At 40.6% G+C, this 72,089-nt stretch overlaps 2 protein-coding genes across 3 annotated transcripts; one reads left to right on the top strand and one right to left on the bottom strand.

The window, feature by feature from the left end:
• Positions 1–14,658: 14,658 nt before the first annotated feature.
• Positions 14,659–43,662, bottom strand: LOC133577163 (uncharacterized). The gene is made up of 3 exons (XM_061930781.2): positions 43,419–43,662; positions 27,083–27,334; positions 14,659–16,076 (listed from the first exon to the last, which is right to left on the bottom strand). The coding sequence occupies exons 1-3, from the start codon at positions 43,573–43,575 to the stop codon at positions 15,070–15,072; spliced, it is 1,416 nt and encodes a 471-aa protein (XP_061786765.2). The 5' UTR covers positions 43,576–43,662; the 3' UTR covers positions 14,659–15,069.
• A 4,609-nt stretch (positions 43,663–48,271) lies between these two features.
• Positions 48,272–71,162, top strand: LOC133576774 (uncharacterized). 2 transcript variants are annotated; one of them, XM_061930118.2, is made up of 3 exons: positions 48,272–48,533; positions 56,088–56,225; positions 69,287–71,159. In XM_061930118.2, exons 1-3 carry the CDS (start codon positions 48,356–48,358, stop codon positions 70,057–70,059), a joined length of 1,089 nt encoding a protein of 362 aa, XP_061786102.2. In that variant the 5' UTR covers positions 48,272–48,355; the 3' UTR covers positions 70,060–71,159. The 2 variants fall into 2 exon arrangements, with proteins under 2 accessions (XP_061786102.2, XP_061786109.2); XM_061930125.2 differs by lacking the exon at positions 56,088–56,225 and having other exon boundaries at positions 69,287–71,162.
• Positions 71,163–72,089: the final 927 nt, after the last annotated feature.

Below are 72,089 nucleotides of genomic sequence, written 5' to 3'. Positions count from 1 at the left end.
TTTTGAATGCAATTACTGAAATAAATCAAGTTTTTCAAAATATTCTAATTTACTGGCTTTTACCTGTATATATATATATATATATATATATATATATATATATATATATATATATATATATATATATATATATATATATATATATATATATATATATGTATGTATGAAATACTTGACTTGGTGAATTCTAGCTGTCAATATACTCCTCCCCTCTTAACCAGGCCCCCAACCACGCTCTGCCCACCCCCGACCACGCTCCCACCCCCCACCTCCCGAAATCGGAGGTCTCAAGGTTGGCAAGTATGAAATAAAGAGATGCTACTTCAGTAACTAGTCTACGTAAACAAAGGTTTTATCATCAAAATGAGTCATACCTTTTGCGAAATAACCACTTTACTAATTAATGACAAATATCCGTTTTTCCTTGCAAGTCTCCAGCTTTTTTCCTCATCAACATTTGGTCAAAATAATGTTTTTTCTAGCAAAAGTATGCCTTCACTTTCATAAAATGCATACTGAGCCCAATATGGAATACATATATAATTATATGTCATCTTTTTTTAAGCATTTTAGCTTCATACCAGTAATATTATGACTTTTTCCTACAATGTGTTAGAAAGTGTTTTATTTTAATTTCATTCTGACGCGGTTTTAAGACGTTAGGTTTCCTGTGCTCTTATTTTGGCGATCTAGTCTGGGACGTCATTTCCTGTTTGTAGTGTTTTCTGTATAATATGGGCTCTTGGGTGATGGTGTAAACAGCATCGTGTGCGTTCCTGACTAAAATGTAAGTATTCGTCGAATATAGCACGGTTATTGATGCTAAAATGCCTATAATGTGTTGGACGCAGCCTTAACCGAGTGTTAGTTTGCAACAATGTTTCTGCATGACGGTATAATTCGCCAGCTCAACTTTCGCCCTGTTAATGGTGACATACATCTTGTTACACTGTAGTTACCCCATCCTGCCACTAGAGGGCGACATCGACCATGTTTAAAGCACTGTCTAAATCAGGGGTGTCCAAACTTTTTCCACTTTTTCATTTTCAAACCCTAACAAAATATATGTTTTATTTTGTTTGTTTTTACATTTAGGGCTCCCGTGGACCATAAAGGGTTTAAGTCATTAAAATATTAAAAACAAGTCAAATTATTATTTTTATTTTTTATTCAACACTTACAGTAAATCTCTACAGTATATCAACTTCAGGTTGATATAAAGTTAAAAAAAAAAAAAAAAAGGTTTTATGCCTTTTCTGTCAAAGACAACTTTGTTTTTTATAATAAAACTGAAACATACAGTATTTCCCCCACTGCCCAAAACATTCAGAAAGCAATGTTTGATGTTAAGTACTTAGAGCATACTTGCCAACCTTGAGACCTCCGATTTCGGGAGGTGGGGGGTGGGGGCGTGGTCGGGTCGGGGCGGGGCGTGGTTGGGGGCGTGGTTAAGAGGGGAGGAGTATATTGACAGCTAGAATTCACCAAGTCAAGTATTTCATACATACAGGTAAAAGCCAGTAAATTAGAATATTTTGAAAAACTTGATTTATTTCAGTAATTGCATTCAAAAGGTGTAACTTGTACATTATATTTATTCATTGCACACAGACTGATGCATTCAAATGTTTATTTCATTTAATTTTGATGATTTGAAGTGGCAACAAATGAAAATCCAAAATTCCGTGTGTCACAAAATTAGAATATTACTTAAGGCTAATACAAAAAAGGGATTTTTAGAAATGTTGGCCAACTGAAAAGTATGAAAATGAAAAATATGAGCATGTACAATACTCAATACTTGGTTGGAGCTCCTTTTGCCTCAATTACTGCGTTAATGCGGCGTGGCATGGAGTCGATGAGTTTCTGGCACTGCTCAGGTGTTATGAGAGCCCAGGTTGCTCTGATAGTGGCCTTCAACTCTTCTGCGTTTTTGGGTCTGGCATTCTGCATCTTCCTTTTCACAATACCCCACAGATTTTCTATGGGGCTAAGGTCAGGGGAGTTGGCGGGCCAATTTAGAACAGAAATACCATGGTCCGTAAACCAGGCACGGGTAGATTTTGCGCTGTGTGCAGGCGCCAAGTCCTGTTGGAACTTGAAATCTCCATCTCCATAGAGCAGGTCAGCAGCAGGAAGCATGAAGTGCTCTAAAACTTGCTGGTAGACGGCTGCGTTGACCCTGGATCTCAGGAAACAGATTTGACCAAAACCATCACTGATGGTTTGGGTTGGTTTGGTTTGCATTTCCTTTGGAAATCGAGGTCCCAGAGTCTGGAGGAAGACAGGAGAGGCACCGGATCCACGTTGCCTGAAGTCTAGTGTAAAGTTTCCACCATCAGTGATGGTTTGGGGTGCCATGTCATCTGCTGGTGTCTGTCCACTCTGTTTCCTGAGATCCAGGGTCAACGCAGCCGTCTACCAGCAAGTTTTAGAGCACTTCATGCTTCCTGCTGCTGACCTGCTCTATGGAGATGGAGATTTCAAGTTCCAACAGGACTTGGCGCCTGCACACAGCGCAAAATCTACCCGTGCCTGGTTTACGGACCATGGTATTTCTGTTCTAAATTGGCCCGCCAACTCCCCTGACCTTAGCCCCATAGAAAATCTGTGGGGTATTGTGAAAAGGAAGATGCAGAATGCCAGACCCAAAAACGCAGAAGAGTTGAAGGCCACTATCAGAGCAACCTGGGCTCTCATAACACCTGAGCAGTGCCAGAAACTCATCGACTCCATGCCACGCCGCATTAACGCAGTAATTGAGGCAAAAGGAGCTCCAACCAAGTATTGAGTATTGTACATGCTCATATTTTTCATTTTCATACTTTTCAGTTGGCCAACATTTCTAAAAATCCCTTTTTTTGTATTCGCCTTAAGTAATATTCTAATTTTGTGACACACGGAATTTTGGATTTTCATTTGTTGCCACTTCAAATCATCAAAATTAAATGAAATAAACATTTGAATGCATCAGTCTGTGTGCAATGAATAAATATAATGTACAAGTTACACCTTTTGAATGCAATTACTGAAATAAATCAAGTTTTTCAAAATATTCTAATTTACTGGCTTTTACCTGTGTATATATATATATATATATATATATATATATATATATATATATATATATATATATATATATATATATATCAACATCCAGAAAATATGCAAACAAAACTGTGTTTAGATAATTGATACTTCAAATTTGCTTAAATAAATATTAAGGAATATAACATAACTTGGCTTCTGAGAGTTTCAAAATGTAATGAATAAAATGCTAAAGTTGTTGATAAACAAGCAATTATTTTAATAATTAAATATGGTCATTTTAAATGAATTATTATGATAATTTAAAATCAATTATTTCAAATATGTTTATTTTAATGTATAATTCTATGGCTGGATGTAATAAGGAGTCACAAAAAAATACAATTAATTTTGATGTTATTAGCAAAATATAGTAAAAATGTATTTAGTTTTTTTTTTTTTTTAATTAATAAATATATTTATTTTTAAACATAATAATACAATTTATCTCTAGTCTGGATGATTTAGTACTTGTCACCCTGCTGCCTCCCGTCGTGAAAAAAGGCTGTCCTCACTCAGGTCCGCATGGAGCTGGAGGGGGCGTGGCTTCCAGCTCCGGCTGAAAATCGGGAGATTTTCGGGAGAATATTTGTCCCGGGAGGTTTTCGGGAGAGGCGCTAAATTTCGGGAGTCTCCCGGAAAATTCGGGCGGGTTGGCAAGTATGAATTAGAGCCTTAAAAAGATCAATAATGCAGGACACCATTGATTTTAATTCATTATTATTTTTGAGTAATCACAGTGAAAAGATAAATAAAATCCCGTTAAATATATTTGGGATCCAAAAGGTGTCCCACTCATAAAGTGATACATTTTTATTTATTTTTTTATTTTTTTTACTTTCAACACTTAAGTTACAAGATCAACTTCAAATATATCTGTCGATTTTACGTTTGAACTATTATTTTGTTTGTTCTGTGCTCTTTTGTCAAAGAAAACGTTGATGTTTTTGTATGGCAACTGTTGGAATAATTGTTTGTAAGTTATCACAAAAGAAACGTTGTATTATGAATGCTGTCTTTCGAGGCCTAACAAGAGGAAGAAGGCTCGTGAAACGCCACTGTGATTTCAACACGGACAGATGGCAGGATCTGCTCAACTTCCAGAGGAACTCTCTTTGAAGTGTTAAACGAACTCTCTCTGAAGTATTTCACAAACTCTCTTCCAACTATTTGGTAACCGAGGTCAACGCTATTTACGACCCGCTGCCCTCTTGAAGTTGCCGTGGTCAGGAGACGGGAGGGGTTATCCATTGTCCTCCCACACCTGCCCCAGCTGGATCCAGGAAGAGCCCAAGCCCGAGAAATCCTCTTCTTGATCTTCAAAGCGACCGAAAACAATGACTGTTTTACATACTTCCCATTCCTGCTGTGACATGTGTTGGTGCGTGAACATTGAACATCTGAATAAATGAGGAGACGAAAACCTTCTTCGTCAGAGCGTGGTGCAGGACTGTACAGAGAGTGCAGTGGCCATGTCTCTCCTCAATATTGAGTCCAAATTGAATTCTGTCTCTGTTTGATTCCTTGCCTTTTGTCTTGTTTAATAGATGTCCTCAGTGTTTGAACGTGACAGCAACCACACAATATATGCAATATTTTCCACATAAAACATTTTAAAGTGAAATATTTTAAATAATTGGAGCCTTGAATAGGTCAATAATTAATGATATCATTGATATTTTTATTTTTTGAGCAATGGCAAAAAAATAAAGATGCACAAAAGAAAAATACCTTTGGCGGGCCGGTAAACAATAGGCTGCGGGCCGCAAATGGCCCCCGGGCCGCACTTTGGACACCCCTGGTCTAAATCAACAGTGCTTATTAGACTTAGACTAAGACTTCCTTTTTATTGTCATTCAAATTTGAACTTTACAGTACAAATAAGAACGGAATTTCGTTACATTAGCTCATGGTAGTGCAGGATTAAAAAAAAACAGTAAGGTGCAGATATAAATAAATAATTACTGTACAGATAAATATATTGCACTTTTTTATATACATCCAGGTTTATGGATATATGTTATATTGTCTTTTTATTCCAGCGAGTTAATCAGATTGGGGGGAATTGAGGTGATAATTATGATGCGTTCAAGAGTCTTATTCTCCATTCATTTCTAATGGACTATTTTAATAGTCCATGTACATTTGTTTTATAACACTTTGTAGAGTATATTATATTTTATATAACATTATACATATCCTGTTATATTATTGCATATTATATTGCCTGAATGTATTCTAAACAATCTTTGTATCTGTTCCCTTTAGACCACACACACACATTAAAGAGTGTTTACTCTATCCCAGTAAGTGATAGAGTAGAGTATTCTTGCTTTAATTACATGTTTTGCTTTGGTGGAAAAAAAGTGCTTTATTCATGTGAAAGTACAACTTTTTTCTCATGAATTTACAACTTGTAATTTTCTTGTAAAATTGGTAACTTTTGGTTTGTAAAATTATGACTTATTTTTTTTGGTTTGCAAAAAAAAACCCTACCGAATAGTTAAAGGGGAACATTATCACAATTTCAGAATTGTTAAAACCATTAAAAATCAGTTCCCAGTGGCTTATTATGTTTTTCGAAGTTTTTTTCAAGATTTTACCCATCACGCAATATCCCTAAAAAAAAGCTTCAAAGTGCCTGATTTTAACCACCCGTCCATTTTCCTGTGACGTCACATAGTGATGCCAACACAAACAAACATGGCGGAAAGAACAGCAAGCTATAGCGACATTAGCTCGGATTCAGACTCGGATTTCAGCGGCTTAAGCGATTCAACAGATTACGGATGGTTGTAGTGTGGAGGCAGGTAGCGAAAAACGAAATTGAAGAAGAAACTGAAGCTATTGAGCCATATCGGTTTGAACCGTATGCAAGCGAAACCGACGAAAACGACACGACAGCCAGCGACACGGGAGAAAGCGAGGACGAATTCGGCGATCGCCTTCTAACCAACGATTGGTATGTGTTTGTTTGGCATTAAAGGAAACTAACAACTATGAACTAGGTTTACAGCATATGAAATACATTTGGCAACAACATGCACTTTGAGAGTGCAGACAGCCCAATTTTCATCAATTAATATATTCTGTAGACGTACCCTCATCTGCTCTCTTTTCCTGAAAGCTGATCTGTCCAGTTTTGGAGTTGATGTCAGCAGGCCAGGGAAGCTAGGGTCGATAGGGGGTTTAGCTCGCTCGTCTGCGGGAACAAACTGCCGCCATTGCTTGCCGTGCTAGCGAGGTCCTTTGTCCCTGAATTGCTCACACACTCCGGCAGATTCAATGGGGGTCTGGCGGCAGATTTCTTTGACTTTATCGTTGGAAATGCATCTGCTTTGAGTGTCGCAGGATATCCACACATTCTCGCCATCTCTGTCGTAGCATAGCTTTCGTCGGTAAAGTGTGCGGAACAAACGTCCAATTTCTTGCCACTTTGGCATCTTTGGGGGCGTGGTTGGGGGCGTGGTTAAGAGGGGAGGAGTATATTGACAGCTAGAATTCACCAAGTCAAGTATTTCATACATACAGGTAAAAGCCAGTAAATTAGAATATTTTGAAAAACTTGATTTATTTCAGTAATTGCATTCAAAAGGTGTAACTTGTACATTATATTTATTCATTGCACACAGACTGATGCATTCAAATGTTTATTTCATTTAATTTTGATGATTTGAAGTGGCAACAAATGAAAATCCAAAATTCCGTGTGTCACAAAATTAGAATATTACTTAAGGCTAATACAAAAAAGGGATTTTTAGAAATGTTGGCCAACTGAAAAGTATGAAAATGAAAAATATGAGCATGTACAATACTCAATACTTGGTTGGAGCTCCTTTTGCCTCAATTACTGCATTAATGCGGCGTGGCATGGAGTCGATGAGTTTCTGGCACTGCTCAGGTGTTATGAGAGCCCAGGTTGCTCTGATAGTGGCCTTCAACTCTTCTGCGTTTTTGGGTCTGGCATTCTGCATCTTCCTTTTCACAATACCCCACAGATTTTCTATGGGACTAAGGTCAGGGGAGTTGGCGGGCCAATTTAGAACAGAAATACCATGGTCCGTAAACCAGGCACGGGTAAATTTTGCGCTGTGTGCAGGCGCCAAGTCCTGTTGGAACTTGAAATCTCCATCTCCATAGAGCAGGTCAGCAGCAGGAAGCATGAAGTGCTCTAAAACTTGCTGGTAGACGGCTGCGTTGACCACTTTGGCATCTTTGGGCCACTGGTGCAACTTGAATCCGTCCCTGTTGGTGTTGTTACACCCTCCGACAACACACCGACGAGGCATGATGTCTCCAAGATACGGAAAACAGTGGAAAAAAACGGAAAATAACAGAGCTGATTTGACTCGGTGTTTGAGAAAATGGCAGATTGCTTCCCGTCACGTTGTGACGTCATCGCTCCAAGAGCGAATAAAAGAAAGGCGTTTAATTCGCCAAAATTCACCCATTTAGAGTTCGGAAATCGGTTAAAAAAATATATGGTCTTTTTTCTGCAACATCAAGGTATATATTGACGCTTACATAGGTCTGGTGATAATGTTCCCCTTTAAGCAGAATCAAAAGTGAAATCGGAATCGGAAACATCTGATAAATTCCCATACCTATGTCTACAGTACAAAAAAAAATCATAGAAAGCACTTTGTCATTCATGGATTGAAATTTGACATGTGCTTCATCACTGAAAAACATTCAAGATTGAACAAAAACATTGCCGCACAAATACATTCCATGTGGAAGTTCCCGAAAGAAAACTGCTCAAATGGAAGTACAGTATGTGGAAAATAATAGAAAAAAAAAATATTAAAAAACAGGCTGATACATCTTATTTTAAGGTTGTACTGTTTAAAATGTATCCCTGAGGTCCATCACTCTTAACAATAACACAATATCAAAACAAAAACTCAACAAAAGACACTAAAAAGCAAGGGATGTGTAAATCCAATACTCTTACAGACAAAACCCAAAACCAGTGAAGTTGGCAGGCTGTGTAATTCATCAATAAAAACAGAACACAATGATTTGAAAATTCTTTTCAACACTCAGTAAACGTTTGGGAACTGAGGAGACACATTTTTGAAGCTTCTCAGGTGGAATTCTTTCCCATTCTTGCTTGATGTACAGCTTAAGTTGTTCAGCAGTCCGGGGGGTCTCCGTTGTGCTATTTTAGGCTTCATATTGCGACATACATTTTCAACGGGAGACATGTCTGGACTTCAGGCAGGCCAGTCTAGTACCCGCACTCTTTTACTATGAAGCCACGCTGTTGTAACACGTGGCTTGGCATTGTCTTGCTGAAATAAGCAGGGGCGTCCATGATAACGATGCTTGGATGGCAACATATGTTGCTCCAGAACCTGTATGTACCTTTCAGCATTAATGGTGCCTTCACAGATGTGTAAGTTACCCATGTCTTGGGCACTAATACACCCCCATACCATCACACATGCTGGCTTTTCAACGTTGCGCCTATAACAATCCGGATGGTTCTTTTACTCTTTGTTCCGGAGGACACGACGTCCACAGTTTCCAAAAACAATTTGAAATGTGGACTCGTCAGACTACAGAACACGTTTCCACTTTGCATCAGTCCATCTTAGATGAGCTCGGGCCCAGCGAAGCTGCCGGCATTTCTGGGTGTTGTTGATTAATGACTTTCGCTTTGCGTAGTAGAGTTTTAACTTGCACTTACAGATGTAGCAACAAACTGTAGTTACAGACAGTGGTTTTCTGAAGTGTTCCTGAGCCCATGTGGTGATATCCTTTACATACTGATGTCGCTTTTTGATGCAGTACCGCCTGAGGGATCCAAGGTCACGGGTATTTAATATTACGTGCAGTGATTTCTCCAGATTCTCTGAACCTTTTGATGATATTACCATACTTGCCAACCCTCCCGGATTTTCCGGGAGACTCCCGAAATTCTGTGCCTCTCCCGAAAACCTCCCGGAACAAATTTTCTCCCGAAAATCTCCCGAAATTCAGGCGGAGCTGGAGGCCACGCCCCCTCCAGCTCCATGCGGACCTGAGTGACGTGTTGACAGCCTGTTCACACGTCCGCTTTCTCACAATATAAACAGCTAATGATCGAGGGCGAGTTCTTGGTTTCTTATGTGGGTTTATTGTTAGGCAGTTTCATTAACGTCCTCCCAGCGTGGCAACAACACACAACACAACCGTCAAGTTTTCATCTACCGTAAAGCAGTTCGTCTGCCGTAAACAGCAATGTTGTGACACTTTTAAACAGGACAATACTGCCATCTACTGTACATGCATATGTGACCCACCCATAATGTGTCACATTTTTGTGTTGATTTATTTATTTTATTTTGTGGTTTGAATTCGTTTTTGGAGCTGTCATTACACATTTATCAGTATTCACATTGGTCAGTAGGGGGCAGTAGGGCGTTTCTTCCCAATTGAATGCAATCACCTGCAGACCGGAAGTGTCTTGTCATTCTGATGAGAGCGACCAGTCTATGAACAATTGAAAGGTCCTGTGTGCTTTTTCCTCCTGTATAACAGGTTAGTTTTGGTGAATCAACTCACTGAATAATATCCATGTGATCTTTATAAGTTTAAGTACACATTCTGATGGTGGAGCCTAACTCTAAAGTGTTTGTGAGTTGTAGTTTGTATTTGTGAATGAATCCAGTGCACAGCTGCAGTAATCAATACAAAAAGGCGACGTGAGTGCGCAATGTTTATATAGGAACTTCTGATCCTAATTCAGACTCCCAAATTAGAGCTCCCGTTTTCTTATTGATTTTATAATGTATATTTGTATAATGTGTGTGTTCTGAAATAGTGACAGAGAGTAGAACAAGGATGGACAATTCAACCCTTAACTCAACAATGAGTAGATGAGTGTTATGTGTGTGTATATGTGTAAATAAATGAACACTGAAAATCACGTATTTCTTTTATTTATTTATATATATATATATATGTAATAAAATATATATATATAGCTAGAATTCACTGAAAGTCAAGTATTTCTTATATATATCTATATCTTAACCACGCCCCCAACCACCCCCCGCCCCACCCCCGACCACGCCCCCCACCCCCCACCTCCCGAAATCGGAGGTCTCAAGGTTGGCAAGTATGGATATTACAGACCTTAGATGGTGAAATCCCTAAATTCCTTACAATAGCTCGTTAAGAAATGTTGTTCTTAAACTGTTCGACAATTTGCTCACGCATTTGTTCACAAAGTGGTGACCCTCGCCACATCCTTGGTTGTGAAAGACTGACCATTTCATGGAAGCTGCTTTTATACCCAATCATGGCACCCACCCGTTCCCAATTAGCCCGTTCACCCGTGGGATGTTCCAAATAAGTGTTTGATGAGCATTCCTCAACTTTCTCAGTCTTTTTTGCCACTTGTGCCAGCTTTTTTTTTTTTTAAACATGTTGCAGGCATCAAATTCCAAAAGAGCTAATATTTGCCTTTGCAGTCTACTCAATTGAATATAGGTTGAAAGGGATTTGCAAATAATTATATTCTGTTTTTATTAACCATTTACACAACGTGCCAACTTCACTGGTTTCGGGGTTTATAAATCAAACAGTATTGCAATATCATCCAATAAAAAAACAGGTCATGTATTAAAATAAAGAAGAAAAATCAACAGAGTCTTCGTTGAACTCGTATGGACAATGTAACGGCAAATAGACGATGGCACAAATTCCTTTCTGGAATTTTCCATGGTGCACATCAAATAAAGTACATCAACAAGATATGAAAAGTGTTATCAGTTTTACTAAAGATATCCTGGCCATATATAATCTTGGTTTTTGGAAGAAGTAGCAGTTGACTTGCACTTTATGAGTATGAAGATAAAAGCAGCAAGTTGATCGATACATTAGAAAGCATTCATTGACAGACGTCAACAATTGATTATGTGTTGCATTCAAAGTCCAGAATTAAATACAGCATCTAACAAAATATATTAGAGAAGTTAACCTGTCTATAGCTTAAACACTTCACTTCTAACGCCAACTGTATGGAAGACAGAAGAACCATCAGTGGCTCTGCACGTGTTTGTTCAAAGACGACTTCCGAGAAAACCCATCTCCGCAAATTGAGCAGTGGTACGGTTTTTCTCCCGTGTGCGTTCTCGTGTGCGACACCAACAGCGTCTTTCGGGAAAATCTTTTATCGCAAACCGAGCAAGTGAAAGGTTTTTCTCCCGTGTGCGTCCTGACGTGCAACCTGACGGAATTCTTCTCGGAGAATGTTCTGCCGCAAACCAAGCAACTGAAAGGTTTTTCTCCCGTGTGCGTTCTCATGTGGGACAGCATGTGTACCTTTTGAAAGAACGTTTTGCCGCAGTCCGAGCAACTGAAAAGTCTTTGTCCCGTGTGTCTCTTCATGTGCGAGCGCATATTGCTTTTGACAGAGAACAGCTTATGGCAAATAGAGCAACTAAAAGGTTTTTCTCCAGTGTGCGTCCGCATGTGTTGAGCCAGGTCACTCTTATAAGAAAAGGGTTTATCACGAACTGAGCAGGTTACATTAGAAAGCATTCATTGACAGAGACATCAACAATTGATTATTATTACAATTGATTATGTGTTGCATTCAAAGACCAGCATCTAACAAAATATATTAGAGAAGTTAACCTGTCTATAGCTTAAACACTTCACTTCTAACGCCAACTGTATGGAAGCCAGAAGAACCATCAGTGGCTCTGCACGTGTTTGTTCAAAGACGACTTCCGAGAAAACCCATCTCCGCAAATTGAGCAGTGGTACGGTTTTTCTCCCGTGTGCGTTCTCGTGTGCGACACCAACAGCGTCTTTCGGGAAAATCTTTTATCGCAAACCGAGCAAGTGAAAGGTTTCTCTCCCGTGTGCGTCCTGACGTGCAACCTGACGGAATTCTTCTCGGAGAATGTTTTGCCGCAAACCAAGCAACTGAAAGGTTTCTCTCCCGTGTGCGTTCTCATGTGGGACAGCATGTGTACCTTTTGAAAGAACGTTTTGCCGCAGTCCGAGCAACTGAAAAGTCTTTGTCCTGTGTGTCTCTTCATGTGCGAACGCATATTGCTTTTGACAGAGAACAGCTTATGGCAAATAGAGCAACTAAAAGGTTTTTCTCCAGTGTGCGTCCGCATGTGTTGAGCCAGGTCACTCTTATAAGAAAAGGGTTTATCACAAACTGAGCAGGTTACATTAGAAAGCATTCATTGACAGAGACATCAACAATTGATTATTATTACAATTGATTATGTGTTGCATTCAAAGACCAGCATCTAACAAAATATATTAGAGAAGTTAACCTGTCTATAGCTTAAACACTTCACTTCTAACGCCAACTGTATGGAAGCCAGAAGAGCCATCAGTGGCTCTGCACGTGTTTGTTCAAAGACGACTTCCGAGAAAACCCGTCTCCGCAAATTGAGCAGCGGTACGGTTTTTCTCCCGTGTGCGTTCTCGTGTGCGACACCAACAGCGTCTTTCGGGAAAATCTTTTATCGCAAACCGAACAAGTGAAAGGTTTTTCTCCCGTGTGCGTCCTGACGTGCAACCTGACGGAATTCTTCTCGGAGAATGTTCTGCCGCAAACCAAGCAACTGAAAGGTTTCTCTCCCGTGTGCGTTCTCATGTGGGACAGCATGTGTACCTTTTGAAAGAACGTTTTGCCGCAGTCCGAGCAACTGAAAAGTCTTTGTCCTGTGTGTCTCTTCATGTGCGAGCGCATATTGCTTTTGACAGAGAACAGCTTATGGCAAATAGAGCAACTAAACGGTTTTTCTCCAGTGTGCGTCCGCATGTGTTGAGCCAGGTCACTCTTATAAGAAAAGGGTTTATCACAAACTGAGCAGGTTACATTAGAAAGCATTCATTGACAGAGACATCAACAATTGATTATTATTACAATTGATTATGTGTTGCATTCAAAGACCAGCATCAAACAAAATATATTAGAGAAGTTAACCTGTCTATAGCTTAAACACTTCACTTCTAACGCCAACTGTATGGAAGCCAGAAGAACCATCAGTGGCTCTGCACGTGTTTGTTCAAAGACGACTTCCGAGAAAACCCATCTCCGCAAATTGAGCAGTGGTACGGTTTTTCTCCCGTGTGCGTTCTCGTGTGCGACACCAACAGCGTCTTTCGGGAAAATCTTTTATCGCAAACCGAGCAAGTGAAAGGTTTTTCTCCCGTGTGCGTCCTGACGTGCAACCTGACGGAATTCTTCTCGGAGAATGTTCTGCCGCAAACCAAGCAACTGAAAGGTTTTTCTCCCGTGTGCGTTCTCATGTGGGACAGCATGTGTACCTTTTGAAAGAACGTTTTGCCGCAGTCCGAGCAACTGAAAAGTCTTTGTCCCGTGTGTCTCTTCATGTGCGAGCGCATATTGCTTTTGACAGAGAACAGCTTATGGCAAATAGAGCAACTAAAAGGTTTTTCTCCAGTGTGCGTCCGCATGTGTTGAGCCAGGTCACTCTTATAAGAAAAGGGTTTATCACAAACTGAGCAGGTTACATTAGAAAGCATTCATTGACAGAGACATCAACAATTGATTATTATTACAATTGATTATGTGTTGCATTCAAAGACCAGCATCAAACAAAATATATTAGAGAAGTTAACCTGTCTATAGCTTAAACACTTCACTTCTAATGCCAACTGTATGGAAGCCAGAAGAACCATCAGTGGCTCTGCACGTGTTTGTTCAAAGACGACTTCCGAGAAAACCCATCTCCGCAAATTGAGCAGTGGTATGGTTTTTCTCCCGTGTGCGTTCTCGTGTGCGACACCAACAGCGTCTTTCGGGAAAACCTTTTATCGCAAACCGAGCAAGTGAAAGGTTTTTCTCCCGTGTGCGTCCTGACGTGCAACCTGACGGAATTCTTCTCGGAGAATGTTCTGCCGCAAACCAAGCAACTGAAAGGTTTCTCTCCCGTGTGCGTTCTCATGTGGGACAGCATGTGTACCTTTTGAAAGAACGTTTTGCCGCAGTCCGAGCAACTGAAAAGTCTTTGTCCCGTGTGTCTCTTCATGTGCGAACGCATATTGCTTTTGACAGAGAACAGCTTATGGCAAATAGAGCAACTAAAAGGTTTTTCTCCAGTGTGCGTCCGCATGTGTTGAGCCAGGTCACTCTTATAAGAAAAGGGTTTATCACAAACTGAGCAGGTTACATTAGAAAGCATTCATTGACAGAGACATCAACAATTGATTATTATTACAATTGATTATGTGTTGCATTCAAAGACCAGCATCAAACAAAATATATTAGAGAAGTTAACATGTCTATAGCTTAAACACTTCACTTCTAACGCCAACTGTATGGAAGCCAGAAGAACCATCAGTGGCTCTGCACGTGTTTGTTCAAAGACGACTTCCGAGAAAACCCATCTCCGCAAATTGAGCAGTGGTACGGTTTTTCTCCCGTGTGCGTTCTCGTGTGCGACACCAACAGCGTCTTTCGGGAAAATCTTTTATCGCAAACCGAGCAAGTGAAAGGTTTTTCTCCCGTGTGCGTCCTGACGTGCAACCTGACGGAATTCTTCTCGGAGAATGTTCTGCCGCAAACCAAGCAACTGAAAGGTTTCTCTCCCGTGTGCGTTCTCATGTGGGACAGCATGTGTACCTTTTGAAAGAACGTTTTGCCGCAGTCCGAGCAACTGAAAAGTCTTTGTCCCGTGTGTCTCTTCATGTGCGAGCGCATATTGCTTTTGACAGAGAACAGCTTATGGCAAATAGAGCAGCTAAAAGGTTTTTCTCCAGTGTGCGTCCGCATGTGTTGAGCCAGGTCACTCTTATAAGAAAAGGGTTTATCACAAACTGAGCAGGTTACATTAGAAAGCATTCATTGACAGAGACATCAACAATTGATTATTATTACAATTGATTATGTGTTGCATTCAAAGACCAGCATCAAACAAAATATATTAGAGAAGTTAACCTGTCTATAGCTTAAACACTTCACTTCTAACGCCAACTGTATGGAAGACAGAAGAACCATCAGTGGCTCTGCACGTGTTTGTTCAAAGACGACTTCCGAGAAAACCCATCTCCGCAAATTGAGCAGTGGTACGGTTTTTCTCCCGTGTGCGTTCTCGTGTGCGACACCAACAGCGTCTTTCGGGAAAATCTTTTATCGCAAACCGAGCAAGTGAAAGGTTTTTCTCCCGTGTGCGTCCTGACGTGCAACCTGACGGAATTCTTCTCGGAGAATGTTCTGCCGCAAACCAAGCAACTGAAAGGTTTCTCTCCCGTGTGCGTTCTCATGTGGGACAGCATGTGTACCTTTTGAAAGAACGTTTTGCCGCAGTCCGAGCAACTGAAAAGTCTTTGTCCCGTGTGTCTCTTCATGTGCGAACGCATATTGCTTTTGACAGAGAACAGCTTATGGCAAATAGAGCAACTAAAAGGTTTCTCTCCAGTGTGCGTCCGCATGTGTTGAGCCAGGTCACTCTTATAAGAAAAGGGTTTATCACAAACTGAGCAGGTTAAACATTTTTTACACATGTTTTGTTTAGAACATTCAGAGTTTTTATCCGTCTTAATATCATCTTCACAGTCTGTATCGCTGCTCAAGGGTTCTTGAGTATCTCCATCCTCTGGATAGTGTGATGTGTCGTCACTGCCTGATAGTGGAGCTAAGAGGTTGTCAGCTTGTGATCCGCCACAGTGGTCTTCATCAGCTTCTGTCCTCGGGTTTCGTGTTAATCTGCTGCAGCTTTGAGGCTCCGCCCCCTTGTTCTTCTCACTTAGACTATAATGAAGCTGTGAGGACTCAGGTGGTTTGTCCTCATGGTCTTCAGTCTTCACAGAGACAACGGTCAGTGGCAACTTGGTGAGATCGGCCTCCTCCTGCCATAGAAGACACCCTTCCTCCTGACTAATCCAGAGTTCCTCCTCTTCCTCTTTAAAGCGGAAGGTCTGTGGATCTTCCCGCTCTAAAGTGGAGCTCCCCGCATGCGGATAAGAAAGACGTTCTTCTTGTCGACCAATCAGCTGCTGGACGTCTGCAAGACAAGTAGTAATTATTAGAGATGTCCGATAATGGCTTTTTTTGCCCATATCCGATATTGTCCAACTCTTAATTACCGATTCCGATATCAAACGATACCGATTTATACAGTTGTGGAATTAACACATTATTATGCCTCATTTTGTTGTGATGCCCCGCTGGATGCATTAAAGAATGTAACAAGGTTTTCCAAAATAAATCAACTCAAGTTATGGCAAAAAATGCCAACATGGCACTGCCATATGTATTATTGAAGTCACAAAGTGCTTTTTTTTTTTTTTTAACATGCCTCAAAACAGCAGCTTGGAATTTGTGACATGCTCTCCCTGAGAGAGCATGAGGAAGTTGAGGTGGGCGGGGTTGAGGTGGGGGGGTGGGGTAGGAGGATAGCGGGGGGGGGGGGGTGTATATTGTCGCGTCCCGGAAGAGTTAGTGCTGCAAGGGGTTCTGGGTATTTGTTCTGTTGTGTTACGGTGCGGATGTTCTCCCTAAATGTGTCTGTCATTCTTGTTTTGGTGTGGGTTCACAGTGTGGCGCATATTTGTAACAGTGTTAAAGTTGTTTATACGGCCACCCTCGGTGTGACCTGCATGGCTGTTGACCAAGTATGAATTGCATTCACTTATGTGTGTTTGAAAAGCCGTAGATATTATGTGATTGGGCCGGCACGCTGTTTGTATGGAGGAAAAGCGGACGTGACGACAGGTTGTAGAGGACACTAAAGGCAGTGCCTTTAAAGGGGAACATTATCACCAGACCTATGTAAGCGTCAATATATACCTTGATGTTGCAGAAAAAAGACCATATATTTTTTTAACCGATTTCCGAACTCTAAATGGGTGAATTTTGGCGAATTAAACGCCTTTCTATTATTCGCTCTCGGAGCGATGACGCCAACATGGCACTGCCATATATATATATATATATATATATATATATATATATATATATATATATATATATATATACATACATACATACATACATGCATACATACATACATACATACATACATACAGGTAAAAGCCAGTAAATTAGAATATTTTGAAAAACTTGATTTATTTCAGTAATTGCATTCAAAAGGTGTAACTTGTACATTATATTTATTCATTGCACACAGACTGATGCATTCAAATGTTTATTTCATTTAATTTTGATGATTTGAAGTGGCAACAAATGAAAATCCAAAATTCCGTGTGTCACAAAATTAGAATATTACTTAAGGCTAATACAAAAAAGGGATTTTTAGAAATGTTGGCCAACTGAAAAGTATGAAAATGAAAAATATGAGCATGTACAATACTCAATACTTGGTTGGAGCTCCTTTTGCCTCAATTACTGCGTTAATGCGGCGTGGCATGGAGTCGATGAGTTTCTGGCACTGCTCAGGTGTTATGAGAGCCCAGGTTGCTCTGATAGTGGCCTTCAACTCTTCTGCGTTTTTGGGTCTGGCATTCTGCATCTTCCTTTTCACAATACCCCACAGATTTTCTATGGGGCTAAGGTCAGGGGAGTTGGCGGGCCAATTTAGAACAGAAATACCATGGTCCGTCAACCAGGCACGGGTAGATTCTGCGCTGTGTGCAGGCGCCAAGTCCTGTTGGAACTTGAAATCTCCATCTCCATAGAGCAGGTCAGCAGCAGGAAGCATGAAGTGCTCTAAAACTTGCTGGTAGACGGCTGCGTTGACCCTGGATCTCAGGAAACAGAGTGGACCGACACCAGCAGATGACATGGCACCCCAAACCATCACTGATGGTGGAAACTTTACACTAGACTTCAGGCAACGTGGATCCTGTGCCTCTCCTGTCTTCCTCCAGACTCTGGGACCTCGATTTCCAAAGGAAATGCAAAATTTGCATGGTTGGGTGATGGTTTGGGGTGCCATGTCATCTGCTGGTGTCGGTCCACTCTGTTTCCTGAGATCCAGGGTCAACGCAGCCGTCTACCAGCAAGTTTTAGAGCACTTCATGCTTCCTGCTGCTGACCTGCTCTATGGAGATGGAGATTTCAAGTTCCAACAGGACTTGGCGCCTGCACACAGCGCAAAATCTACCCGTGCCTGGTTTACGGACCATGGTATTTCTGTTCTAAATTGGCCCGCCAACTCCCCTGACCTTAGCCCCATAGAAAATCTGTGGGGTATTGTGAAAAGGAAGATGCAGAATGCCAGACCCAAAAACGCAGAAGAGTTGAAGGCCACTATCAGAGCAACCTGGGCTCTCATAACACCTGAGCAGTGCCAGAAACTCATCGACTCCATGCCACGCCGCATTAACGCAGTAATTGAGGCAAAAGGAGCTCCAACCAAGTATTGAGTATTGTACATGCTCATATTTTTCATTTTCATACTTTTCAGTTGGCCAACATTTCTAAAAATCCCTTTTTTGTATTAGCCTTAAGTAATATTCTAATTTTGTGACACACGGAATTTTGGATTTTCATTTGTTGCCACTTCAAATCATCAAAATTAAATGAAATAAACATTTGAATGCATCAGTCTGTGTGCAATGAATAAATATAATGTACAAGTTACACCTTTTGAATGCAATTACTGAAATAAATCAAGTTTTTCAAAATATTCTAATTTACTGGCTTTTACCTGTATATGTATGTATTAGGGATGTCCCGATCCAGGTTTTTGCACTTCCGATCCGATACCGATATTGTTTTTGCACTTCCGATCCGATACCGATACTGACCGATACTGGCCTATCCGAGCACGTATTAAAGTTTAAAGTTATTTAGCCTACTTAGTTGTCAGAATCATGTTGAAAAGGGTTTTAGTACTCTTGATAACAACTAGCCAGCTGAATTAGGGGAGTTTGAATAATACACAATGGTTGGTAACAAGAAACTGACCTGTTTATTCAAGGATAAACACAAAATAGACAAAATTATACATGACAAACAGAAATGGCATCATTGAACTAGGGCTGGGCGATATGGCCTTTTTTTAATGTTGCGATATTTTAAGGCCATATTGCGATACACGATATATATCTCGATATTTTGCCTTAGCCTTGAATGAACACTTGATGCATATAATGACAGCAGTATGATGATTCTATGTGTCTACATTAAAACATTCTTCTTCATACTGCATTAATATATGCTACTTTTAAACTTTCATGCAGAGAAGGAAATCACAACTAAAAAAAAATCACTATTTTTTTCATACGGTGTTGATGTGGAAATGTTTGCCTCGGCATTTTGATGGTGTGGACGTGTGGCACCGAATGGAGATAAGCGTCTCGACAGACGTTACAATATTTGAACAATGATGACGAAAACTGTTTTCTCTGTCGTGTCCGTGTGTCGAAAATTGTTATGCGCTTATTTTTTTATTTGATTTTGTGCGTGGCATAGATTTGCCGTGCGCAGAGGACGCTTGAGCAGGCGCGCACCTTAGCGGCTGCGCTAGCATCACAGCTAACGTTAGCCATGGTGCTACCTCTCTGCTGGGAGAGGACGTATACGTATGTGACGTGTGACGTGACAGTATGTGACGTGTGTAAGAAGGTGCGCTTGCTGTCTGTGAGAGGGAGACACAGGAAAGAGTGAGAAGAGCCTGTCGTGTAATGCCAGCAGCTAAATGCAACTGTGTGAGAATCCACAGACCTGTGGATGTGTTGAAGGTGTGCTGGAAAATGCGGAACGGAAATTAGGGAGCAGCAGAAAAGTGGAATATATTATTTAAATCGGTGCGTTGGAAAACACGGACCGGAGTTTTTTTTAAAACTGGATCGGCATTTTCCCATTCCTTGCCGATACGCAATTTTTGGCAAATATTGGCGGCCGATCCGATCCAAATATCGGATCGGGACATCCCTAGTACGTATATATATATATATATATATATATATATATATATATATATATATATATATATATATATATATATATATATACATGGCCCCCAGCCCAAAAAATTTTTTATTGTAATTTTGAATAATTCACCTGAATGTGCATGAACTATTTCTGTTCAAAATAGTTTGAAATGTCACATGTGAAATGTTTAAATATTAACTGTCACTTTACTGTACTGTGCCAACTGTACTACTATACGAGCAGAGGTGGGTAGTAACGCGCTACATTTACTCCGTTACATCTACTTGAGTAACTTTTGGGATAAATTGTACTTCTAAGAGTAGTTTTAATGCAACATACTTTTACTTTTACTTGAGTATATTTATAGAGAAGAAACGCTACTTTTACTCCGCTACTTTTATCTACATTCAGCTCGCTACTCGCTACTAATTTTTATCGATCTGTTAATGCACACTTTGTTTGTTTTGGTCTGTCAGACAGACCTTCATAGTGCCTGCGTTTCAATACAGTCACTGGTGACGTTCACTACGTTCCACCAATCAGATGCAGTCACTGGTGACGTTGAACCAATCAAATAGAGCCAGGCGGTCACATGACCCGACTTAAACAAGTGGAAAAACTTATTGGGGTGTTACCATTTAGTGGTCAATTGTACGGAATATGTACTGTACTGTGCAATCTACTAATACAAGTTCCAATCAATCAATCAAAATTGTGAAGGAAAAAAAGACCCTTTTTTTTTTCAACCGTACATCTCGTCAAAAGCCTAAAGACTGACTGCACAGTTCCTGTCTTCACAATAAAAGTGCCGCTCCATCGCGCATGCGCTTTCAAAATAAGAGTCTCCGAAAGCCAGCGCAAACAAGCTAGCAAGCTACGGAGTTTGCCGCCAATGTATTTCTTGTAAAGTGTATAAAAACGAATATGGAAGCTGGACAAATTAGATGCCAAAAACCAAACACTTTCATGTGGTATTAGACAGAAAGGAGGAACTTTTTTTCTCCTCCATTTGAAAACGTGGACGTTATCATCACTACTGTCTGATTACAATCAACGCAAGTCATCAGAATCAGGTAATACACCAACTTATATTCTTGTCTTCATGAAAGAAAGGAATCTATATGTTACGCTTACGTGGCATTGTGATGCCGGAGGTCGTCTTTTCAAGATACAGAGGGATGTCAGGAAGCGGCTTGCAGGTGAGAATAAATGATTTATTCTGATTGCAGAACAAAATGCTGCGCGGTGCACCACGGCACGGAAAACAAGAGGGTAGCAAAGATGCTAATATCAAAATGTAAACTATGAGCGAAACTAGGAGCGTAACTTGTTGCGTAGGAGCAAACAAAACCAACAGACCGAATGAGGCCAGCGCGTAAACTAAATAGCCCTCTGATTAGTGCCCGGGCAACAGGTGCGCGTCCGGGACACTAACCAGAGGCAGGTGACTATAATCTGCCGTCATGGCAACAGAAACAAACTCAAGAGGTGCTGAAAACACAAGTGACTTGAAAACAAAAACAAAAATATGATCCGGGCAGCGGATCATAACACTATATGTGTTAAACATGCATGTATATTCATTAAAGCACCTTTAACATGTAAACAAAAACGGCAAAATAAATAAATATAAATTATATACTGTATATATCAATGTATATATATATATATATATATATATATATATATATATATATATATATATATGTATGTATATGTGTGTGTGTGTGTGTGTATATATATATATATATATATATATATATATATATATATATATATATATATATATATATATATATATGTGTGTGTATATATATATATATATATGATATGTGTGTGTATGTTACTCATCAGTTACTCAGTACTTAAGTAGTTTTTTCACAACATACTTTTTACTTTTACTCAAGTCAATATTTGGGTGACTACTCCTTACTTTTACTTGAGTAATAAATCTCTAAAGTAACAGTACTCTTACTTGAGTACAATTTCTGGCTACTCTACCCACCTCTGTATACGAGTACCTATTTTCTATTGTTTCATTGAAAATAAAACCGCAAAGTCCATTTGGCTGTCATCTGTTTTAATTATGAGACACAATTGTGTCAAAGTCATGATTTTTTTTTTTTTCATGCTTGAATTAAGAAATAATTACTTTAAAAAAGTAGTTTTATACTTGTGAGTGTTGATGACACAGCTTTGCAACAGTTGATATTCTAGTTTCAAGCATGTTTTACTCAATATAGGTCATCAAATCTCAGCAACAAGCTGTAATATCTTACTGAGATCATTTAGGACACTTAAAACAAGTAAAACACTCTAACATAAAATCTGCTTAGTGAGAAGAATGATCTTATCAGACAGAAAATAAGCAAATATCACCCTTATTTGACATATTTACTTTGCAGTGGTTTGTTGGGGCAGCAGCACCAGCAAAATGGACTCAAACCGGATTGACAAACTGATCCGGAAAGCCGGCCAAACTATTGGCACGCAGTTGGAGGCGTTTGTGTCAGTGAGGGACAGGAGGACTCTGGACAAACTGCTGGCCATCATGGACAATCCTGCCCACCCACTCCACCTGACAATTGAGGGACAGCGGAGTTCATACTATTATTTGTTTTTTTTTTACAAATACATGCCGACATATTCATTATAAAGTGGCCCGAATATGACTTTAAATAAATAATCATATAACCTGTCATTATTCACTCAGTTTTCCCTCACTTCATAGCGTAAGGTAGAGAGCCCCTTTAGTGCGTCGGTATCCAATCCATTCCACTTGTTCATATAGAAAATGCCCACATCACTCAAAATCCAGTCCGCATTTTCTCTGCGACCTTGCTTGCGGTCCTTGGACTTGTTCATATACGAAAATGCCCACATCACTCAAAATCCAGTCCGCATTTTCTCTGCGACCTTGCTTGCGGTCCTTGGACTTGTTCATATAGAAAATGCCCACATCACTCAAAATCCAGTCCGCATTTTCTCTGCGACCTTGCTTGCGGTCCTTGGACTTGTTCATATACGAAAATGCCCACATCACTCAAAATCCAGTCCGCATTTTCTCTGCGACCTTGCTTGCGGTCCTTGGACTTGTTCATATAGAAAATGCCCACATCACTCAAAATCCAGTCCGCATTTTCTCTGCGACCTTGCTTGCGGTCCTTGGACTTGTTCATATACGAAAATGCCCACATCACTCAAAATCCAGTCCGCATTTTCTCTGCGACCTTTGCTTGCGGTCCTTGGACTTGTTCATATAGAAAATGCCCACATCACTCAAAATCCAGTCCGCATTTTCTCTGCGACCTTGCTTGCGGTCCTTGGACTTGTTCATATAGAAAATGCCCACATCACTCAAAATCCAGTCCGCATTTTCTCTGTGACCTTGCTTGCGGTCCTTGGACTTGTTCATATAGAAAATGCCCACATCACTCAAAATCCAGTCCGCATTTTCTCTGCGACCTTGCTTGCGGTCCTTGGACTTGTTCATATAGAAAATGCCCACATCACTCAAAATCCAGTCCGCATTTTCTCTGTGACCTTGCTTGCGGTCCTTGGACTTGTTCATATAGAAAATGCCCACATCACTCAAAATCCAGTCCGCATTTTCTCTGCGACCTTGCTTGCGGTCCTTGGACTTGTTCATATACGAAAATGCCCACATCACTCAAAATCCAGTCCGCATTTTCTCTGCGACCTTGCTTGCGGTCCTTGGACTTGTTCATATAGAAAATGCCCACATCACTCAAAATCCAGTCCGCATTTTCTCTGCGACCTTGCTTGCGGTCCTTGGACTTGTTCATATAGAAAATGCCCACATCACTCAAAATCCAGTCCGCATTTTCTCTGTGACCTTGCTTGCGGTCCTTGGACTTGTTCATATAGAAAATGCCCACATCACTCAAAATCCAGTCCGCATTTTCTCTGCGACCTTGCTTGCGGTCCTTGGACTTGTTCATATACGAAAATGCCCACATCACTCAAAATCCAGTCCGCATTTTCTCTGTGACCTTGCTTGCGGTCCTTGGAATTGTTCATATAGAAAATGCCCACATCACTCAAAATCCAGTCCGCATTTTCTCTGCGACCTTGCTTGCGGTCCTTGGACTTGTTCATATAGAAAATGCCCACATCACTCAAAATCCAGTCCGCATTTTCTCTGCGACCTTGCTTGCGGTCCTTGGACTTGTTCATATAGAAAATGCCCACATCACTCAAAATCCAGTCCGCATTTTCTCTGCGACCTTGCTTGCGGTCCTTGGACTTGTTCATATAGAAAATGCCCACATCACTCAAAATCCAGTCCGCATTTTCTCTGTGACCTTGCTTGCGGTCCTTGGACTTGTTCATATAGAAAATGCCCACATCACTCAAAATCCAGTCCGCATTTTCTCTGTGACCTTGCTTGCGGTCCTTGGACTTGTTCATATAGAAAATGCCCACATCACTCAAAATCCAGTCCGCATTTTCTCTGCGACCTTGCTTGCGGTCCTTGGACTTGTTCATATAGAAAATGCCCACATCACTCAAAATCCAGTCCGCATTTTCTCTGCGACCTTGCTTGCGGTCCTTGGACTTGTTCATATACGAAAATGCCCACATCACTCAAAATCCAGTCCGCATTTTCTCTGCGACCTTTGCTTGCGGTCCTTGGACTTGTTCATATAGAAAATGCCCACATCACTCAAAATCCAGTCCGCATTTTCTCTGCGACCTTGCTTGCGGTCCTTGGACTTGTTCATATAGAAAATGCCCACATCACTCAAAATCCAGTCCGCATTTTCTCTGCGACCTTGCTTGCGGTCCTTGGACTTGTTCATATAGAAAATGCCCACATCACTCAAAATCCAGTCCGCATTTTCTCTGCGACCTTGCTTGCGGTCCTTGGACTTGTTCATATAGAAAATGCCCACATCACTCAAAATCCAGTCCGCATTTTCTCTGCGACCTTGCTTGCGGTCCTTGGACTTGTTCATATACGAAAATGCCCACATCACTCAAAATCCAGTCCGCATTTTCTCTGCGACCTTGCTTGCGGTCCTTGGACTTGTTCATATAGAAAATGCCCACATCACTCAAAATCCAGTCCGCATTTTCTCTGCGACCTTGCTTGCGGTCCTTGGACTTGTTCATATAGAAAATGCCCACATCACTCAAAATCCAGTCCGCATTTTCTCTGTGACCTTGCTTGCGGTCCTTGGACTTGTTCATATAGAAAATGCCCACATCACTCAAAATCCAGTCCGCATTTTCTCTGCGACCTTGCTTGCGGTCCTTGGACTTGTTCATATAGAAAATGCCCACATCACTCAAAATCCAGTCCGCATTTTCTCTGTGACCTTGCTTGCGGTCCTTGGACTTGTTCATATAGAAAATGCCCACATCACTCAAAATCCAGTCTGCATTTTCTCTGCGACCTTGCTTGCGGTCCTTGGACTTGTTCATATAGAAAATGCCCACATCACTCAAAATCCAGTCCGCATTTTCTCTGTGACCTTGCTTGCGGTCCTTGGACTTGTTCATATAGAAAATGCCCACATCACTCAAAATCCAGTCCGCATTTTCTCTGCGACCTTGCTTGCGGTCCCGCAGGTGTACGAAGCACATTAGCACACATAGCACTGCAGAACAAGAACGTGAATAGATGCAAAATGGACATAAGAAACTTTTTCAAGAAAATAAGTATTCATCACTGCTTGTAGTAAAATGTAGGTTTTTCATGCACATCTGGGATAAGTCCAGCACCCCTGGAAGGTTAAACATTATATTGCACTTGAAGTTTAGATGCAGTGTACACTAGAGATGCGCGGTTTGCGGACACAACCGCGGAGTCCGCGGATTATCGGCGGATCGGGCAGTTGAAATTTAAAAAAATTAGATTTTATCCGCGGGTCGGGTCGGGCGGTTGAAATAAAAAAAAATTAGATTTTAAATAGATTCAGGCGGGTGGCAGTTAAACCAATTGGGAAATATATATACATAGTTAAATGTTGTTACCCACATACGAAAAACGAGCAGGCACCTGCAGCATATGCCACAACAGAAGAAGAAAAAAAAAAGAGATGGACACTTTTACGGAGCAGAGAAGGGACGCCTCGCCGGGTCCGGGACCGAGGCCCCTTCCCCCGAGAGGGCCCCACCGGGAGTCGTAGCTGAGGTGATCTGCGAGAAGGGCCCGAGGCACGTCCAGGGTCACCACCGCGCCCACCGCACCGACACCCCGCCTCGTCCGCCTTCGCCGCGGCCGGCGTCACGCGCAGCAGGTAAGCAGCTTACCTGCCCGCCACCCCCGTGGCCGGGGGCTCGTGACAGGGGTCACTCCGCGCGCTCCGCCCGCGCAGCTTACCTGACCGCCACCCCCGTTGCCGGGGGCGCGTAACAGGGGTCACTCCGCGCGCAGTGCGCTCACGAAAGGGGTGGGGCTCACCCTGGTTGATATAGACAGCAGGACGGTGGCCATGGAAGTCGGAACCCGCTAAGGAGTGTGTAACAACCCGCCTGCCGAATCAACTAGCCCTGAAAATGGATGGCGCTGGAGCGTCGGGCCCATACCCGGCTGTCGCCGGCAGCGAGAGCCGCGAGGGCTAGGCCGCGACGAGTAGGATGGCTGCCGCGGTGCGCGCTGAAGCCTCGGGCGCGAGCCCGGGTGGAGCCGCCGCTGGTGCGAGGGACATCGCACCTCCATGCGCTTGGAGGTGTGCTCAGCGCGGCTCCCAGATGATTGGGCACTGGTGTGCGTCTGGGCCGTGACAGCGTGGCACGCATTGAATGTCTGTGCTGCATTGGATCAGTCTCCTTTCTTTAACAGGCAAAAGCTTTATAACCTCACTAATGCCTTGCATCGTCTATATTAGATATATAACAACGGGCGGGTGCGGGCGGGTGCGGGCGGGTGCGGGTTTGATTAAATGTTAGATCGGGTGGATGGCGGATGGTTGACGACTTTCTGATGCGGTTGCGGATGAAATAATTGCCTATCCGCGCATCTCTAGTGTACACCTAAATGTATTTATATGTATTACTTGCACTTTTTACTTAAATATTGAAATCAATGAATAATAAATGTATGAGTTGCTTTAACAACAGCTACAATACCCCCCCGGCCTTAGTCAGAATAGTGTCTGGAAATTGTAAAAAGTTGTATCAATTCATGGCTGTTCCACTCACTTGTTCTGTGGTGAAGCTGTGAGGACTCAGGTGGTTCGTCTTCATGCTCTTCAGTCTTCACAGAGACAACAGTCAGTGGCAACTTGGTAAGATTGGCCTCCCCCTGCCCTCGCAGACACTCTTCCTTCGGCGTGATCCAAAGTTCCCCGTCTTCCTCTTTAACTTGAGGGGGCTGTGGATACTCCTGCCTTGAAGTGGAGCTCCCCCACCGCGGCCGACGCTCTCCTTGACGACCCATCCGCTGCTGGACGTCTGCAGGACATGAATAACATCAAGTAAGTGGCGGTGTCCTGCTAATGAACATGGTTTATTGTTTATTATGAATCGGGTTATAAAGCGTAAACTGATCTTGTTTTCTACAATCACGGTAAATATTGTTATTAGTCCTTTCTCTCTGGCTCTCATCGAGGGTGGACGCTCCTCTTTCCTCTCCTGCTTGCTTCTTTGTCTTGTCTTAAAGGGGAACATTATCACCAGACCTATGTAAGCGTCAGTGACGTGCGGTCACTAGAGGCAGGTGAGGCGGGGCCTCACCTGCCATCATGGAAAGAAAAAAAATGTAAAAAGAAAAAAAATTAATTAAATTGTTATATGTATCCAGTGATTATACTATAAAGTTATTTTCCATTTAACTTCACCAGTTTTAGATTATTTTTATTCAAAATTGCTGAATTTTCACATTTGCCGTTCAAATACTGAGAAGAGACGGTGCGGTGAACAGCAGCCAGTTGAGGCACGTCACTCAGTGCCTCAACATGGATTGCGGACTCGGCTAACTGCTGGCCTGCTGTGCAGTGAGACCGTATTGCTATATGAATTATATTATACATTTCCATAGTTTAGTTAGCTGAGGTATATAATGTACAGACTATTATGTTAAATCCACTATGGACTGGACTTTCACTATTATGTTAGATCCACTATGGACTAGACTCTCACACTATTATGTTAGATCCACTATGGACTGGACTCTCACACTATTATGTTAGATCCACTATGGACTGGACTCTCACTATTATGTTAGATCCACTATGGACTGGACTTTCACTATTATGTTAGATCCACTATGGACTGGACTCTCTCACTATTATGTTAGATCCACTATGGACTAGACTCTCACACTATTATGTTCGATCCACTATGGACAGGACTCTCACTATTATGTTCGATCCACTATGGACTGGACTCTCACTATTATGTTAGATCCACTATGGACTGGACTTTCACTATTATGTTAGATCCACTATGGACTAGACTCTCACACTATTGTGTTAGATCCACTATGGACTGGACTCTCACACTATTATGTTAGATCCACTATGGACTGGACTCTCACTATTATGTTAGATCCACTATGGACTGGACTCTCACACTATTATGTTAGATCCACTATGGACTGGACTCTCACTATTATGTTAGATCCACTATGGACTGGACTCTCACTATTATGTTAGATCCACTATGGACTGGACTCTCACTATTATGTTAGATCCACTATGGACTGGACTTTCACTATTATGTTAAATCCACTATGGACTGGACTTTCACTATTATGTTAGATCCACTATGGACTGGACTCTCACACTATTGTGTTAGATCCACTATGGACTGGACTCTCACACTATTATGTTAGATCCACTATGGACTGGACTCTCACTATTATGTTAGATCCACTATGGACTGGACTTTCACTATTATGTTAGATCCACTATGGACTAGACTCTCACACTATTGTGTTAGATCCACTATGGACTGGACTCTCACACTATTATGTTAGATCCACTATGGACTGGACTCTCACTATTATGTTAGATCCACTATGGACTGGACTCTCACACTATTATGTTAGATCCACTATGGACTGGACTCTCACTATTATGTTAGATCCACTATGGACTGGACTCTCACACTATTATGTTAGATCCACTATGGACTGGACTCTCACTATTATGTTAGATCCACTATGGACTGGACTCTCACTATTATGTTAGATCCACTATGGACTGGACTCTCACTATTATGTTAGATCCACTATGGACTGGACTTTCACTATTATGTTGAATCCACTATGGACTGGACTTTCACTATTATGTTAGATCCACTATGGACTGGACTCTCACACTATTGTGTTAGATCCACTATGGACTGGACTCTCACACTATTATGTTAGATCCACTATGGACTGGACTCTCACTATTATGTTAGATCCACTATGGACTGGACTTTCACAATATTATGCTAGACCCACTCGACGACCATTGCATCTGGTCTCCCCTAGAGGGGGGGTTTCCCACATCTGCGGTCCTCTCCAAGGTTTCTCATAGTCATTCACATTGACATCCCACTGGGTTGTGAGTTTTTCCTTGCTCTTATGTGGGATCTGAACCGAGGATGTTGTTGTGGCTTGTGCAGCCCTTTGAGACACTTGTGATTTAGGGCTATATAAATAAACATTGATTGATTGATACAGTGTATTTGGTCAACAACTGTATGTGTGTAAAGTATTTCTTGTGCTGAGCGATCATAAAACTGTTGCGAAGACGCACTGGCTGAGGCTCGCGTAATCCCGCCTCCTGGTGCCAGTTAATGCACCTCTGCTGCAGACTGCACCCCCCGACGGGAGCGCCACACCAACCAAAGCCCACACCCAAACCCTCCACGTGCAAGACCGAATCCACCCAAAAAATGTCACTTAACAAGAAGCCAAAAAGTGCAAAAACAACATTGCTCGCGCCGGAGGAGCCGTGAACGACTGCAGGGACACAACATTAGGTACACCTGCAGACTGCAGCACGGATTTCATATTTCATTCATTCACAACTCCTCCAACACCAACACCACTGTTCCCGCACTTATAAATAAAGGTAAGACCATAATAACGTTTTTTTAATTAAATGTGCTTTTTTGTGTGCTACAGTTTGTATGTGTAAAGTTAAAGTTAAGTTAAAGTAGCAATGATTGTCACACACACACTAGGTGTGGTGAAATTTGTCCTCTGCATTTGACCCATCCCCTTGATCACCCCCTGGGAGGTGAGGGGAGCAGTGGGCAGCAGCGGTGCCGCGCCCGGGAATAATTTTTGATGATTTAACCCCCAATTCCAACCCTTGATGCTGAGTGCCAAGCAGGGAAGAATGCTGGTATGAGCTTTTAAACATAACCCGTTAACTGCTGCCAATCAAATGGTGAATAAGATACTCTTTAGGGTTCATATGTTTGTAAATCTGACTGTGATGAAGTCAGTGCCTCACCAGCCATCAACCTCACCGCACGTCACTGGTAAGCGTCAATATATCTTGATGTTGCAGAAAAAAGACCATATATTTTTTTAACCGATTTCCGAACTCTAAATGGGTGAATTTTGGCGAATTAAACGCCTTTCTATTATTCGCTCTTCCCGTTGTGACGTCATATCGGGAAGCAATCCGCCATTTTCTCAAACACCGAGTCAAATCGGCTCTGTTATTTTCCGTTTTTTCGACTGTTTTCCGTACCTTGGAGACATCATGCCTCGTCGGTGTGTTGTCGGAGGGTGTAACAACACGAACAGGGACGGATTCAAGTTGCACCAGTGGCCCAAAGATGCCAAAGTGGCAAGAAATTGGACGTTTGTTCCGCACACTTTACCGACGAAAGCTATGCTACGACAGAGATGGCAAGAATGTGTGGATATCCTGCGACACTCAAAGCAGATGCATTTCCAACGATAAAGTCAAAGAAATCTGCCGCCAGACCCCCATTGACTCTGCCGGAGTGTGTGAGCAATTCAGGGACAAAGGACCTCGGTAGCACGGCAAGCAATGGCGGCAGTTTGTTCCCGCAGACGAGCGAGCTAAACCCCCTGGATGTCTTGGCTCACACCGTCCCTTATGCTCAAGAGAAGAATATCGACCCTAGCTTCCCTGGCCTGCTGACATCAACTCCAAAACTGGACAGATCAGCTTTCAGGAAAAGAGCGCGGATGAGGGTATGTCTCCAGAATATATTAATTGATGAAAATTGGGCTGTCTGCACTCTCAAAGTGCATGTTGTTGCCAAATGTATTTCATATGCTGTAAACCTAGTTCATAGTTGTTAGTTTCCTTTAATGCCAAACAAACACATACCAATCGTTGGTTAGAAGGCGATCGCCGAATTCGTCCTCGCTTTCTTTCGTGTCGCTGGCTGTCGTGTCGTTTTCGTCGGTTTCGCTTGCATACGGTTCAAACCGATATGGCTCAATAGCTTCAGTTTCTTCTTCAATTTGGTTTTCGCTACCTGCCTCCACACTACAACCATCCGTTTCAATACATGCGTAATCTGTTGAATCGCTTAAGCCGCTGAAATCCGAGTCTGAATCCGAGCTAATGTCGCTATAGCTTGCTGTTCTTTCCGCCATGTTTGTTTGTGTTGGCTTCACTATGTGACGTCACAGGAAAATGGACGGGTGTATACAGAGGTGTGGACTCGAGTCACATGACTTGGACTCGAGTCAGACTCGAGTCATGAATTTGATGACTTTAGACTCGACTTGACAAAATGTAAAAAGACTTGCAACTCGACTTAGACTTTAACATCAGTGACTTGTGACTTCACTTGGACTTGAGCCTTTTGAATTGACATGACTTGACATGACTTGCTACTTTCCCCAAAACCCAAAGATGAAAAAGTTATTCGGGAGCGCTCCGTATTTTTCGTTGTGTACTTGTCTATCAGCGTTGCGTGTGTCAGCTGGTGTGCTGTCAGTACAACAGCCAATCAAATTAGATCTACTTTGTTTTCATCACACAGCATTCATCCAATCAAATTGCAGGACAACCAACGAAGAAGACATGTCCAAACCACACGCCAGTGAACAAAAAATGATACCTAAAATACTTTCGTTCGGGTATAAAAATTACGAGGTGGTCAACACAAGACGGTTTGCAGTATGCAACACATGCGGTTCGAAAATGACTGATGGAGAGGCAACAACTTCCAACTTCGTCCGGCATTTGAAGTTGCACAAAGAACGGTAAGTTTTGAATGTAAGATAACGTTTATTGGCTAAGTAACGTGACTTTTATTTGCTGTGTAGTTAAATCAGTGAGGCTGTAAACTCACTGCTAACGTTATAACGTTATTGCAAACACGGGAATCTGTTGCAGTTCACTACCTTATTCATACTTTTTGTTCAGTGATTTTTTTTAAGCAGGGTTACGTTAGTCAATATATCACACGTAACGTTAGACGGCGGTCAGCAGCACCGCATATTTTAGCCACCTAAAAAAAGACAAAAATAGTAAAATAAAGGTCAGTTAAAATGTATACTATATTATGAATAAGTGTACCGTTTTAGCTAGCTTTCTGACATACTGTTGGTTGTTTACCTCAGTGGTCCCCAACCACCGGGCCGCGGCCCGCTACTGGTCCGTGGATCGATTGGTATCGGGCCGCACAAGAAATATATATATCTTTTTTTTCTTTTTTTAATTAAATCAACATAAAAAACACAAGATACACTTACAAGTAGTGCACCAACCCAAAAAAACTCTCTCCCCCCTTTTGTTCTGGGCATTGAACATGAAGACTCTTCCTTCACTGTTCCGAGTGGCCATGAGAGTCTTGGCAGTGCCTGCCTCCAGTGCTCCAGTGGAGCGAGTTTTCAGCCATGGTGGCATCATACTACGCCCCCATCGTGCACAAATGACTGACAGACTCTTGGCTAATTTGGTCTTTTGCAAATGCAATGCAGCATAGGGCCCTGACATATAAAAAGTACAACTTTTTTGTTATGTTCACGTATATGTCATGTTTTTTCAATGTTAACACTTTTGTACAAATAAGTACATTTGCACTTTATTTTTCAATGTGTTTGTTCTGTAAAGGAATGAGTTAATGTTTAAAATGACTGGTTAATAGTGCTATTATGAAGTGCAATGTCAGCACAATTTTCTTTCCTGCAATTTAAAATGCACTTGTTTTAATAAATAAATACAGCGTTTGAAAAGCATACACAATCTGTGTTAATATATTAGTCTGTGGTTAAAAGGACTTGAAAGGACTCGAAACTCAAAATGCAGGACTTAGGACTTGACTTGAGACTTTCCAGTCTTGACTTTGGACTTGACTCGGGGCTTGCCTGTCTTGACTCGGGACTTGACTCGGACTTGAGGGCAAAGACTTGAGACTTACTTGTGACTTGCAAAACAATGACTTGATCCCACCTCTGGGTGTATATAACGATGGTTAAAATCAGGCACTTTGAAGCTTTTTTTTTTTAGGGATATTGCGTGATGGGTAAAATTTTGAAAGAAACTTCGAAAAATAAAATAAGCCACTGGGAACTGATTTTTAATGGTTTCAACCCTTCTGAAATTGTGATAATGTTCCCCTTTAACTTTGTTGTTGCCTCTTTTTGCACTGCTCTCCAAATCTAAACATTGGAACTATTTAACTGGCCTCAACGAAATGGACAAGATCTTGGGTTTAGGGGAACCTGCTTGTCCTGACGGAGCGGTTGTTGTTGCTGGACACACCACGGACTCTTGGGAGAAGAAGGAGTGAAGATATCTACCTATTGGGAATGATGACAATGTCATGTCTGTGTAATCATGTTTTGTCTTAGTCATGTTTTGTTTAGTTTCTGGCTTTTCACTCCCTCGTCTTGTTTGCATGATTACCCATTAGTTTCACCTGTTCCACGTTTGGACTCATTGTGCACTCTTGTTTATCACCATAGCAACCCATTAGTTTTCACCTGTCACGTCACGCACCTGTTTCACGTTTTGAGTCACGCACCTGCTTTCACTACTAAGTTCATTCTTTTCAGTTTGTCGTTCTGACGACCTCACATTTATGCTTCTGTCCATTCCTGACACTTCTTTCCATGTCCATCCTTCATGCTACTATTTTTGTCCAAGCCAAGTAAGTTTTCGTGCCATGTTTATAGTCTTTTTGGTTTCATAGTTTGTTCTCCGCCATTGTGCGCGCCTTTTGTTTACTTCCTTTTTTTGTAGCTATAGTCTTTAAATAAAAATGTACTTACATTCCCGTCTCGCCCGAGCCAACTTTCCGTTGCATCCCGGAAAAGCTAACACCCAAGACCAAGTTATGACAGACAACAGGACATCTGCTGATTGGAGTAAGCGTTGCTCTGGTTTGTCCACAAATTGGAAGTTGCTGGCAGTCTTCAAAGTACCCCAAAGCTGCCCCAAATGATTGGAGGATGCGGGAAGAACTGTGGACACTCTTGTGATTTTGGATCACATCGGACTGTCTGCCCCGCAGGTTTGAGGACCAGTCATAGACAATTTAGAGTGAAAAGCACATTTTATTTTCGCTCGTATACAAAACATTCTAACTTGGATTGTTTCCCTGGCTTGGAGACTCTCCTGAAGGACAGTGCAGTGAAAACACAACAAACTCCCTTCTTGTCTCTCATGGACACACACCTGTTGTTGTTGACTTTGGACTAGCGACTGCACGACATCAAGGCCGCGGAACAGAGACACACTGCAGGCTTACACACATCCACAAAAATATACGCCACACACATACATACCCCACCGCCACCCAATCCAACGCCCTCGACGCAAATCCCATAGGGGTGATGAAAGGATGGTCAGCGCCTGAGAGCTGCGGCCTGCCACCATGACCCCGCACTCCCTCCCCTCTGTTGCTAGATATCTTGAGATGTACGTTGTAATATGTATACCGTATTTTCCGCACTATAAGGCGCACCTAAAAACCACAAATTTTCTCAAAAGCTAACAGTGCGCCTTATAACCCGGTGCGCTTTATTACGATTCCTTTTCATAAAGTTTTGATCTCGCAACTTCGGTAAACAGCCGCCATCTTTTTTCCCGGTAGAACAGGAAGCGCTTCTTCTTCTACGCAAGCAACCGTCAAGGTAAGCACCCGCCCCCATAGAACAGGAAGCGCTTCTTCTTCTACTGTAAGCTACCGCCCGCCCCCGGAAGAAAAAGAAGCGCGCGGATATTTCGTTTCATTTCCTTTGTGTGTTTACATCTGTAAAGACCAGACTACAAAATGGCTCCTACTAAGCGACACGCTTATAACGCAGAATTTAAACTTAAGGCAATAAGTCATGCCGAAGAACACGGAAATAGAGCAGCAGCAAGAGAATATAACATAAATGAATCAATGGTGCGTAGGTGGAGGAAGCAAGAAGATGACCTGCGCCAGGTAAAGAAGACAAAACAGAGTTTCCGAGGGAACAAAGCAAGATGGCAACAGTTGGAGGACGAACTCGAACAGTGGGTTGTTGAGCAGAGAGCAGCAAGCAGAAGTGTCAGCACCATCACTATTCGAATGAAGGCAACAACGCTAGCAAGCGAACTTCACCTGGATGATTTTAAAGGTGGTGCTTCTTGGTGTTTCCGGTTTATGAAAAGACGCAATCTCTCCATCCGCACACGGACCACTATTTCACAGCAACTGCCTAACGACTTTAAAGAAAAGCTGGCTACTTTCCGTGCATATTGTAAAAACAAGATAGCGGAAAAAAAGATCCGGCCAGAGAACATTATCAACATGGACGAGGTTCCACTGACTTTTGATATTCCTGTGAACCGCACTGTTGATACAACGGGAGCACGTACGGTGAATATTCGCACCACAGGGAATGAGAAGTCGTCCTTCACTGTGGTTCTAGCTTGCCATGCTAATGGCCAGAAACTTCCACCCATGGTGATATTCAAAAGGAAGACCTTGCCAAAAGAGACCTTTCCAGCCGGCGTCATCATAAAAGCTAACTCGAAGGGATGGATGGATGAAGAAAAGATGAGCGAGTGGTTAAGGGAAGTTTACGCGAAGAGGCCGGGTGGCTTTTTTCACGCAGCTCCGTCCATGTTGATATACGACTCTATGCGCGCCCACATCACAGATGGTGTCAAAAAACAAGTGAAGCACACAAATACAACACTCGCCGTCATTCCGGGTGGATTAACCAAAGAACTCCAACCGCTGGATATTGGTGTCAACAGGGCATTCAAATCACGACTGCGAACGGCGTGGGAACAATGGATGACCGAAGGCGAACACACCTTCACTAAGACGGGCAGACAGCGCCGGACGACATACGCCAACATTTGCCAGTGGATCGTAAATGCCTGGGCAGATATTTCGGTCACAACTGTGGTCCGAGCTTTCCGGAAGGCAGGATTCACAGAACTACTGGACAACAACAGCGACACTGACTCCGATGACTTCGACGAGACGGAGCCGGCCATTTTGGATCCCACGCTTGCGCAACTTTTCAATTCGGACACCGAAGACGAAGAATTCGAAGGATTTACGAATGAAGAATAACTTCAGAAAGTGAGCGCTATGTTTATTTTGTGTGTTGTGACATTAACGTTCGAGCAACATTATGTTGCTATTGCTCTACACCATTTTGAATTTTACTATGTTTGTGATTGCACATTTGTACATTTTGGGACAGAGTTGTTAGAACGCTGGTTTTCAATATATTATTAAAGTTTGACTGACCTATCTGACTGTTTTTTTGACATTCACTTTAGCGCAGCGTAGGCGCGGCTTATAGTCCGGGGCGGCTTATTGGTGGACAAAGTTATGAAATATGTAATTCATTGAAGGTGCGGCTAATAATCCGGTGCGCCTTATAGTGCGGAAAATACGGTATGTGCTTTGCTATGGAGGTTTTTTCCCACTCCAAACTGGGCCCCCTTAGGAGCCCAGTCTAGATTGTATTTTTTTACTCATCCTTCCCAAGCGTTATACCTTTTTCCCCATCTTTACGGGGTGCCTTGTGGCGACCCATCAGCGTTCCTGTTCTGTAACCCTGTACACTGTTTGTTTGTCTAATCTTGAACGGGTTTGTGCTGAAAACAAAGTTTTGTTGTACTTGTGCAATGACAATAAAGACCTATCCTATCCTATTTTATCCTATTGCAACCAAAAACACCCGGCTGTTATTTTTGTACAACCCTTACTTGGTCCATTACCTCACCGTCACCTTCAGCACCATATGTTTTACACGTTGTCACTCGCAATATTCACTTTGCTTACATTTTTGTCATTTAAATTTAGTTTACTTTTGGTGTAAAGAAGAAAGGAAAGTGATGGGAAAAATTACACCTTGTGCAGTGTTAAAGGGGAACTGCACTTTTTTTTTTCACCCATCATTTACCATACCTATGTAAGAAAAGAAAACATGTGTTGTTCTTTTTTTTAAAGCATTCTGTTTTGTAATATACAGGTAAAAGCCAGTAAATTAGAATATTTTGAAAAACTTGATTTATTTCAGTAATTGCATTCAAAAGGTGTAACTTGTACATTATATTTATTCATTGCACACAGACTGATGCATTCAAATGTTTATTTCATTTAATTTTGATGATTTGAAGTGGCAACAATTGAAAATCCAAAATTCCGTGTGTCACAAAATTAGAATATTACTTAAGGCTAATACAAAAAAGGGATTTTTAGAAATGTTGGCCAACTGAAAAGTATGAAAATGAAAAATATGAGCATGTACAATACTCAATACTTGGTTGGAGCTCCTTTTGCCTCAATTACTGCGTTAATGCGGCGTGGCATGGAGTCGATGAGTTTCTGGCACTGCTCAGGTGTTATGAGAGCCCAGGTTGCTCTGATAGTGGCCTTCAACTCTTCTGCGTTTTTGGGTCTGGCATTCTGTATCTTCCTTTTCACAATACCCCACAGATTTTCTATGGGGCTAAGGTCAGGGGAGTTGGCGGGCCAATTTAGAACAGAAATACCATGGTCGGTAAACCAGGCACGGGTAGATTTTGCGCTGTGTGCAGGCGCCAAGTCCTGTTGGAACTTGAAATCTCCATCTCCATAGAGCAGGTCAGCAGCAAGAAGCATGAAGTGCTCTAAAACTTGCTGGTAGACGGCTGCGTTGACCTTGGATCTCAGGAAACAGAGTGGACCGACACCAGCAGATGACATGGCACCCCAAACCATCACTGATGGTGGAAACTTTACACTAGACTTCAGGCAACGTGGATCCTGTGCCTCTCCTGTCTTCCTCCAGACTCTGGGACCTCGATTTCCAAAGGAAATGCAAAATTTGCATGGTTGGGTGATGGTTTGGGGTGCCATGTCATCTGCTGGTGTCGGTCCACTCTGTTTCCTGAGATCCAGGGTCAACGCAGCCGTCTACCAGCAAGTTTTAGAGCACTTCATGCTTCCTGCTGCTGACCTGCTCTATAGAGATGGAGATTTCAAGTTCCAACAGGACTTGGCGCCTGCACACAGCGCAAAATCTACCCGTGCCTGGTTTACGGACCATGGTATTTCTGTTCTAAATTGGCCCGCCAACTCCCCTGACCTTAGCCCCATAGAAAATCTGTGGGGTATTGTGAAAAGGAAGATGCAGAATGCCAGACCCAAAAACGCAGAAGAGTTGAAGGCCACTATCAGAGCAACCTGGGCTCTCATAACACCTGAGCAGTGCCAGAAACTCATCGACTCCATGCCACGCCGCATTAACGCAGTAATTGAGGCAAAAGGAGCTCCAACCAAGTATTGAGTATTGTACATGCTCATATTTTTCATTTTCATACTTTTCAGTTGGCCAACATTTCTAAAAATCCCTTTTTTGTATTAGCCTTAAGTAATATTCTAATTTTGTGACACACGGAATTTTGGATTTTCATTTGTTGCCACTTCAAATCATCAAAATTAAATGAAATAAACATTTGAATGCATCAGTCTGTGTGCAATGAATAAATATAATGTACAAGTTACACCTTTTGAATGCAATTACTGAAATAAATCAAGTTTTTCAAAATATTCTAATTTACTGGCTTTTACCTGTACAGCAAGTGCGGGGCGGCTCGCAATGAAGCTAATGGGAGTCCTTTAAAGCCCTCGAAAATGTTACAAAAACAATTCGCCATTTACATATTGTGACCTGAATATCAACCAAGTATGGGCAACATTGTTAATGTAAGAACTAACGCACAGGAACTACTTTTAGCAGCACCTATCCAGAAATCACAATCTATGATTTTTTAACAATTTATTGGGTGATACAGCTGAAAATAAGTATTTGAACACCTGTCTAACAGCTAGAATTCTGACCCTCAAGGACCTGTTAGTCCGCCTTTAAAAGTCCTCCTCCACTCCACTGTATTATCCTGAATCAGATGCACCTGTGTGAGGTCGTTACCTGCATAAAGACACCTGTCCACCCCATACAAGCAGTAAGAGCCAAACATTCAGCATGGCTAAGAGCAAAGAGCTGTCCAAAGACACCAGAGGCAAAATTGTACAACTCCACAAGGATGGAAAGGGCTACGGAGAAATTGCCAAGCAGCTTGGTGAAAAAAGGTCCACTGTTGGAGCAATCATTAGAAAATGGAAGAAGCTAAACATGACGGTCAATCTCAATGGGAGTGGAGCCCCATGCAAGATATCACCTCGTGGGGTCTCAATGATGCTAAGAAAGGTGAGGAATCAGCCCAGGACTACACGGCAGGACTTGGTCAATGACCTGAAAAGAGCTGGGACCACTGTTTCCATGGTCACTGTTGGTAATACACTAAGACGTCATGCTTTGAAATCATGCATGGCACGGAAGGTTCCCCTGCTTGAACCAGCACATGTTAAGGCCCGTCTTAAGTTTGCCAATGACCATTTGGATGATCCAGAGGAGTCATGGGAGAAAGTTTTGTGGACAGATGAGACCAAAATTGACCTTTTTGGTCATAATTCCACTATGCGTGTTTGGAGGAAGAAGAATGATGCATACTAGAGATGCGCGGATAGGCAATTATTTCATCCGCAACCGCATCAGAAAGTCGTCAACCATCCGCCATCCACCCGATGTAACGTTTGATCAGGACTGCACCCGCCCGCAATCCGCCCGTTGTTATATATCTAATATTAATTAAAAAAAAAAAAAAGGGTGAAAACTACGCGAATTGCACCTTGTGCAGACAAGATTTTTCGATCGGACACGGAGGAATTAGCGATGTAAAAGACCACGTTGGGACAAAAAAAACACAAGTCTAATGCCGTTGCTAGCGATACAAGTGGAAAACTTTCAACGTTTTTCGTCGCCCAAACAGATTCTTTGGATGTGATAAGTGCTGAAGTTTTATTTACGGAGGCAATAATTGAGCATGGACTTCCAATCGCACTGGCTGATCACATGGGACAGTTAATAATGTAATGCAACCTTTAAAAATCATTACGCGGTGATCGCGGTCCCAAAAATAAACTTTTCTTGCATGATAATGTCAAGAAAAATTCGCTTTATATTACTATAGAGTCCTTTTAACGAATGAGTTTGATGGTTTATCACAAACCTTAAATTAAAGAAGTCCTTTGTTCTCCTGCACCATGCATGCGCAATCCTGTCGGCTGTATTTCACAGCACGACATACTGTTAAAAGTGTTTATACTATTTATGCTTTCAATTAACAAATTGAAGTCTTGTGAAAGGTTGACAGGATAACTGGCATTAACTGTCAAAATAATTTCAAACTATTGAAGTTAGCTTACAGAATAAACATGTCAATCAACCCATATGATTTTTGCTGTAATATTTTTGTTTTGAAAAGTCACTGTGACTGATAGAAAAGTGATGGTTTTAGCAACATTTTAACCTGTCTGAATGCTAATAATCATTTTGCGTCGGGGGGCGAAGCCCTGAACCCTCCACCAGGACTTTGTCCTGGACCTACCGGGGCCTGCGGCCCTTGAACCCCTGTTACGAGCCCCCGGCCACGGGGGTGGCGGGCAGGTAAGCTGCTTACCTGCTGCGCGTGACGCCGGCCGCGGCGAAAGCGGACGAGGCGGGGTGTCGGTGCGGTGGGCGCGGTAGTGAGCCTGGACGTGCGTCGGACCCTTCTCGCGGATCGCCTCAGCTACGGCTCCCGGTGGGGCCCTCTCGGGGGAAGGGGCCTCGGTCCCGGACCCCGGCGAGGCGTCCCTTCTCCGCTCCGTAAAAGTGTCCATCTCTTTTCTTTTTTTTTCTTCTGTTGTGGCATATGCTGCAGGTGCCTGCTCGTTTTTCGTATGTGGGTAACAACATTTAACTATGTATATATATTTCCCAATTGGTTTAACTGCCACCCGCAAAAAAAAAAAAAAAAAAAAAAAAAAAAAAATATCTAATTAATCCGCCCGACCCGACCCGCGAGCGGATAAAATCTTATTTTTTTAAATTTCATCCGCCCGATCCGCGGATAATCCGCGGACTCCGCGGTTGTGTCCGCAAACCGCGCATCTCTAATGCATACCATCCCAAGAACACCATACCTACTGTGAAGCATGGGGGTGGTAGCATCATGCTTTGGGGGTGTTTTTCTGCTCATGGGACAGGACGACTGTATTGTATTAAGGAGAGGATGACTGCAGCCATGTACTGTGAGATTTTGGCCAAAAACCTCCTTCCCTCAGTCAGATCATTGAAGATGAGTCGTGGCTGGATCTTCCAACATGACAATGACCCAAAGCACACAGCCAGGAAAACCAAGAAGTGGCTTCGTAAGAACCATATCAAGGTTCTAGAGTGGCCTAGCCAGTCTCCAGACCTAAATCCAATTGAAAATCTTTGGAGGGAGCTGAAAGTCTGTGTTACTCAGCGACAGCCCAGAAACCTGACTGATCTAGAGAAGATCTGTGTGGAGGAGTGGGCCAAAATCCCTCCTGCAGTCTGTGCAAACCTGGTGAAGAACTACAGGAAACGTTTGACCTCTGTAATTGCAAACAAAGGCTACTCTACCAAATATTAATGTTGGTCTCGACTACTGTAACGTATTATTTTCGGGTCTCCCTATGTCTAGCATTAAAAAATTACAGTTGGTACAAAATGCGGCTGCTAGACTTTTGACAAGAACAAGAAAGTTTGATCATATTACGCCTATACTGGCTCACCTGCACTGGCTTCCTGTGCACTTAAGATGTGACTTTAAGGTTTTACTACTTACGTATAAAATACTACACGGTCTAGCTCCGTCCTATCTTGTCGATTGCATTGTACCATATGTCCCGGCAAGAAATCTGCGTTCAAAGAACTCCGGCTTATTAGTGATTCCCAGAGCCCAAAAAAAGTCTGCGGGCTATAGAGCGTTTTCTATTGGGGCTCCAGTACTATGGAATGCCCTCCCGGTAACAATTAGAGATGCTACCTCAGTAGAAGCATTTAAGTCCCATCTTAAAACTCATTTGTATACTCTAGCCTTTAAATAGCCCCCCTGTTAGACCAGTTGATCTGCCGTTTCTTTTCTTTTCTACTCTGCTCCCCTTTTCCTTGAGGGGGGGGGGGGCACAGGTCCGGTGGCCATGGATGAAGTGCTGGCTGTCCAGAGTCGGGACCCGGGGTGGACCGCTCGCCTGTGCATCGGCTGGGAACATCTCTGCGCTGCTGACCCGTCTCCGCTCGGGATGGTGTCCTGCTGGCCCCACTATGGACTGGACTCTTACTATTATGTTGGATCCACTATGGACTGGACTCTCACAATATTATGTCAGACCCACTCGACATCCATTGCTTTCGGTCTCCCCTAGAGGGGGGGGGGGTTACCCACATATGTGGTCCTCTCCAAGGTTTCTCATAGTCATTCATATCGACGTCCCACTGGGGTGAGTTTTTCCTTGCCCGTGTGTGGGCTTTGTGCCGAGGATGTCGTTGTGGCTTGTGCAGCCCTTTGAGACACTTGTGATTTAGGGCTATATAAATAAAGATTGATTGATTGATTGATGTTCAAATACTTATTTTCAGCTTTATCACACAAATAAATTGTTAAAAAATCATAGATTGTGATTTCTGGATTTTTCTTTTAGGTTATCTCTCATACAGTGGACATGCACCTACCATGAACATTTCAGACCCCTCCATGATTTCTAAGTGGAAGATCTTGCAAAATAGCAGGGTGTTCAAATACTTATTTTCTTGACTGTAAGTCTTGCCTCTCACTTGTACAGTAAAAGGTTGTGGCCATAAACCTAGAAGTTGGTCATCTTTGACAGCCAACTTAGACCCTGAGATGGCAAAAAAATACATAAAAAGACGGTCGTTTTAATCCATTTTTCTTAACCAATCGCAAGGATTTCCAAATATTCTTCATCTTAACAGGAAGACATTAAAAACCTATCAGTCTTCATCCCAGACAGAGCAGACATTGTACAGTAAGGCAGGGTTTCCCGCAGCGCTTTGTTGCTAAGGCTGCTTAGGCTGCTGCCCCCGCGACCCGACCTCGGATAAGCGGAAGAAGATGGATGGTTGGATGTATGGCTATGAGGTTTTTTTCCCCCTTGCCTGACGTCATCTTAATTATATATTGACGTTACAGTGATTTATGATCGAAACTACCTTCGTATATTAGCAAGAGAAAGTATTTCCATGTGAACATACCTTCAACGCGTAACACGATTGGGGCCTCGCTAACAGCTTCCTTAGTCTCTCTTGTTCGAGAAAGTTCCTCCTCGTACGACGCTATCGTCCTTTCGAAAAGCGCGAATATTTCATCAGCTGCCGCCATGAGTCTCTCCTTTATCAACACTTGCAACATCGCGTGGGTGTTTTTAATTCTCTGTCAAGCAGGAGCTTTGTCTCAGCTCGTCGAGCTAACTTTCGCTTTTGTCTTCTTCGATGATAGTTTACGGCACCCCAAGCACCTGCGAGTGCTGCCACCTTGCGGCAAAATCGAAGACTGCTCGAGATGAATAGAATAGAATAGAAAGTACTTTATTGATCCCTGGGCGAAATTCAGCACCACAGTTCTCTCACAATAGACAATAAACATTTAAGTATTTTTACATGTGAATAACATAAATACAGTCTATTATACAGCATTATTCACATGTGAATAACATAATACAGTCTATTATACAGCATTATTCACATGTGAATAATATAAATACGGTGTATTATACAGCATTATTCGCACGTGAATAATATAAATACGGTGTATTATACAGCATTATTCACATGTGAATAATATAAATACAGTCTATTATACAGCATTATTCACATGTGAATAACATAAATATAGTCTATTACACAGCATTATTCACATGTGAATAATATAAATACAGTCTATTATAAAGCATTATGCACATGTGAATAACTTAAATACAGTCTATAATACAGCATTATTCACATGTGAATGACATAAATACAGTCTATTATACAGCATTCTTCACATATGAATAAATTAAATGCAGTCTATTATACAGCATTATTCACATGTGAATAATATAAATACAATCTATTATACAGCATTATTCACATGTTAATAATATAAATACAGTCTATTATACAGCATTATTCACATGTGAATAATATAAATACAGTCTATTATCCAGCATTATTCACATGTGAATAATATAAATACTGTCTATTATACAGCATTATTCACATGTGAATGACATAAACACAGTCTATTATACAGCATTATTCACCTGTGAATAATATAAATACAGTCTATTATACAGCATTATTCACATGTGAATAACATAGATACAGTCTATTATACAGCATTATTCACATGTGAATAATTTAAATACGGTGTATTATACAGCATTATTCACATGTGAATAATATAAATACAGTCTATTATACAGCATTATGCACATGTGAATAACTTAAATACAGTCTATAATACAGCATTATTCACATGTGAATGACATAAATACAGTCTATTATACAGCATTCTTCACATATGAATAAATTAAATGCAGTCTATTATACAGCATTATTCACATGTGAATAATATAAATACTGTCTATTATACATCATTATTCACATGTGAATAACATAAATACCGTCTATTATACAGCATTATTCACATGTGATAACATAAATACAGTCTATCATACAGCATTATTCACATGTGAATAACATAAATACAGTCTATTATACAGCATTATTCACATGTGAATAATATAAATACGGTGTATTATACAGCATTATTTGCATGTGAATAATATAAATACAGTCTATTATACAGCATTATTCACATGTGAATAACATAAATACAGTCTATTATACAGCATTATTCACATGTGAATAATATAAATACAATCTATTATACAGCATTATTCACATGTGAATAATATAAATACAGTTTATTATACAGCATTATTCACATGTGAATAATATAAATACAGTCTATTATACAGCATTATTCACATGTGAATAACATAAACACAGTCTATTATAAAGCATTATTCACATGTGAATAACATAAATACAGTCTATTATACAGCATTATTCACATGTGAATGACATAAATACAGTCTATTATACAACATTATTAACATGTGAATGACATACATACAATCTATTATACAGCATTATTCACATGTGAATAACTTAAATACAGTCTATTATACAGCATTATTCACATGTGAATAACATAAATACAGTCTATTATACAGCATTATTCACATGTGAATAATATAAATACAATCTATTATACAGCATTATTCACATGTGAATAATATAAATACTGTCTATTATACATCATTATTCACATGTGAATAACATAAATACCGTCTATTATACAGCATTATTCACATGTGATAACATAAATACAGTCGCTAACTGTGGCATGAATCGAAAAAAACTTACTTGACATGGCATGAAGTGCGCAGAGGTAAACAGAGTGAGAAGCAGAAAGTCAGGGGTATGATGTCGCCAGACAGACAGCCTGGCAACTGGAAGCTTAAATAATAGTGACATGATTAAAGACAGGTGCGTGAGTCGTGAAGGCAGGTCAAAACTAATGGGTTGCTATGGTGACAAACAAGAGTGCACAATGAGTCCAAACGTGGAACAGGTGAAACTAATGGGTAACTATGGAAACAAGACGAGGGAATGAAAAGCCAGAAACTAAAGAGTCCAACAACTAAACAATACAAAATATGACATGACTAAAACAAAACATGATTATACAGACATGACATGAATAACATAAATACAGTCTATTATACAGCATTATTCACGTGTGAATAACATAAATACAGTCTATTATACAGCATTATTCACGTGTGAATAACATAAATACAGTCTATTATACAGCATTATTCACATGTGAATAATATAAATACAGTCCATTATACAGCATTATTCACATGTGAATAATATAAATACAGACTATTATACAGCATTATTCACATGTGAATAATATAAATACAGACTATTATACAGCATTATTCACATGTGAATAACATAAATAGAGTCTATCAGAGGTGTGGACTCAAGTCACATGACTTGGACTCGAGTCAGACTCGAGTCATGAATTTGATGACTTTAGACTCGACTTGACAAAATGTAAAAAGACTTGCAACTCGACTTAGACTTTAACATCAATGACTTGTGACTTCACTTGGACTTGAGCCTTTTGAATTGACATGACTTGACATGACTTGCTACTTTCCCCAAAACCCAAAGATGAAAAAGTTATTCGGGAGTGCTCCGTATTTTTCATTGTGTACTTGTCTATCAGCGTTGCGTGTGTCAGCTGGTGTGGTCTCAGTACAACAGCCAATCAAATTAGATCTACTTTGTTTTCATCACACAGCATTCATCCAATCAAATTGCAGGACAACCAACTAAGAAGACATGTCCAAACCACACGCCAGTGAACAAAAAATGATACCTAAAATAATTTCGTTTGGGTATAAAAATTACGAGGTGGTCAACACAAAACGGTTTGCAGTATGCAACACATACGGTTCGAAAATGACTGATGGAGAGGCAACAACTTCCAACTTCGTCCGGCATTTGAAGTTGCACAAAGAACGGTAAGTTTTGAATGAAAGATAACGTTTATTGGCTAAGTAACGTGACTTTTATTTGCTGTGTAGTTAAATCAGTGAGGCTGTAAACTCACTGCTAACGTTATAACGTTATTGCAAACACGGGAATCTGTTGCAGTTCACTACCTTATTCATACTTTTTGTTCAGTGATTTTTTTTAAGCAGGGTTACGTTAGTCAATATATCACACGTAACGTTAGACGGCGGTCAGCAGCACCGCGTATTTTAGCCACCTAAAAAAAGACAAAAATAGTAAAATAAAGGTCAGTTAAAATGTATACTATATTATGAATATGTGTACCGTTTTAGCTAGCTTTCTTACATACTGTTGGTTGTTTACCTCAGTGGTCCCCAACCACCGGGCCGCGGCCCGGTACTGGTCCGTGGATCGATTGGTATCGGGCCGCACAAGAAATAATTTTTTTTTTTTTTCTTTTTTTAATTAAATCAACATAAAAAACACAAGATACACTTACAAGTAGTGCACCAACCCAAAACAACTCTCTCCCCCCTTTTGTTCTGGGCATTGAACATGAAGACTCTTCCTTCACTGTTCCGAGTGGCCATGAGAGTCTTGGCAGTGCCTGCCTCCAGTGCTCCAGTGGAGCGAGTTTTCAGCCATGGTGGCATCATACTACGCCCCCATCGTGCACAAATGACTGACAGACTCTTGGCTAATTTGGTCTTTTGCAAATGCAATGCAGCATAGGGCCCTGACATATAAAAAGTACAACTTTTTTGTTAAGTTCACGTATATGTCATGTTTTTTCAATGTTAACACTTTTGTACAAATAAGTACATTTGCACTTTATTTTTCAATGTGTTTGTTCTGTAAAGGAATGAGTTAATGTTTAAAATGACTGGTTAATAGTGCTATTATAAAGTGCAATGTCAGCACAATTTTCTTTCCTGCAATTTAAAATGCACTTGTTTTAATAAATAAATACAGCGTTTGAAAAGCATACACAATCTGTGTTAATATATTAGTCTGTGGTTAAAAGGACTTGAAAGGACTCGAAACTCAAAATGCAGGACTTGGGACTTGACTTGAGACTTTCCAGTCTTGACTTTGGACTTGACTCGGGGCTTGCCTGTCTTGACTCGGGACTTGACTCGGACTTGAGGGTACTTGTGACTTGCAAAACAATGACTTGGTCCCACCTCTGGAGTCTATTATACAGCATTAATCACATGGGAATAATATAAATACAGTCTATTATTGATAGGGTTATCATTATCATAATTCGTCTTCTTCTTCTTCTTATTATTATTATTATTATTATTATTATTATTATGGTTCATGTGTGCTCGTATGACAAGTTCACAGAATCCTTGAATCATCGCCAGTCTTCATTACCGCCGCCAGAGGGCGGTGGTTTAAAGTCACGAATGGTCGCTGCCGTAAAACGTCTACCGAAGAAGAAAAAGACGGAAGCTCGCAGCGCTTCAAAACAGACGGATAAACAAGGGCGACGACGGCTACTAAGTGTCATCTCTAAGTGTCACCTGCTTCAAATCATTTCAAAAATGCTGAAAGAGTTGATGAAGGAGCGACTAATGTCGGTAGCCGATGAAATATACGCGCTGTTTGAACGAACAATGGCATTGTACGAGGATGAACTTTCTCGAACCAGAGACGACAAGGAGCGTTATCGACAACGACTGGAAGCTGCTAGCAAAACTCACATTGTGCAACAATTTGAAGGTATTTATTTTTTTACTGATCACTAACTTGTCACCTAATTATTCCACACACGTTCTATGTCTTGTACAAACACGTTTTATGGTTAAATCACACAATCATACATGCAGATTATCAGGATACTACCCCATGTAATCTTCCATCCATCCATTTCCTACCGCTTGTCCCGTTCGGGGTCGCTGGAGCCTATCTCAGCTGCATTCGGGCGGAAGGCGGGGTACACCCTGGACAAGTCGCCGCCCCATCGCAGGGCCAACACAGATAGACAGACAACATTCACACTCACATTCACCAGTGTTGGGTTAGTTACTGAAAACCAGTAACTAGTTACTTTATTTCAAAAGTAACTCAGTTACTTACACCAAAAAGTAATGCGTTACTGTGAAAAGTAGCTATTTAGTTACTTATTAGGGACCGCAATGTCCCTTTGGGACAGAGGACCCTATTGTATTTCATGCGTTTTATTATTATTATTCTGCCGCCTCTTTGAGCATTATTCACATGTGAATAACATAAATACAGTCTATTATACAGCATTATTCACATGTGAATAATATAAATACAGTCTATTATACAGCATTATTCACATGTGAATAACATAAATACAGTCTATTATACAGCATTATTCACATGTGAATGACATACATACAGTCTATTATACAGCATTATTCACATGCGAATAACATAAATACAGTCTATTATACAGCATTATTCACATGTGAATAACATAAATACAGTCTATTATACAGCATTATTCACATGTGAATGACATACATACAGTCTATTATACAGTATTATTCACATGTGAATAATATAAATACAGTCCATTATACAGCATTATTCACATGTGAATAACATAAATACAGTCTATTATACAGCATTATTCACATGTGAATGACATACATACAGTCCATTATACAGCATTATTCACATGCGAATAACATAAATACAGTCTATTATACAGCATTATTCACATGTGAATAACATAAATACAGTCTATTATACAGCATTATTCACATGTGAATGACATACATACAGTCTATTATACAGTATTATTCACATGTGAATAATATAAATACAGTCTATTATACAGCATTATTCACATGTGAATAACTTAAATACTGTCTATTATACATCATTATTCACATGTGAATAACATAGATACAGTCTATTATACAGTATTATTCACATGTGAATAATATAAATACAGTCCATTATACAGCATTATTCACATGTGAATAACATAAATACAGTCTATTATACAGCATTATTCACATGTGAATAACTTAAATACTGTCTATTATACATCATTATTCACATGTGAATAACATAGATACAGTCTATTATACAGCATTATTCACATGTGAATAACATAAATACAGTCTATTGTACAGCATCATTCACATGTGAATAATATAAATACAGTCTATTATACAGCATTATTCACATGTGAATGACATACATACAGTCTATTATACAGTATTATTCACATGTGAATAATATAAATACAGTCCATTATACAGCATTATTCACATGTGAATAACATAAATACAGTCTATTATACAGCATTATTCACATGTGAATAACTTAAATACTGTCTATTATACATCATTATTCACATGTGAATAACATAGATACAGTCTATTATACAGCATTATTCACATGTGAATGACATACATACAGTCTATTATACAGTATTATTCACATGTGAATAATATAAATACAGTCCATTATACAGCATTATTCACATGTGAATAACATAAATACAGTCTATTATACAGCATTATTCACATGCGAATGACATACATACAGTCCATTATACAGCATTATTCACATGTGAATAACATAAATACAGTCTATTATACAGCATTATTCACATGTGAATGACATACATACAGTCTATTATACAGTATTATTCACATGTGAATAATATAAATACAGTCCATTATACAGCATTATTCACATGTGAATAACATAAATACAGTCTATTATACAGCATTATTCACATGTGAATAACTTCAATACTGTCTATTATACATCATTATTCACATGTGAATAACATAGATACAGTCTATTATACAGCATTATTCACATGTGAATAACATAAATACAGTCTATTGTACAGCATCATTCACATGTGAATAATATAAATACAGTCTATTATACAGCATTATTCACATGTGAATAATATAAATACAGTCTATTATACAGCATTATTCACATGTGAATGACATACATACAGTCTATTATACAGCATTATTCACATGCGAATAATATGTATGTAACTCAGTTACTTACACCAAAAAGTAATGCGTTACTGTGAAAAGTAGCTATTTAGTTACTTATTAGGGACCGCAATGTCCCTTTGGGACAGAGGACCCTATTGTATTTTGTGCGTTTTATTATTATTATTCTGCCGCCTCTTTGAGCTGTAATTTGACCCCCTTAACATGCTTCAAAACTCACCATATTTGACACACACACACCAGGACTAGTGAAAATTGCCATCTAATTAAAAAAAAACAGCAACCCAAAACTCAAAATTGTGCTCTAGCGCCCCCTAGGAACAAACACAGACAAAACTGCTTGTAACTTCCGGTAGGAATGTCGTAGAGACATGAAACAAAAACCTCTATGTAGGTCTCACTTAGACCTACATTTCATATATTGACAACCCTCAGCAAAAATCAACGGGAAGTTGGCAATTCCCCCTTCAGTACAAAAGTTTACTAAAAACAGTCACTTTTGCCTCTTTGAGCTGTAATTTGACCCTCTTAACATGCTTCAAAACTCACCAAACTGGAGACACACATCAGGACTAGCGAAAATTGCCATCTAATAAAAAAAAATAAAAAAAAAAAAACTCAAAATTGCGCTCTAGCGCCCCCTAGGAAAAAACACAGACAAAACTGCTTGTAACGTCCGGTAGGAATGTCGTAGAGACATGAAACAAAAACCTCTATGTAGGTCTCACTTAGACCTACATTTCATATATTGACAACCCTCAGCAAAAATCAACAGGAAGTTGGCAATTCCCCCTTCAGTACAAAAGTTTACCAAAAACAGTCACTTTTGCCTCTTTGAGCTGTAATTTGACCCTCTTAACATGCTTCAAAACTCACCAAACTGGACACACACATCAGGACTGGCAAAAATTTCGATCTAATAAAAAAATCCAACCCCAAAACTCAAAATTGCGCTCTAGCACCCCTAGGAAGAAAACACAGACACAACTGCTCCTAGGAAGAAAACTCAAGACAAAACTGCCTGTAACTTCCAGTAAGAATGTCTTAGAGACATGAAACAAAAACCTCTATGCAGGTCTCACTTAGACCTACATTTCATATATTGACAACCCTCAGCAAAAATCAACAGGAAGTTGGCAATTCCCCCTTCAGTACAAAGGTTTACTAAAAACAGTCACTTTTGCCTCTTTGAGTTGTAATTTGACCCTCTTAACATGCTTCAAAACTCACCAAACTGGACACACACATCAGGACTGGCAAAATTTTCGATCTAATAAAAAAACCCAACCCCAAAACTCAGAATTGCGCTCTAGCACCCCCTAGGAAGAAAACACAGACACAACTGCTCCTAGGAAGAAAACTCAAGACAAAACTGCCTGTAACTTCCAGTAAGAATGTCTTAGAGACATGAAACAAAAACCTCTATGTAGGTCTCACTTAGACCTACATTTCATATATTGACAAGCCTCAGCAAAAATCAACAGGAAGTTGGCAATTCCCCCTTCAGTACAAAAGTTTACTAAAAACAGTCACTTTTGCCTCTTTGAGCTGTAATTTGACCCTCTTAACATGCTTCAAAACTCACCAAACTGGACACACACATCAGGACTGGCAAAAATTTCGATCTAATAAAAAAACCCAACCCCAAAACTCAAAATTGCGCTCTAGCACCCCCTAGGAAGAAAACACAGACACAACTGCTCCTAGGAAGAAAACTCAAGACAAAACTGCCTGTAACTTCCAGTAAGAATGTCTTAGAGACATGAAACAAAAACCTCTATGTAGGTCTCACTTACACCTACATTTCATATATTGACAACCCTCAGCAAAAATCAACAGGAAGTTGGCAATTCCCCCTTCAGTACAAATGTTTACTAAAAACAGTCACTTTTGCCTCTTTGAGCTGTAATTTGACCCTCTTAACATGCTTCAAAACTCACCAAACTGGACACACACATCAGGACTGGCAAAAATTTCGATCTAATAAAAAACCCAACCCCAAAACTCAAAATTGCGCTCTAGCATCCCCTAGGAAGAAAACACAGACACAACTGCTCCTAGGAAGACAACTCAGACAAAACTGCCTGTAGCTTCCAGTAAGAATGTCTTAGAGACATGAAACAAAAACCTCTATGTAGGTCTCACTTAGACCTACATTTCATATATTGACAAGCCTCAGCAAAAATCAACAGGAAGTTTGCAATTCCCCCTTCAGTACAAAAGTTTACTAAAAACAGTCACTTTTGCCTCTTTGAGCTGTAATTTGACCCTCTTAACATGCTTCAAAACTCACCAAACTGGACACACACATCAGGACTGGCAAAAATTTCGATCTAATAAAAAAACCCAACCCCAAAACTCAAAATTGCGCTCTAGCACCCCCTAGGAAGAAAACACAGACACAACTGCTCCTAGGAAGAAAACTCAAGACAAAACTGCCTGTAACTTCCAGTAAGAATGTCTTAGAGACATGAAACAAAAACCTCTATGTAGGTCTCACTTACACCTACATTTCATATATTGACAACCCTCAGCAAAAATCAACAGGAAGTTGGCAATTCCCCCTTCAGTACAAACGTTTACTAAAAACAGTCACTTTTGCCTCTTTGAGCTGTAATTTGACCCTCTTAACATGCTTCAAAACTCACCAAACTGGACACACACATCAGGACTGGCAAAAATTTCGATCTAATAAAAAAATCCAACCCCAAAACTCAAAATTGCGCTCTAGCACCCCTAGGAAGAAAACACAGACACAACTGCTCCTAGGAAGAAAACTCAAGACAAAACTGCCTGTAACTTCCAGTAAGAATGTCTTAGAGACATGAAACAAAAACCTCTATGTAGGTCTCACTTAGACCTACATTTCATATATTGACAAGCCTCAGCAAAAATCAACAGGAAGTTGGCAATTCCCCCTTCAGTACAAAAGTTTGCCAAAAACAGTCACTTTTGCCTCTTTGAGCTGTAATTTGACCCTCTTAACATGCTTCAAAACTCACCAAACTGGACACACACATCAGGACTGGCAAAAATTTTGATCTAATAAAAAAACCCAACCCCAAAACTCAAAATTGCGCTCTAGCACCCCTAGGAAGAAAACACAGACACAACTGCTCCTAGGAAGAAAACTCAAGACAAAACTGCCTGTAACTTCCAGTAAGAATGTCTTAGAGACATGAAACAAAAACCTCTATGCAGGTCTCACTTAGACCTACATTTCATATATTGACAACCCTCAGTAAAAATCAACAGGAAGTTGGCAATTCCCCCTTCAGTACAAAGGTTTACTAAAAACAGTCACTTTTGCCTCTTTGAGTTGTAATTTGACCCTCTTAACATGCTTCAAAACTCACCAAACTGGACACACACATCAGGACTGGCAAAATTTTCGATCTAATAAAAAAACCCAACCCCAAAACTCAGAATTGCGCTCTAGCACCCCCTAGGAAGAAAACACAGACACAACTGCTCCTAGGAAGAAAACTCAAGACAAAACTGCCTGTAACTTCCAGTAAGAATGTCTTAGAGACATGAAACAAAAACCTCTATGTAGGTCTCACTTAGACCTACATTTCATATATTGACAAGCCTCAGCAAAAATCAACAGGAAGTTGGCAATTCCCCCTTCAGTACAAAGGTTTACTAAAAACAGTCACTTTTGCCTCTTTGAGCTGTAATTTGACCCTCTTAACATGCTTCAAAACTCACCAAACTGGACACACACATCAGGACTGGCAAAAATTTCGATCTAATAAAAAAAACCAACCCCAAAACTCAAAATTGCGCTCTAGCACCCCCTAGGAAGAAAACACAGACACAACTGCTCCTAGGAAGACAACTCAGACAAAACTGCCTGTAGCTTCCAGTAAGAATGTCTTAGAGACATGAAACAAAAACCTCTTTGCCGCCTCTTTGAGCTGTAATTTGACCCCCTTAACATGCTTCAAAACTCACCATATTTGACACACACACACCAGGACTAGCGAAAATTGCCATCTAATTAAAAAAAAACAACAACCCAAAACTCAAAATTGTGCTCTAGCGCCCCCTAGGAAAAAACACAGACAAAACTGCTTGTAACTTCCGGTAGGAATGTCGTAGAGACATGAAACAAAAACCTCTATGTAGGTCTCACTTAGACCTACATTTCATATATTGACAAGCCTCAGCAAAAATCAACAGGAAGTTGGCAATTCCCCCTTCAGTACAAAAGTTTACTAAAAACAGTCACTTTTGCCTCTTTGAGCTGTAATTTGACCCTCTTAACATGCTTCAAAACTCACCAAACTGGAGACACACATCAGGACTAGCGAAAATTGCCATCTAATAAAAAAAACAAACCCCAAAACTCAAAATTGCGCTCTAGCGCCCCCTAGGAAAAAACACAGACAAAACTGCTTGTAACTTCCGGTAGGAATGTCGTAGAGACATGAAACAAAAACCTCTATGTAGGTCTCACTTAGACCTACATTTCATATATTGACAAGCCTCAGCAAAAATCAACAGGAAGTTTGCAATTCCCCCTTCAAAACAAAAGTTTTGTAAAAACCGGTCACCTTTTTTCAAACAATATCTCATTTGTCGTGGCGGCTTCAAACTAGCACAGGAGAGAGATTGAACCCTTCTGATTAAAAGTTGACAAAAGAGTTTTAATTACTGCTCCGGTTTGGATTTTATGTGCCGTCAAAGTCGGTCCCGTCCATCGCTGCTTGCAGCTTTAATTTTTATTTATTTTTTATTTTAAGGCTCCCATTAATGCCCTTTTAGCCTTCATTTCAGTACTTTTTATTGCAGTGGAGAATAATACAATGTGTTGATCAACTTGACATGCATTTGCACCACTGAACTCTGCTAAGCAATGTGCTCTACATACAACACACAAAGACAAAGAGATGTTTCAAAGGGCCAATTTGTTTTGGGCCAGAACAAATTGACAAAACTATTTTAATTAGCTGCAACATAACATACATAAGTAACAAACCGCATAATAACAACATAGCTGTAAACCTGGCTTCACCCAAGGAAGGCACACATGACATGATTAAATGTCATGTCACTATATACCGCACACACGGCCGAACCAGGCGTTTTTTTCTCTCAAGGAATTGTGAAATAAAACCATGTCTTCAGGAGATCAACACTGTACTGAAGCCCAGAACACTCTATGCATTTCCCCAGTTTTAGTTTAGAGATAAGGAAAGATTGGCCTGGCCCTTCGTATTGTGAGGCACATGCACTAACCCCTGTACCACCGTGCTGCCCCCATGTCATCTTGTTTATTAACTACCCCTCTATTGTTCTGCACCAGGTGGTCTTGGGTCGTCCCCTCTTTCTCCTCCCTTCAGGTGTCCAGTGAAGAGTCAGAGCGTCCATTCCGAGTGTGTGCCCAATCCATTACCACCGTCTTCTCAGGACGACGGTTACCAAGTCCTCTTGTTTGCCTCAAGTGAGTTTCTGAGGCTCTTTGTTACGGAAGACTGACTCCAAATCCATGTAGCAAGGTGGAGAGGACACAGCTCTGGTGTGGTCTCACTTCTGTTCTCGTGCTACGCTGTTGTAATCTCTATAGGTTGTTCAACATTCTGAAGGATGTTTTGGCGGTTCCCAATGTCATTTTCTGCTCCCCCATTACATCTGACAATTGCTGCCAAGGTACTTGCCGATATTATCGGCCGATAACTGCTTTAAAATGAAATATCAAAAATTATCGGTATCATTTAAAAAAAGTAAAATGTATGACTTTTTAAAACGCAGCTGTATGGAGTGATACACGGACAAGAGCGCCAATAAACCTTAAAGGCACTGCTTTTGCGTGCCGTCCCAATCACATAATATCTACGGCTTTTCACACACACAAGTGAATGCAAGGCATACTTGGTCAACAGCCATACAGGTCACACTGAGGGTAACTTTAACACTGTTACAAATATGCGCCACACTGTGAACCCACACCAAACAAGAATGACGAACACATTTCGGGAGAACATCCGCACCGTAACACAACAGAACAAATACCCAGAAACCCTTGTCGCACAAACTCTTCCAAAATGCTACAATATACACCCCCCGCTTCCCCCCCTCCCCACCTCAACCTCCTCATGCTCTCTCAGGGAGAGCATGTCCCAAATTCCAAGCTGCTGTTTTGAGGCATGTTTAAAAAAAAAGAATGCACTTTGTGACTTCAATAATAAATATGGCAGTGCCATGTTGGCATTTTTTTTTCCATAACTTGAGTTGATTTATTTTGGAAAACCTTGTTACATTGTTTAATGCATCCAGCGGGGCATCACAACAAAATTAGGCGTAATAATGTGTTAATTCCACCACTGTATATATCGGTATCGGTTGATATCGGAATCGGTAATTAAGAGTTGGACAATATCGGATATCGGCAAAAAAGCCATTATCGGACATCTCTAATTTTTACGGTAAAATTTACGATGGTTTTACACCATAATACTGTTAATTACATTTTTTACTGTAAAATTGTGGCGACTAAGCTTCCATTTTTTTTAAAACCATAAAATCTACGGTTGTTGTTTTTACGGTGTACTATTGTAAATCAGACCTGGGCAAATTGATTCACTGATTCATAGTGTTTGTTGTCAGTGTGAGTCCTTATTTCACCTCCACAGTCCGTATCACTGCTCAACGCATTTCGGGAGAACATCCGCACCGTAGCACAACATAAACACAACAGAACAAATACCCAGAAACCCTTGCAGCACTAACTCTTCCAAAATGCTACAATATACACGCCCACCCCCCACCTCAACCCCACCCACCTCAACCTCCTAATGCTCTCTCAGGGAGAGCATGTCCCAAATTCCAAGCTGCTGTTTTGAGGCATGTTAAAAAAAAATAATGCACTTTGTGACTTCAATAATAAATATAGCAGTGCCATGTTGGCATTTTTTTTTCCATAACTTGAGTTGATTTATTTTGGAAAACCTTGTTACATTGTTTAATGCATCCAGCGGGGCATCACAACAAAATTAGGCATAATAATGTGTTAATTCCACCACTGTATATATCGGTATCGCTTGATATCGGTATCTGTAATTAAGAGTTGGACAATATCGGATATCGGCAAAAAAGCCATTATCGGACATCTCTCATTTTTACGGTAGAATTTACGATGGTTTTACACCATAATACTGTTAATTACATTTTTTACTGTAAAATTGTGGCGACTAAGCTTCCATTTTTTTAAAACCATAAAATCTACGGTTGTTGTTTTTACGGTGTACTATTGTAAATCAGACCTGGGCAAATTGATTCACTGATTCATAGTGTTTGTTGTCAGTGTGAGTCCTTATTTCACCTCCACAGCCCGTATCACTGCTCAACGCATTTCGGGAGAACATCCGCACCGTAGCACAACATAAACACAACAGAACAAATACCCAGAAACCCTTGCAGCACTAACTCTTCCAAAATGCTACAATATACACTCCCCCCCCCCCCCACCTCAACCCCGCCCACCTCAACCTCCTAATGCTCTCTCAGGGAGAGCATGTCCCAAATTCCAAGCTGCTGTTTTGAGGCATGTTAAAAAAAAATAATGCACTTTGTGACTTCAATAATAAATATAGCAGTGCCATGTTGGCATTTTTTTTCCATAACTTGAGTTGATTTATTTTGGAAAACCTTGTTACATTGTTTAATGCATCCAGCGGGGCATCACAACAAAATTAGGCATAATAATGTGTTAATTCCACCACTGTATATATCGGTATCGCTTGATATCGGTATCTGTAATTAAGAGTTGGACAATATCGGATATCGGCAAAAAAGCCATTATCGGACATCTCTCATTTTTACGGTAGAATTTACGATGGTTTTACACCATAATACTGTTAATTACATTTTTTACTGTAAAATTGTGGCGACTAAGCTTCCATTTTTTTAAAACCATAAAATCTACGGTTGTTGTTTTTACGGTGTACTATTGTAAATCAGACCTGGGCAAATTGATTCACTGATTCATAGTGTTTGTTGTCAGTGTGAGTCCTTATTTCACCTCCACAGTCCGTATCACTGCTCAACGCATTTCGGGAGAACATCCGCACCGTAGCACAACATAAACACAACAGAACAAATACCCAGAAACCCTTGCAGCACTAACTCTTCCAAAATGCTACAATATACACTCCCCCCCCCCCCCCCCACCTCAACCCCGCCCACCTCAACCTCCTAATGCTCTCTCAGGGAGAGCATGTCCCAAATTCCAAGCTGCTGTTTTGAGGCATGTTAAAAAAAAATAATGCACTTTGTGACTTCAATAATAAATATGGCAGTGCCATGTTGGCATTTTTTTTCTATAACTTGAGTTGATTTATTTTGGAAAACCTTGTTACATTGTTTAATGCATCCAGCGGGGCATCACAACAAAATTAGGCATAATAATGTGTTAATTCCACCACTGTATATATCGGTATCGCTTGATATCGGTATCTGTAATTAAGAGTTGGACAATATCGGATATCGGCAAAAAAGCCATTATCGGACATCTCTCATTTTTACGGTAAAATTTACGATGGTTTTACACCATAATACTGTTAATTACATTTTTTACTGTAAAATTGTGGCGACTAAGCTTCCATTTTTTTTAAAACCATAAAATCTACGGTTGTTGTTTTTACAGTGTACTATTGTAAATCAGACCTGGGCAAATTGATTCACTGATTCATAGTGTTTGTTGTCAGTGTGAGTCCTTATTTCACCTCCACAGTCCGTATCACTGCTCAACGCATTTCGGGAGAACATCCGCACCGTAGCACAACATAAACACAACAGAACAAATACCCAGAAACCCTTGCAGCACTAACTCTTCCAAAATGCTACAATATACACGCCCACCCCCCACCTCAACCCCGCCCACCTCAACCTCCTAATGCTCTCTCAGGGAGAGCATGTCCCAAATTCCAAGCTGCTGTTTTGAGGCATGTTAAAAAAAAAAATGCACTTTGTGACTTCAATAATAAATATAGCAGTGCCATGTTGGCATTTTTTTTTCCATAACTTGAGTTGATTTATTTTGGAAAACCTTGTTACATTGTTTAATGCATCCAGCGGGGCATCACAACAAAATTAGGCGTAATAATGTGTTCATTCCACCACTGTATATATCGGTATCGGTTGATATCGGAATCGGTAATTAAGAGTTGGACAATATCGGATATCGGCAAAAAAGCCATTATCGGACATCTCTCATTTTTACGGTAAAATTTACGATGGTTTTACACCATAATACTGTTAATTACATTTTTTACTGTAAAATTGTGGCGACTAAGCTTCCATTTTTTTTAAAACCATAAAATCTACGGTTGTTGTTTTTACGGTGTACTATTGTAAATCAGACCTGGGCAAATTGATTTACTGATTCATAGTGTTTGTTGTCAGTGTGAGTCCTTATTTCACCTCCACAGCCCGTATCACTGCTCAACGCATTTCGGGAGAACATCCGCACCGTAGCACAACATAAACACAACAGAACAAATACCCAGAAACCCTTGCAGCACTAACTCTTCCAAAATGCTACAATATACACTCCCCCCCCCCCCCCCACCTCAACCCCGCCCACCTCAACCTCCTAATGCTCTCTCAGGGAGAGCATGTCCCAAATTCCAAGCTGCTGTTTTGAGGCATGTTAAAAAAAAATAACGCACTTTGTGACTTCAATAATAAATATGGCAGTGCCATGTTGGCATTTTTTTTCCATAACTTGAGTTGATTTATTTTGGAAAACCTTGTTACATTGTTTAATGCATCCAGCGGGGCATCACAACAAAATTAGGCATAATAATGTGTTGATTCCACCACTGTATATATCGGTATCGCTTGATATCGGTATCTGTAATTAAGAGTTGGACAATATCGGATATCGGCAAAAAAGCCATTATCGGACATCTCTAATTTTTACGGTAAAATTTACGATGGTTTTACACCATAATACTGTTAATTACATTTTTTACTGTAAAATTGTGGCGACTAAGCTTCCATTTTTTTAAAACCATAAAATCTACGGTTGTTGTTTTTACGGTGTACTATTGTAAATCAGACCTGGGCAAATTGATTTACTGATTCATAGTGTTTGTTGTCAGTGTGAGTCCTTATTTCACCTCCACAGCCCGTATCACTGCTCAACGCATTTCGGGAGAACATCCGCACCGTAGCACAACATAAACACAACAGAACAAATACCCAGAAACCCTTGCAGCACTAACTCTTCCAAAATGCTACAATATACACGCCCACCCCCCACCTCAACCCCACCCACCTCAACCTCCTAATGCTCTCTCAGGGAGAGCATGTCCCAAATTCCAAGCTGCTGTTTTGAGGCATGTTTAAAAAAAAATAATGCACTTTGTGACTTCAATAATAAATATGGCAGTGCCATGTTGGCATTTTTTTTTCCATAACTTGAGTTGATTTATTTTGGAAAACCTTGTTACATTGTTTAATGCATCCAGCGGGGCATCACAACAAAATTAGGCGTAATAATGTGTTAATTCCACCACTGTATATATCGGTATCGCTTGATATCGGTATCTGTAATTAAGAGTTGGACAATATCGGATATCGGCAAAAAAGCCATTATCGGACATCTCTAATTTTTACGGTAAAATTTACGATGGTTTTACACCATAATACTGTTAATTACATTTTTTACTGTAAAATTGTGGCGACTAAGCTTCCATTTTTTTAAAACCATAAAATCTACGGTTGTTGTTTTTACGGTGTACTATTGTAAATCAGACCTGGGCAAATTGATTCACTGATTCATAGTGTTTGTTGTCAGTGTGAGTCCTTATTTCACCTCCACAGTCCGTATCACTGCTCAACGCATTTCGGGAGAACATCCGCACCGTAGCACAACATAAACACAACAGAACAAATACCCAGAAACCCTTGCAGCACTAACTCTTCCAAAATGCTACAATATACACGCCCACCCCCCACCTCAACCCCACCCACCTCAACCTCCTAATGCTCTCTCAGGGAGAGCATGTCCCAAATTCCAAGCTGCTGTTTTGAGGCATGTTTAAAAAAAAAATAATGCACTTTGTGACTTCAATAATAAATATAGCAGTGCCATGTTGGCATTTTTTTTTCCATAACTTGAGTTGATTTATTTTGGAAAACCTTGTTACATAGTTTAATGCATCCAGCGGGGCATCACAACAAAATTAGGCATAATAATGTGTTAATTCCACCACTGTATATATCAGTATCGGTTGATATCGGAATCTGTAATTAAGAGTTGGACAATATCGGATATCGGCAAAAAAGCCATTATCGGACATCTCTAATTTTTACGGTAAAATTTACGATGGTTTTACACCATAATACTGTTAATTACATTTTTTACTGTAAAATTGTGGCGACTAAGCTTCCATTTTTTTTAAAACCATAAAATCTACGGTTGTTGTTTTTACGGTGTACTATTGTAAATCAGACCTGGGCAAATTGATTCACTGATTCATAGTGTTTGTTGTCAGTGTGAGTCCTTATTTCACCTCCACAGTCCGTATCACTGCTCAACGCATTTCGGGAGAACATCCGCACCGTAGCACAACATAAACACAACAGAACAAATACCCAGAAACCCTTGCAGCACTAACTCTTCCAAAATGCTACAATATACACTCCCCCCCCCCCACCTCAACCCCGCTCACCTCAACCTCCTAATGCTCTCTCAGGGAGAGCATGTCCCAAATTCCAAGCTGCTGTTTTGAGGCATGTTAAAAAAAAATAACGCACTTTGTGACTTCAATAATAAATATGGCAGTGCCATGTTGGCATTTTTTTTCCATAACTTGAGTTGATTTATTTTGGAAAACCTTGTTACATTGTTTAATGCATCCAGCGGGGCATCACAACAAAATTAGGCATAATAATGTGTTAATTCCACCACTGTATATATCGGTATCGCTTGATATCGGTATCTGTAATTAAGAGTTTGACAATATCGGATATCGGCAAAAAAGCCATTATCGGACATCTCTAATTTTTACGGTAAAATTTACGATGGTTTTACACCATAATACTGTTAATTACATTTTTTACTGTAAAATTGTGGCGACTAAGCTTCCATTTTTTTTAAAACCATAAAATCTACGGTTGTTGTTTTTACGGTGTACTATTGTAAATCAGACCTGGGCAAATTGATTCACTGATTCATAGTGTTTGTTGTCAGTGTGAGTCCTTATTTCACCTCCACAGCCCGTATCACTGCTCAACGCATTTCGGGAGAACATCCGCACCGTAGCACAACATAAACACAACAGAACAAATACCCAGAAACCCTTGCAGCACTAACTCTTCCAAAATGCTACAATATACACGCCCACCCCCCACCTCAACCCCACCCACCTCAACCTCCTAATGCTCTCTCAGGGAGAGCATGTCCCAAATTCCAAGCTGCTGTTTTGAGGCATGTTTAAAAAAAAAATAATGCACTTTGTGACTTCAATAATAAATATAGCAGTGCCATGTTGGCATTTTTTTTTCCATAACTTGAGTTGATTTATTTTGGAAAACCTTGTTACATTGTTTAATGCATCCAGCGGGGCATCACAACAAAATTAGGCGTAATAATGTGTTAATTCCACCACTGTATATATCGGTATCGGTTGATATCGGAATCGGTAATTAAGAGTTGGACAATATCGGATATCGGCAAAAAAGCCATTATCGGACATCTCTAATTTTTACGGTAAAATTTACGATGGTTTTACACCATAATACTGTTAATTACATTTTTTACTGTAAAATTGTGGCGACTAAGCTTCCATTTTTTTTAAAACCATAAAATCTACGGTTGTTGTTTTTACGGTGTACTATTGTAAATCAGACCTGGGCAAATTGATTTACTGATTCATAGTGTTTGTTGTCAGTGTGAGTCCTTATTTCACCTCCACAGTCCGTATCACTGCTCAACGCATTTCGGGAGAACATCCGCACCGTAGCACAACATAAACACAACAGAACAAATACCCAGAAACCCTTGCAGCACTAACTCTTCCAAAATGCTACAATATACACGCCCCCCCCACCTCAACCCCACCCACCTCAACCTCCTAATGCTCTCTCAGGGAGAGCATGTCCCAAATTCCAAGCTGCTGTTTTGAGGCATGTTTAAAAAAAAATAATGCACTTTGTGACTTCAATAATAAATATAGCAGTGCCATGTTGGCATTTTTTTTCCATAACTTGAGTTGATTTATTTTGGAAAACCTTGTTACATTGTTTAATGCATCCAGCGGGGCATCACAACAAAATTAGGCGTAATAATGTGTTAATTCCACCACTGTATATATCAGTATCGGTTGATATCGGAATCGGTAATTAAGAGTTGGACAATATCGGATATCGGCAAAAAAGCCATTATCGGACATCTCTAATTTTTACGGTAAAATTTACGATGGTTTTACACCATAATACTGTTAATTACATTTTTTACTGTAAAATTGTGGCGACTAAGCTTCCATTTTTTTTAAAACCATAAAATCTACGGTTGTTGTTTTTACGGTGTACTATTGTAAATCAGACCTGGGCAAATTGATTCACTGATTCGTAGTGTTTGTTGTCAGTGTGAGTCCTTATTTCACCTCCACAGTCCGTATCACTGCTCAACGCATTTCGGGAGAACATCCGCACCGTAGCACAACATAAACACAACAGAACAAATACCCAGAAACCCTTGCAGCACTAACTCTTCCAAAATGCTACAATATACACGCCCCCCCCCCACCTCAACCCCACCCACCTCAACCTCCTAATGCTCTCTCAGGGAGAGCATGTCCCAAATTCCAAGCTGCTGTTTTGAGGCATGTTTAAAAAAAAATAATGCACTTTGTGACTTCAATAATAAATATGGCAGTGCCATGTTGGCATTTTTTTTCCCATAACTTGAGTTGATTTATTTTGGAAAACCTTGTTACATTGTTTAATGCATCCAGCGGGGCATCACAACAAAATTAGGCGTAATAATGTGTTAATTCCACCACTGTATATATCGGTATCGGTTGACATCGGAATCGGTAATTAAGAGTTGGACAATATCGGATATCGGCAAAAAAGCCATTATCAGACATCTCTAATTTTTACGGTAAAATTTACGATGGTTTTACACCATAATACTGTTAATTACATTTTTTACTGTAAAATTGTGGCGACTAAGCTTCCATTTTTTTAAAACCATAAAATCTACGGTTGTTGTTTTTACAGTGTACTATTGTAAATCAGACCTGGGCAAATTGATTCACTGATTCATAGTGTTTGTTGTCAGTGTGAGTCCTTATTTCACCTCCACAGTCCGTATCACTGCGCAACGCATTTCGGGAGAACATCCGCACCGTAGCACAACATAAACACAACAAAACAAATACCCAGAAACCCTTGCAGCACTAACTCTTCCAAAATGCTACAATATACACGCCCCCCCCCCCCCCCCCCACCTCAACCCCACCCACCTCAACCTCCTAATGCTCTCTCAGGGAGAGCATGTCCCAAATTCCAAGCTGCTGTTTTGAGGCATGTTTAAAAAAAAATAATGCACTTTGTGACTTCAATAATAAATATGGCAGTGCCATGTTGGCATTTTTTTTTCCATAACTTGAGTTTATTTATTTTGGAAAACCTTGTTACATTGTTTAATGCATCACAACAAAATTAGGCATAATAATGTGTTAATTCCACGACTGTATATATCAGTATCGGTTGATATCAGAATCTTTAATCAAGAGTTGGACAATATCGGATATCGTCAAAAAAGCCATTATCGGACATCTCTAGTTTTTAATTATGCTTTATTTAGTCATCAATTTTTTTTCCTCAGAATTTTACGATAGAAGTGTTTTGTGAAGAAGATTATTTGTGATGTGTACATTTCCCAAATGTGCTTGTTCTATTTTGGGTCGAAGTAAAACAAAGAAAACAATCGAAAGTTGTCGTAGTTGTATTTTGAAGTTATTATGCCATGATTTTACCCGTCCGGCCCACGCGAAAATAGATTTTCCTCCACGCGGCCTTTTAGGTAAAATGAGTTTATCACCCCTGTCCAGAGGTGGGTAGTAACGCGCTACATTTACTCCGTTACATCTACTTGAGTAACTTTTGGGATAAATTGTACTTCTAAGAGTAGTTTTAATGCAACATACTTTTACTTTTACTTAAGTATATTTATAGAGAAGAAACGCTACTTTTACTCCGCTACTTTAATCTACATTCAGCTCGCTACTCGCTACTAATTTTTATCGATCTGTTAATGCACGCTTTGTTTGTTTTGGTCTGTCATAGTGCCTGCGTTTCAACAAATACAGTCACTGGTGACGTTCACTCCGTTCCACCAATCAGATGCAGTCACTGGTGACGTTGGACCAATCAAACAGAGCCAGGGGTCACATGACCTGACTTAAACAAGTTGAAAAACTTATTCGGGTGTTACCATTTAGTGGTCAATTGTACGGAATATGTACTGTACTGTGCAATCTACTAATAAAAGTTCCAATCAATCAATCAAAAGTGTGAAGGAAAAAAGACAATTTTTTATTTCAACCGTACATCCCGTCAAAAGCCTAAAGACTGACTGCACAGTTCCTGTCTTCACAATAAAAGTGCCGCTACATCGCGCCTGCGCTTTCAAAATAAGAGTCTCCGAAAGCCAGCGCAAACAAGCTAGCAAGCCACGGAGTTTGCCGCCAATGTATTTCTTGTAAAGTGTATAAAAACGAATATGGAAGCTGGACAAATAAGATGCCAAAAACCAACCACTTTCATGTGGTATTAGACAGAAAGGAGGAACTTTTTTTCTCATCCATTTGAAAACGTGGACCTTATCAGCACTACTGTCTGATTACAATCAATGCAAGTCATCAGAATCAGGTAATACACCAACTTATATTCTTGTCTTCATGAAAGAAAGGAATCTATATGTGTTAAACATGCATGTATATTCATTAAAACACATTTAACATGTAAACAAAAACGGCAAAATAAATAAATATAAATTATATACTGTATATATTAGAGATGCGCGGTTTGCGGACACAACCGCGGAGTCCGCGGATTATCCGCGGATCGGGCGGATGAAATTAAAAACAATAAGATTTTATCCGCTCGCGGGTCGGGTCGGGCGGATTAATTAGATATTTTTTTTATTTTTTTATTTTTTTTGCGGGTGGCAGTTAAACCAATTCGGAAATATATATACATAGTTAAATGTTGTTACCCACATACGAAAAACAAGCAGGCACCTGCTGCATATGCCACAACAGAAGAAAAAAAAAGAAAAGAGATGGACACTTTTACGGAGCGGAGAAGGGACGCCTCGCCGGGGTCCGGGACCGAGGCCCCTTCCCCCGAGAGGGCCCCACCGGGAGCCGTAGCTGAGGCGATCCGCGAGAAGGGCCCGACGCACGTCCAGGGTCACTACCGCGCCCACCGCACCGACACCCCGCCTCGTCCGCTTTCGCAGTGCGCTCACGAAAGGGGTGGGGCTCACCCTGGTTGATATAGAGAGCAGGACGGTGGCCATGGAATTTCATTTAAGGTTTGTGATAAACCATCAAACTCATTCGTTAAAAGGACTCTATAGTAATATAAAGCAAATTTTTCTGGACATTATCATGCAAGAAAAGTTTATTTTTGGGATCGCGATCACCGCGTAATGATTTTTAAAGGTTGCATTACATTAACTGTCCCATGTGATCAGCCAGTGCGATTGGAAGTCCATGCTCAATTATTGCCTCCGTAAATAAAACTTCGGCATTTATCACATCCAAAGAATCTGTTTGGGCGACGAAAAACGTTGAAAGTTTTCCACTTGTATCGCTAGCAACGGCATTAGACTTGTGTTTTTTTGTCCCAAAGTGGTCTTTTACATCGCTAATTCCTCCGTGTCCGATCGAAAAATCTTGTCTGCACAAGGTGCAATTCGCGTAGTTTTCACCCTTTTTTTTTTTTAATTAACGAAAAACCGTATTTTTTATCACTGCACCCGTAACCCGGAATAGGTTGATGAAAACCGTACGAATTACGGGAAAACCGGAGTAGTTGGCAGGTGCCTCACTAATGCCTTGCATCGTCTATATTAGATATAACGGGCGGGTGCGGGCGGATGGCGGGCGGATGCAGTTCTATTCAAACGTTACATCGGGTGGATGGCGGATGGTTGACGACTTTCTGATGCAGTTGCGGATGAAATATTTGCCTATCCGCGCATCTCTAGTATATATCAATGTATGTATATATATGTGTGTGTGTGTGTGTATATATATATATATATATATATATATATATATATATATATGTATGTATGTATGTATGTATGTATGTATGTATGTATGTGCGTGCGTGCGTGCGTGTGTGTGTGTGTGTATATATATATATATATGTGTGTGTGTATATATATATGTGTGTGTGTATGTATATATATATATATATATATATATATATATGTCTTAATAAGGTTATCCAAAAAATAGTGCTCGATACCGTAGTAGAGCGCAATATATGTATGTGTGGGGGAAAAAAATCACAAGACTATTTCATCTCTACAGGCCTGTTTCATGAGGGGGGTACCCTCGTGGCAAACATGGCAAATTCTTGCATCCAGCACACCTTACAATAGTGGTAATAAAAGATGCAACCTATGCTTGAAAGAGAAACTGTTTATTATCTACCGTCCAGACCTGTCATCCCTCAACAAGCGCAGCGAAATTGTAACAACATGCCGCCATAGACGGAAACACCTCCTAGGTAACACATGAACCAATCACCACGCCCCTAGGCCAGCCTGTACCCACCCACTCTGTGCCCTATACAAACCATGGTATGCGAATGCTCCCATTAAAATCTCCTGACGATTGAGGGTACCCCCCTCATGAAACAGGCCTGTAGAGATGAAATAGTCTTGTGATTTTTTTTCCCCACACATACATATATATATATATATATATATATATATATATATATGTGTACATATATAAATATATATATATGTGTGTGTGTGTGTATATATATATATTTATATATATATATATATGTATATGTGTGTATATATATATATATATATATACATATATATATATATATATATATGATATGTGTGTGTATGTTACTCATCAGTTACTCAGTACTTGAGTAGTTTTTTCACAACATACTTTTTACTTTTACTCAAGTAAAAATTTGGGTGACTACTCCTTACTTTTACTTGAGTAATAAATCTCTAAAGTAACAGTACTCTTACTTGAGTACAATTTCTGGCTACTCTACCCACCTCTGCCCCTGTCTTAGTCTGTTGTGCACGCAGGCTGCTGTATCTGTACATGCGCTGTTGCAACTTGTTCTCGTGCGAATTTAGCGTTTAAGGAACATCATTTTTTAATTAATTCATGGGTGGGTGAATCGGCGTAACATGTCGTAAACCAAGGATCACCTGTATAAATAGACCAAACTTGACCATAAGCTTTCATAACATTTCCTATTTATGTCCTGCAGACGCCCAGCAGCTGATAGGTTGTCAAGAAGAACGTGCAACTCAGTCGCAGCCGAGTTCCTCTTTAAAGCAGGACGATCCACGGCACCCCCGCATGAAAGAGGAAGAGGAGGAACTCTGCATCACTGAAGATGGCGAGTGTCTTCTTGGGCTGGAGGAGTCTGACCTCACAACATTGCCCCTTACTGTTGACTCCATGAAGACTGAAGGCCATGAAGACAAATCACACCGTTATTCAAGTTCAAGTGAGGAAAACCGAGGGGTGGCGCCCCCAAGCAGCCGCTCACCACAACACATGACAACAGAAGTTCATAGTGACGGCACAATGTCAAACTATCCCGAGGATGAAGACATGGACGACGCCCAAGAACCTTTGGGTATAAGGACTCATGCTGACAACCGACACTCAGAATGCTATAAAAAGAAGCCAGGTAAAAAACATATCGCCTGCTCAGTCTGTGCTAAAAGATTCACTCTAAAGAGGAATTTGACTCAACACATGCGGACTCACACTGGAGAAAAACCTTTTGGATGTCCAGTTTGCGGTAAAAGGTTCTCTCGAAATTCAAATATGCTGAAACACACGACAACTCACACAGGAGAAAAACCTTTCATCTGCTCAACTTGCGGCAGAAGATTCTCTCAGAAGGGAGTGATGATAAGACACAAGCGAACGCACACTGGGGAAAGACCTTTTTGTTGCTCAGTTTGTGGTGAAAGTTATTCTCTTAAGATAAGTTTGACAACACACATGCAGAGACGTCACCGAAAATAAGTGTTTTCTCGTCCACTTTGTGCTAAACAACTATCGACCCATACCAAACCTGCCTTTTTTGGGCAAAGTCCTACTAAAAGTTGTGTGCCAATAATGTTCGTTTTGAGAGGCGGAGTTGTTCGATGCAAATTAAGTCCTCCTTACCACGTCCCCCCTCCGGCAGCTTTGTGTAATAGGTGTTTTTTTTTTTGCATTGTTTTGCTAAAGCCGTTTAGGAATCTGGACACCGGTGATCGCCACCAGGCCATCTCATTTTTACTTGACTTTAACCACAACACAACATTTCTGACGATATAACGAGACTAGCGTTTCACCGTGATTTGTTGTCAGCGGGTGTCAGGTTCAAACACTGATGACATCTATTAAACAGACAAGAAGCAAGGAATCATGCAGAGACAGAGTTCAATTTAGCTCATGAGGAGAACACATGGAGCTGCACACTTAGTCACAGTCTCGCCCTACGCTCTAAGGTTCAGCTCCCGCGTCCCTCTATTTATTCAGGAGTTCCATAGTCAACATCACTGAGGCCGCCTCTAAAAGGAGTGGTCACATATATTATGCAAAGCAGGTCCCGTACGCACAATGTGTGACGGAATGTGCTGGGCTTTGTGATTTTCTTGTTTCTGCTTCGAGTGCGTGCTGTCATCTTATCTTTGTTGAGGTCCTTGGCTGTTTGTAGGCTAAAACAAAGATAACATCTGCGGCTGAGGCCACCCCTCAGACAAGAAGTGTTGTCCTTGCACAGATAGAAAAATTGCAGCTTGAGCATAATAGCTAATAACTATAGCAATGGACTTTAAGCATACTAAAGTTGTGTGATAATATATATACATGATTATTCTAACAGCGGGGAAACACGGAGGAGAGAAAATAAGAAAGCCCAGGTGCAGATCTGGTACTATACGCTGGCTAAGGTTAAACTTCTACTGGGTCTTTATCTTTCCAATGCCAAATCCTGGACGTATATATGTATATATTGACAATAAAATGCTTTTCTATACCATATCATGTTAATACTTTTACTGCACTGCTCTTTCAAGCCCTTGCAAATAATAGAGGCTCAAGCCGGTTGTAGCCTACAGCAAGCTACGCTACGAGCTACATCGCTAACGTAATAACAGATTATAATGCTAACTGGTCTATTGACAAACACAGTAGGCACAAGCCACAACGACATCCTCGGTTCAGAGCGCACATAAGGGCAAGGAAAAACTCACAACCCAGTGGGATGTCAATGTGAATGACTATGAGAAACCTTGGAGAAGACCGCAGATGTGGGTGACCCCCCCCCCCCCCCCCCCCCCCTCTAGGGGAGACCGGATGCAATGGACGTCGAGTGGGTCTAGCATAATATTGTGAGAGTCCAGTCCATAGTGGATCTAACATAATAGTGAGAGTCCAGTCCATAGTGGATCTAACAATAGTGAGAGTCCAGTCCATAGTGGATCTAACAATAGTGAGAGTCCAGTCCATAGTGGATCTAACATAATAGTGTGAGAGTCCAGTCCATAGTGGATCTAACATAATAGTGAGAGTCCAGTCCATAGTGGATCTAACATAATAGTGTGAGAGGCCAGTCCATAGTGGATCTAACATAATAGTGTGAGAGTCCAGTCCATAGTGGATCTAACATAATAGTGTGAGAGTCCAGTCCATAGTGGATCTAACATAATAGTGTGAGAGTCCAGTCCATAGTGGATCTAACATAATATTGTGAGAGTCCAGTCCATAGTGGATCTAACATAATATTGTGAAAGTCCAGTCCATAGTGGATCTAACATAATATTGTGAAAGTCCAGTCCATAGTGGAGCTAACATAATAGTGAGAGTCCAGTCCATAGTGGATCTAACATAATAGTGTGAGAGTCCAGTCCATAGTGGATCTAACATAATAATGTGAGAGTCCAGTCCATAGTGGATCTAAAATAATAGTGTGAGAGTCCAGTCCATAGTGGATCTAACATAATAGTGTGAGAGTCCAGTCCATAGTGGATCTAACATAATAGTGTGAGAGTCCAGTCCATAGTGGA

Source organism: Nerophis lumbriciformis, linkage group LG03, assembly GCF_033978685.3.
Source record: "Nerophis lumbriciformis linkage group LG03, RoL_Nlum_v2.1, whole genome shotgun sequence".
NCBI lineage: Eukaryota > Metazoa > Chordata > Actinopteri > Syngnathiformes > Syngnathidae > Nerophis > Nerophis lumbriciformis.
This window is presented reverse-complemented; position numbering and strand designations above follow the sequence as displayed.

Bases quoted from the DNA above. Each gene is read 5' to 3' on its own strand.
- LOC133577163 (XM_061930781.2), bottom strand. From the start codon at position 43,575: ATGTTGCAAGTGTTGATAAAGGAGAGACTCATGGCGGCAGCTGATGAA. The intron at 27,335-43,418 runs GTATGTTCACAT...CATGTCCTGCAG, and splicing joins AATCGTGTTACGCGTTGAAG to ACGTCCAGCAGCGGATGGGT. The intron at 16,077-27,082 runs GTGAGTGGAACA...CTTGTCTTGCAG, and splicing joins ACAGCTTCACCACAGAACAA to ACGTCCAGCAGCTGATTGGT.
- LOC133576774 (XM_061930118.2), top strand. From the start codon at position 48,356: ATGCTGAAAGAGTTGATGAAGGAGCGACTAATGTCGGTAGCCGATGAA. The intron at 48,534-56,087 runs GTATTTATTTTT...GTTCTGCACCAG, and splicing joins CATTGTGCAACAATTTGAAG to GTGGTCTTGGGTCGTCCCCT. The intron at 56,226-69,286 runs GTGAGTTTCTGA...TATGTCCTGCAG, and splicing joins AGTCCTCTTGTTTGCCTCAA to ACGCCCAGCAGCTGATAGGT.